Source organism: Typopeltis vanoorti, chromosome 11 (assembly GCF_054136105.1).
Source record: "Typopeltis vanoorti isolate ZY-2024b chromosome 11, IOZ_Tvanoo_1.0, whole genome shotgun sequence".
Classification (NCBI taxonomy): Eukaryota; Metazoa; Arthropoda; class Arachnida; order Uropygi; family Thelyphonidae; genus Typopeltis; species Typopeltis vanoorti.
The window spans coordinates 38710652-38782740 of record NC_143559.1 but is presented as its reverse complement, the minus strand read 5'-3'; the positions used below and the strand labels follow the sequence as shown (position 1 = coordinate 38782740).

Below are 72089 nucleotides of genomic sequence, written 5' to 3'. Positions count from 1 at the left end.
TATGGGCAAACAATCGTCGCCATTTTGTGATCCTAAACCCTAACAATCGTATTACTATCTGAAATAGTGCGAGTTCTGTGGTCGAATTTCCAGAGTTTCTGGATTCAAAACTCGAGTCTTCCTGGAAAGGGAAAATCATTTTTTAGTAAAAAGAACCAACTTGTACCGGTATTTCTTCTGGCAGTTTAGCATTTAGTACCAAAAACCTTACGACAAGCTGCACAGGCGCTGTTTATTTTGATTCTTGATATTTCTACTCCTGCTAATTTGCAGTCTACTTAGAAGTGTATCCATTCTATAACCAACAGGCTGCCGACCTGAATCTTGTCATATATGGGCATGAGTGATGGTCAGTGACCTTAAGTGGAAGATGAAGTTCATCGTTCTGTCATTGGAGGTTTGAAGTCACATGACAATGGTATTAGTTCCTAGAGATGGATTTTGCATCAAGTTAAAAAATAAATATAAGAAAAAAATCGTAACCTACCCATAGCATTACTATTTTTTTGTATATTTTAAAACCTGTTTATATAAAGAGGTTTAAAAGTTTTTATGGGTGGGAGTGACAATATTTCTTTTATTAAATATTGCTTTAATAATTTAGATCCTCTTAGTGTTGACAATGAAGATTCTAATACTGCTAAATTTTCCGTAGGAATTGCAGTAACTGTTTCAAATTCTTTACAGATTCAAAGATGGTAGAAATAAGATATTGTTGATTTGCCAAAAGTGACATAACTGATACCCAGCAAAGGGATGATTGGTGGGATAAGGAGAGTGCAGATTCGTGTACGGGAAATCAGATAAAGAAATGGGATTTAAATATATACGATCGATACAGAGCAAAAAAAAAAAAAAAAAAAAGAATTTGGTTTGTTGAAATATAAATTTTTATGAGAAATTTCCGAAAGGGATAAAAAAAAAATTCAAACGTGATACAGCGCAGATATTCGAACTCGAGGCTAATTTAAGACTTAAATTCCGCATAGAAACGCATATCTCTTTAAAGCCGTGCAAAAGACCAAGGTTGTGGCAACATTTCAGACGCGTTCACGAGCAATTAACTCATTCCCGGCCAGTCAGGAAACAAAACGACATTAAGGAGGTGAAAAGGAAACGTTAGAAGCTTTAATCTCCGTAATTTAATTAGCCGTCTGTGCGTCCTTAGGAGTGGAGTAATGGGCTTTTGGTTTGGGGGGAGAAAGCGTTCGGAGGATGGAAAAGACAGGAAGCTCGGGAGGAAATTATGGACCGGAGTGTTCCGATGGATGGCAGAGAAGGAGCAAGTTTTAGTGCGAATGAATTGCTGACTGAAATAGAGACGTCAAAGGAAGTTTAAATGATTTAGTTAATTGGGCAGATGATTAGCACCTCCTAGTGCTCAATGGCATCGTTGGAAATGCATCACAGTAAACACAACGGCTACAAACGCGACTTTCGATGATAATAGAACATCTTCAGGGAGACACTGCTGACAATCGCTAATTCCAAGCAAAGTAACTGGATTTAAATAATTTCAGACTGATATGTTTATCATTATACTCTTTATTTGCATGTCTGGATACATTTTAATTCTAGAAATTTCTTGAATAATTGTTGGAGGAGCCTAATGTTAGAGGATACTACTCAACTAGTTGTGTTAACAATGTGTCTTATTTGAAATTAGCTTCTAATTTACTTAACACCTACTTGAATATCTTTTAAAACTGAACATTGTATTAATAAATGTTGCATATCCATCCATCTATTTTTCATCAGGCCCCAGATTACGGGATTTTTGGCAATTAATGCCATTTTTTCCGAGTAAATATTTTATTTTATGTATGTAGAACTGTGTGTTCACTGGGCTGTTCCGTGAGGAAAAGCCCCTTTATCTCCGTAGGAGGCCAGCTAATAGTCACTATTGAATAAAATGACCATGAAGGTTCCTCCAAGTCGCAGATAGGATTCGAATCCGGGTCTTTCCTACCAAATGGCTCATCAATATCAAGCGAGCTACAGAGACTATGGTGCTTATATAACGGCATTAATATATCGGCTTGGTTGGCCGAGTGTTTAACATATCCGCTCTCCAACCAACAGCTTGTGGGTTCGAAGTCAGTTGTGGACACGGATGTCCGTGATTGTCATTAGGTTGGAGATGTATTCCATCTCCCAATTTGAGAGCACAGCCTCGCTTATTTGGAAGTCTGAAGTGGCTTGAAAAAGCTCCATGTTGAGTCTCTAGAGCCAAGTCTCCCGACCATGTAAAAGTTAATAAAAAAAAATAGAAACACAAAATCGTTAGCCCACCCATAATACTAAGATTACAACTTTTATTGGGCGAGAGTCGAGTAAAAAATGCATTACGCTCTAAATGAAAAGCTGTTACGCCTAAAGTGATTACTTAATGGGAGTATATTATACATGATTAGATCCAACAGGTTCCCTCAACCCACACTCTCAGAAGGCGAGAGCGCTAGTTATATCCATTTATTACAACAAATTCTCTTTTTATGACAAAACTGTCTTTATAAGACAAGAAATTGACAATTTTTTTTTGTCTCATGAACTATTTTGTTCGTTTGGACAAAATTCAAGAAATTATCCTAACCTTTTTATGTGCCCTAGTCTCTCTAATCTCGTCCCTATATTTTTCAAATCCCCTTTAATTTAAAGTCGGGCATGAGAAAAGCAAAAGAATTCTCTTAAACAATCATTCGCAGTCATTTAATATCTACTTAATCATTTTGCAATATCTTGAGTACTAAGATGGTAGTCTAAAGTAAATGTAGAACAACGAAAAACTAACTGGAAAATAACAGGCACCATGAAATAGTTTTTCTGTGTTAAATAACTCAGTGAGTATAAGAATAAAAAGTTCCTTAATGGATGCAGGCTCTTAATTTTTATTTAAGTAACTTTTTTGGCCGATAAATAAGAAATAGTTGAAACCCGCTATTTTTAACCTTTTTTTATAATTTTTTTTAAATGCGTGACAAATGCTTCTAAATCCAACTTTATACTAACGAAATTTAATTAAAATTCTGTTTCCTGTAAACAGAATGAGATTTATTTACAATTTGATAATTATTAATAAATACACAAACTCAGTCAATTGAGTTCAATGCATTATTTGTAAAATCTAATAGTATATTATATTAGGTACAGAAATAGGGTTACAATTTGTTCGAAGTAATAGCGTTGTTTATATAAAGAGCTGTAACGTTTTGGACTTTTAGGAATCTTGGCGATTTTCCCTTTTCCATGGCATATAAACTTTTCAATTTAAGTTCTACTTGCAGCCATCAATATAGTCTGCATTCCACGCTTTGAGTTCCGATTTTTTAGGATTTCAGAAAAAGTTAAGATTGGTCAATTTGTAGAGGAATGTATCCATGGAGTAATTCGTTAGTTAGCCTGCTACTTGCCTGTGTTTCAAAATAAAGAGTACTAATAAAACAAACTTCGATCATGCTTTTATTAGATAAGGACATTAATAAAAGAGTGCATTTTTAATGGTAGCTTTTATAATAATAACTATTATATTTACTTTATATTAAGCGAGTTTAAGTCAAAATTTAATCGAATATCTAAATGGTGTACTTAATTTCTTAACCACTATTATTTGTTTTAAGAAATATTTTTAAAATTATTTCCTTATTTCAAATAAATATTTCAGTGTCATAATTTTTGTTAATATAAAAGTTATTTTGTATTTTTTTTTTTTGCGAACTATTGGAGTATTTCTTACACGCCTTTATTACATGAAGTATTAACAACCCGTATCAAAACTGTGTGATTGGTCACATTAATGAAGGATACTTACGATCACTTCAAAGAAAACAGCGTATTTTGATAGCAACATTCTTCATTGTTTTTTATGACTAACTTCGCTATTATATGTGGTAGTTGAAGTACGTAAGATAGTGTTTCGTTGTATAACGCGCATGCGCAGATACCTACCAAAAGAAATAGAAGTTGTCATTGTGTATATATAGCTGCCATGAAAGAAGTATTTTGTAACGTATGTGCTATCAAAGGTGAAATTCCGCGCAGTAAAATTTAACACCTTATTGTATCTCTAAAGAAACTGTTTATTATCGAAGTATTTCTGCAGTCTTGAGTTCGATGTAGGGCTGATTTATGGAATAGTACTTGGGAAGGATTTATGTTATAGCCATAATAAAACTTATGAGGCAAATAACAACCTGCTGTCTCCATTTTTATAATGTAGAAGGCAAGGTCATTGTTATTCATTATGTACTAAGAGAAGGACTGTCTGTGTATTTCAGGCAAAAATGCGTTTTATTTTTGACGTTTCATAGGATTAAAAGTAAGCAGTACAATTTTATTTTAGTTTTTTTTTTTAATTCCTTGTATTTAATGTTTGTTTCGGAATGCTGACTAGACATTTCGAGAAATGAAAGTGGCTCCCTCTTTCGGTTTGTATAGTATTCTCGTGCATTTATTAAATTGAAATCGCCAGTAGGTTGCTGGTGCAATTTCTCTTGGTAGGCACCAAAAAAAACCTACTGGTGACCTCTGGAAAGCTGCACCCACTAGGTTTGCTGGTGCATCAAGGACTTTTCCGATACTTTGTGATGTGTTGATCCGATAAAGCAGATAGAAGGCGTCATTGTTCTAGATCACTCTGTGGCAAGCAACCATCTGTGATATTTAAAGCTATTCATCTGTCTTCTAAGGTTATTGTGAGTTGTAAATTATCATGGATGAAAACGGAAACATAGACGAAATAAAAAGTTTTGTTTCAAAGCTGGCGTGGCGCCAAACAGAGAATGAAGAACCGGATTGCGAATCTACATGACAGATGAGGGAGTTCCGGAAAGTAAGCAAAATTTGGAAATAAATAAATTTATGTCCATTGTTGTTTGGTTGCGATCTTTCTACGGCATGTCTGGTGTCATTGTGCTTAGCGTCTCAAAGAAGTATTCAATGTTCACTTACTCCAAAAAAAGTTTTCTTGCAAGGCTCGTGTATGTACAGCATGTGGTGTTTATCCTTACACAGAGAACTTGCAACAATATTCGGAAGGTTGCCAGACAGACCTGAATATCTCAACCTGAATATTTGAACAGCTGCCAAGCAAAACATATTCCATCTTTTAACCATTAACGAAGAAACATTCTGACCAATAGTAAACCGATTTGGTAGCATTAATGTTTGTACGGATGAAGCTGGAAAGAGCCATTCTTTCGGATGGCATCAATATTTCATATTCAACCCACATAACTAATTATCAAAATATTTACAGCACTTGGTTTAAAGTGTAAAACTGTAATTAATGCATTGCCTGAGTAGCGATACTTCAAGCCGGCAGAGGGCACTTATGCAGTTTGGCTAACATTAAACTGTAGTATCTGTTCATGTACATTCAACATCAACTACTCGGACTAACTCAAAGCTTCGAATGTATACACTTCATATAAGTGTGATAACGTGAGTTATTTTTAAAATCTAAATATTCACCCGGAAATAATTTAAATAAATTACAGTGCTTATGAATTTAAACGCAAATATTTCATTATTCTATTCAGTGACACCTCTGTTATAAGAAAGTTTATTGTTATATCATGTACACCTAAACCTCTTTTTTTTTATTCTTTCTATCTTTCTTGATAACGATTTGTTTTCCATCTCTTTATCATGGAAAACTATCCTTGTCATATAACAATATCGTTTCAAGTATTACCTCCTTGGTTATATTCTAAGCATGACTTTTCGAATTATTCAAAACTTTGACAAGTAATGTAAAGAATATGCATTTAAATTACTTTTTTTTTTTTTTCACGTGATATTATTCTTATTCATTTTCACCTTTCGTATGCGCTACCGAATAAATATATTCATAACCACTAATATATAAATTTAATAGTGTTGGCTGTTGTGATTTATACCTAGCATGTTTACATTATAAAAATGACCTATAAGGTTTACTTAATTGCAATAACATCATTAGAATTTATACCTTTTTTTTGGGGGGGGAATTCAATTGTTGCCTGGTAACCGAATTTTAAGAACTGGTTTCCACACGTCAGTGCTTGACGTAATCACTTATCTTTAGGAACAGTTCCTGTCCTAAACAATATTCAAACTTTTGGGGAGCTAAATAGTAAATTCACTATTTAATTTTGTTATTTTTCATCTTAAAAAATCAATGCTGGTTCATAAATCTTTCTACATATACAACCGTGCCATCGAATGCTGAAGGTATAATAAATATAAATAATACTTATGTCTTTATATCTAATACTTCATGGGTTTTTATGATTTATTCGACACATAACATTCTTTGAAGTTATATATTTCGATTACGCTGGTCTAGAAATATCCTGACATACATTTGTACAAATGTGGGGGGAAAATCTGAGAACTATATTTTAAGCTTACTGGGTACTAGTTTCAATGCTTACAGCAATGGTTGTCAGTATTTTTTTTGCGACTGTCACGAACCCAGAGAGAAGCTATAAAAAAAAAAATCATCACTGCAACGCCACCATTTGCAATGAATTTCACAACAAAGAACTGAACACGGGAGATCTTTGAGAGGAAACATAAACTATAGCAGTTGTAATTTATGTTGGGCCTTCGAGTATGGAGATAATTCCATAATGCTAACGCCCTTTCGTTTCTTTTTATTTCGTTCGTAGCTTAAGAACTTGAATGGTAAAGTTTTTCTTCAATTCGATTGCGTTCCAAGTCTTAATGATTGAGTTTTCTAAAATCCACGCCCCTACTCTGTCCCATGTCTGAATTCTTATGCGTGTAATCTACTGGAATGTGCGGACTTGCATTAGTATCAGGGTCCCCAACTCCCGTATTAACAGTTGGGAACAGATGAAAGTGCCAACAATCTCATTTTAAAGGAATGCATAATGATACAGTCGGAAAATTGAAGGTTTGGTTCAAAGAATTTTTTTTAAATTTATTTTTTTCCATCTTATAAGAACGTGATTGTCATGCACTAACTCAGGCAATTTTTGATTGGTTGACAACTTTGAGTTGCTATGCTTGACGTCATTAACGCGAAATCTCTTCAGGTTACGTGCGTGTTACGTCATAAACAATGGAAATTTGTTGTTCAGTTTTGTAAAACGATTCTAATCAGCAAATTTACATAATAAATAATTGAAAGTATTCTTTTCTTTGTAATAATAAAGTATTATTTACTTTATTTTTATTACGTAGTTGCAAAAATCTTTTACCAATTACTTAGTGATGAAAACAGAAGAAATATTTCATGACCGATTTATTTTGGCAGGCGGCGCCACCATCACTCGGCTTAGTTACTAAGGCAACAACTTATGAGATAAAGCAACACAGGAAACATTAACTAATTATACTTACTTTGTAACCGTGCTCATGCATTCTACTTTACTCGAAATACTTGACTCCTAAGACGTTGCAAACCCTCCGTTATCTAATTAATCGTGCCTCATTCATCGCTAGGTCGTCTACCGAGAGAAAAACGGCTGTTCAGAAAGGGGGAAAAGAAGGATTACGATCCTTTGTCGTCTCTGGCAGAGGAGGTAATAACGCACATGATAAGGATTTCCTATTGATCGATCCACTTCGGCAGGGAGAAATTTCCTGGGAATCTCCTTCATTATCTGTCATAGAACTCCTTGCCAGAACAAATTACAGCCGACGATGGCACCATCGAAGTTGTCCGTCATGCTGAAAAACAAGCTCGCCTTACCATCGAAGAAGTCCCAAGGTTCTTTGCAGTACGTCTTTCTGATTCATTCCCGTCTACAACTTTCTTTGCTTTGTTCTTGCCAGTTCTTTTGTTGTGCATTTCTTGTGCGTTCCGTTTCTTTTTCTTTGAATGGTTTCTTCTTTTATATTTCATCTGTGTCGTTGCATCTAGATTCCAATTCATCACTGGTTTATCTCTTGCTTCCTCCTTTTCTCCACTTAGCTTTTTTTTCCCTTCCTTCTTTCGTGTAAGGCTTAGTTATGGAATATTCGTTCTCTCTGTTACTATCGGTCTATTATTTTTCATCTTTATAGGGTTTCGGTGACTTCTTTCTCTTCCATATTTTTTCCATCCGTAATTCTTTTCTTTTACATTATTTCCTTCTCTCGATACTTTTATCGACGTCAAAAGCTTTGAATAAGCGATTTAAGGTGTCAATTTTTTTTCGCTGTCTTTGTTATCTTAATAGTTGGAAAACGTGCTATTATGACATTAATGAGGCACGCGTCTTTAGTTATCATATATTCACGGCTAAGTATAAAATGAGAACAAGAGAGAGAGAGAGAGAGAGTTATATTTTAAGATCGAAGTGTTTTGAATACGTTTAATACATTCAGTTTTTCATAAAAACGATTCCTTTGATTCAACGGACCATTTTAGATGCAATTCTGTATTTAATGTTTTGCCATCAAGGGAGTGTTGATTCATTCAATGTTATTTGACATCTTCCTTGGTCGTTCAGTTCATTAGTTTTCAACACCGCTCATTGACTTATTCGATATTATCCATGTTCTACTTTTGTACTCTTTTTCCTCCTTCTGTTGTTGATTCATTTGATAACAAATTACATAAAATAAATCTACCATCTTTAGATGGTTGATTTATTTGATTATTATTTCTGATCTGCTTTGGACGTTTTTCTATCCTTCAGTTGTTGATTTATTTGATCACAAATAACCCTTCTTCTTGGTTTCCCGTATTAGGCAATTGTTTTTATCTATCGTTTTCAAGGATTTAAAAAGTCTTCTGCTCATCTCCTCCTGGGTCTTCCTCTTGATCGATATCCCTTTGTTTTATATTTCCAAGCAATATTTGACCTCAACTAAAGAGCTATAAAATCATCAAAAAATGACTCAAAGAACCATCTACAATTAGAAGGCCCCTACACAAAAGAATGGATTAATCACTACAATAATAGTCAAATTGAAATGAAACAAATGAAGAACCAATACAGTTAAATGATCTATAGAATATATTGGAAAAACTAAAAAATAGAAAAGCTACAGTTGAAGATGGAATAAATTCAGAACTATACAAATACAGCTCGCTCTGAACCATTTCAATTCCACAAGAATGGAAGACAGCAATAGTCATAAACATATTCAAAAAAGAAAACAGAAAGGACTGCGGAAACTACAGAGGTATATCCTTATTAAATACTGCTATAAAATATATCTAGATATAATTAAAAGTAAATTAACACACCATGGGCCGAGGAAATTATTGGAGAAAAACAATGCGGCTGTAGGAAAGAAAGATCCTGCACAGATCCCACATTTACACTCAAACAAATAGCATTCGAAACTTTTTATGCTATTGTGTATCCATCCTCCAGTTGTTGATTTATATGAATTTATTTCTGACTTTATACTTTCGTTCTTGCTTTATTCGATGCTGTTTGTGATCTACGTTGTGAGATATTCCCATCTTTAAATTGATTTGACATATGGCGTTATATGATACTGAATTTCGACACTGATTTAGGCGACTTTCCATCCAGCAGTTGATTTATTCGTACTATTTGTGATCTTGCATATCTACAGACCTAAAATACTCTTAGAAGAATGTAGCAAATCGGCTGCATTAAATCCCTAAACAGGGGACTCAACCGGTCTTGGACCGACGAGGAATCGATGGATTTGTGATCCTATTCTTCCTCCTCCAGTCGTTGATTTATTTAACTTGAATTCAAGATTGGATTCAAGTATATTTTCTGGAATAGATTTTTTATTATATCGCAATTTTATTTCATTGCGATGTGCGAGTACAGATTCCTGCTGGTCTTTTTGTAAGTAAAAAACAAAAGCTAAAAAAAAGCATTTCTTTAAAAAAAATCATTTTCGCTCATCTCGGTGACGAAGCAATTATTCTGCCGTTAATATCCACATACGGACGGTCGTTAAAAGGAGAGACTTATTGGTCATGCAAATCACGGTGTCATCTCTTTCTTGCTGTCGGCTCTTCTTGCAAAAAAAAAAAAAAAAAAAAAATTCGACTTCGAAAACGGATTTTAATTAATCCCTTTTCGAAAGCAAACTTTGGTAATACCTTTTCAAACTGATAAGAATTTCAGATGACGTATATAGAAAAGAAATGACGTAACATCAATCCTAACTTTTCTGGACACAATGTTTTGTAAATAGATAATGCAAACGCGTGCAGAATGGCAGAAAGAACTAGCTCCCGTTCGTTTTCAGTTGGTGTTTATTGTAAATTATAATTGTCATTAAACAATGACAATTTATTGTAAGGTAAATGTATACTTTAAATTCTGCATAACAGATGGCGCTGGTTTTCTCCATCTGATCACGATTTGTGAAATAGGATTTGGTCAAGTGAGACGATGTTTCACAAAATAACAGCTGAATGAATCAGTGATGGAATGGAAGCAAATGGTTACACTGCATAGACTGGCGAACGATTTAATCAAAAAATCGTTCAGTACCTTTTACGTCACGTGACCTCCGTTAATGACAGATTCGCATCTATGCTATTATTTCTCTATAAATGTCGCTGAGTGGCTTTGAAAAGTCAGCCATTTTTATCCGAGCAATAAATTGTAAGTCAGGGTGTAGGACATTCATTGTCTTTCAACTGGTTTAGTGATTGACGACCCGCTGCATTTGGAAAGGTCATAAACAAATGTATGACGCGTCTAATGTCGACAGTCACGCATTAAGGAGACCTCCCACGAGACGCATTGTGAAATGGGATAGAAAAACGAGTCGATTAGATCTGTCTGCTTTTGAATGTCTCTAAGGGCGAACGGCTCATGCACGCGCAAAGCGACCTCATCCCGATGTCCGAATAGGTTCGACATGTATGCTGAAACTTTAGCTGTCTTTGCAAGGACGGTTACATCTCCCCCCACCACCACATTTCTACTTCAGAATGTGTGCTAGAGGTTTCCCCTTGTATATCACATGAAAGGTTTAAAACCGCCTACAGTGTTGCTTTGTCTTTAAGCTGAGTTACTAAGTCTCAGGCGGAGTGAACAAATTTTTATACTAATGAACGACTTGAACTGACGCGTCTTAATTTTCTTTTCAGTGCAGTCGGGGGGGGGGACGTACATGCCCTTCGGCAGGGGACTAACTTCCGATAAATATCCACAGACAATACACTCCGTTCATAGTTAACACGTCAGTGCGTTTATTTTAAATTACTTGGGCAAATCTCTTCTATTGTGACTCATCCACTCATATTATGGAAGCTATTGCGATTCTTACACGGATATATTTTAACACATCATTTGGTATATCCGAATGGATTTGATAAGAGTATGTTAAGTATTTATTTGGCTTTACAAGTATCTATTTATTTTTAAATTTAAACGCACATAAATTACTGTATATCGAATTAGCAAAGAAATCCAAGTAGAAACTAATGAATATACATGGAAGCGAAAAGTGGGGGGGAGGGGGGTTGAGTCAGGAAGGATGAAAATGAAGTTAGATAGTGGGGGGGGGGGTTAAGTTTAAATTGCGTTCTTAAAGTTCTAACCACTTAGTAAATCACTCTGTTTAATTTAGAGGATGGCTTAATGCAAGGCAACCGTCAGGACGAACAGGTTTAAATTACAATTCTTTTTAACGGCTAAGTTAGAGTGTGTGCAGACAACGATAATTAGACTGTCCAAGAAGAGGTCTTCGGAGTAATTCTCTTAGGACATCTGCAAGCACGGAACATGAACAATAACAACAACACGGACAACTTTAATCGAGAGGATTCTAAACGGGACTTAGCTGCTGAGCGTGAGCTTCTTCCAATTCTCTGCGGTCTTCAAATCTAGAACAGTTGCTTGTTCTAAGAGTTGCCAACATTCCTCGGCAAGTGATTTCTTTATTAGCGATGAACAACTGCACCTCAGAATGGCATTTTAAATGTACAATATACTTGATATAATGCGACAAAGGTTCAAGTATTGAATTTGAGTACTTGGTAGTAGTATTTGACTTGTAAGAAATGCACAGGGAACTGTAATTGAATGTTCCAAGATTTGTGTGAGTAATTTCCAAGTGTAAATGTCGTGTTTTTCATCGCAATTGTACTGTTAGCGTTGAAACGGATAAAGATGTATTCGTTTCAAGAATTAAATAATTCAATACCTTTTTTGTGGTTTTCCCAGAGGTCTAATTAAATATTAATATTTTAATTTGTTAAATATTTAATCAACGTTTAAAAACAAAGTATTATAAATAATAAATTTAAAATTCATTTTCAGGTGTTTTTAAATAAACAAATCCTCCTGGAAAGTCAATAATACAGCAATGAATATTGAGGCTAACTGTGAACAGGATGATGAACTGTTAATATTCCATTGTTAATGAAACAAGAACAAAATTGTAGATTGAGTTGCCCCAGTCCTGAAAATACTGCAGGTGCAAACTTTGTTTGCTTACATTTAGATAAAGGATTAAATCAAGTATATAATTTCTTGGCATCTTTAATTTATAGTATAACCAAGTGGAAAAATTTCTAAGAAATTTCTCTAATCCAAAGTATTTTAATAATAATATGTTACACCTTTCAACTATTTGTATATAAAAATATGACACATGCATTACTTCAACCGCCTATGTTAGATCTATTTTGCTAAGTATCTAACATATCGACCATTCTAATGATCCAGATTTCCAAAACTGGAAGTCTGGTGAAGTCCCGGCAGTAATCGAAATGAAGGCAGAAGTGCCAAAAATTTTGTTGTCATAGGATCGGCCAGGGTAATGGTCAATTACCCTGGTGAGAAGAAGCAATGCTTCCGATGTGGATCCTTCGACCATCTTGGGGCAAACTTCCCAAAACTTAGATGCAAAAACTGCCTCACAACAAGTCATGCATTGGACAAATATCAAATGGCTTGCCTAAAATGCGGATCCAAGGACCACAAAGTTAACACCTGCCCATCGAGAAATTATGCAGAAAAGATGGGAGGTACTGCCACGCAATCATCAGAAAACGAAAAATATACAAACCAGGAAGATTTTCCGACCCTGAAGGAAAATGCCAATACTGAAACCATTATGGTAACTCCAACAGAAGAAAGAAGCTACCAATACGAACCCAGATATAGCCAATCCAGAGAATATAGAAGAAAATGAAGTAGAGGAGATGGAGGCAAACTCCAACACTTCCAAACGGCCATTAAGCCCACAGGAAGAGGAGTTAACTAAAGCTTCGGAGCCCACCCACCAAGAATTCCCCCAAGCAAAAGCAGGGCAAACTAACGTTCCTAATAAAAGACCTCCCTGAGATCCCAGCCAAATTTAAACAAGCAATGGAGAGAATGGGGGAACCAGTACTCCTCCTCACAGGTAAACATGGTCCCAAGGTCGTTAGTGCCCAAGGGCGACCTCTTCATAGAGGAGATAAGAGAAATCAATCCAGAGGAGATACGGGGAACTCTGGATATAGAAGAAGAGGTGGAAATGGCCTTCATCACAGCTCGTCGTATGCTAGACCTGAACCGGGGAAGCAAGGTGGCTGATCAGATCTTAATAGCCCACAACAAACGGAAGTAAGGAGAATCTACTCTTGCTTTTGCTTTCAGTTCACAGAGAAGGGGGGGGGGGAAGCTGAGAACCCGAGCGGCGAAGGCTTACAGCGAGGCGGTGCAGTTCCTTGTGAGTTGCATCACTCGAGCCAGATCCTTCCCCCATCTCTCCATTTCTTTGCTTTCTCTGTACTTCATGTTTCTTTTTTAGGATTTTTCCTTTTCTTCTAAAGTGAAAAATCAACGACCGTTTTAGAATCGCCTCTGGGGGGCAAACAGCTAAAACTGAGGACTCTTTTGCCTACTCTACCACTATGCACTCTATCTTTATTTCCTTTCCTACTATCTGCTGACTCTCAGCCTATCTTACTCTACAGGCCAATGATGAAATTTGTTGAACTCACGAAATATATATTCCAAGTATCTAACATTTCCCCATTCCAGATTAACACAGGGTTTGGATGCACCCTCCTGGTAGTGGGTAAAGAAACGTGGCTCGCCGTCCCTTTCTATAGCGGTGACAAACCTTTCATCACCTTCTTGGTCTGTTTGAACAAGTTGGAGAATGCTAGCTTCCCATCTGTTTTTCAACGTAGCGTACCTCATGTTTAGTATCGCCATCGAGTCTGTTCATATCTATTCTGTATTAGGTGACATTAAACTGGAACTTTATATTGGCTTTATTAGTTGATCAGAGATTTTTTTAAAATTATATACAATTGCCTACAAGTTTGAGTAGGCTGGCTTCTTCAGGACATGGAACTCAACGTTTGCCAGCGAAAAAGAATGGAATAACACTGTGAAATAAATTAAATCGACGCTTAACATCATAAGCATGGAACGTGGTGTATCAGTCATTGTTTTTTGAGCGCGTTATATAGTTTTTAGCGAAATGTCTTGACTCCGTGAAAGAATTCAACACCTTGCTATCATGTTTGGGTCTGGCTCCCTTCCCTCAATGCACAGTATTATACATCTCTGCAAGGAGATGTGCTTTGCATTATGGGATTTTAACGAGAGTGATGTGAAGTCAGCTTTTTTATACGTTTGCCCCAGTCCTGAAAATACTTCAGACGCAAACTTTGTTTGCTTACACTTGGATAAAGGATTAAACTAAGTATATAATTTCTTGGTATCTTTAATTTGTCTATTACAGCTTGAATGTGAAGCATTTTTGATTCCAGATCAAATGTATGATAAAACTAACTCTACATCTTGAACAATTTCTTCTTGCCTTACACTCTCGCGTTGAATGAATTTCCATAACACCATTTTCAAAACTAACTACACACGCTATTATATTTATTTTTTTGTGCGTTTTCATTGTATAAAAGTGCTCTTTGCATGTAATTTGTAATCTCACCTATAACTCAATTAAAAGGCGTGCTGTCTTGGAGAGCAGTCACCGATCGATATACGGTAAAAAGACTTCCATTCTTCAGCGACAAGCATTATAACGTCTGGCAGTTACAATCCAACCACCCAATGAGCAAATATCGTGACTGGCACGATGATTTGTTATCTGTTTAGCGTTTGCATGTACTATGCACTTGAATACAAATACATTAGTAGCTCGGTTATGGTTTGAGAGTTACTTTTTTAGAAAACAAAAACGATCTAATGATGTTGATACTGTGAAACGTGTTGCAAAACTTAAGAGATATTACATCCCATATTGTTTCGTGCCGAATATAGAAACTATATAAAGTTCGGCGATTCAAAGCGTAAGCAAATACCTGGATAGTGCAGCACCTGATCCATTTGGTAGTGCAAACTGAGGCAACTCATAGTAAGGATGGAGCAAGATCCGATCACTATTCTTGGTATTTACCCATAATGTGAACTTAGCTCCTAGGAGCTGTATTACTGTTCTACATTATGAGAGAAGGTCACTACCCAGACCGGTTTCAACCTTTATTGAGGTCTCATCAGTGAGTAGGTAGACCTAGTTAATACCAAGTTTGTAGCGAACAGAACTTAAATCCCTTCCATAAGAAGAGATGTAGCGAACAGAACTTACATTCCTTCTCATAGAAAGGATGTAAGTTCTGTCCGCTACAAACTTGATATTAACTAGGTTTACCTACTCACTGATGAGACCTCAATAAAGGTCTAAACCGGTCTGGGTAGTGACCTTCTCTCATAATGTAGAACAGTAATACAGCTCCTAGGAGCTAAGTTCACATTATGGGTAAATACCAAGAATAGTGATCGGATCTTGCTCCATCCTTACTATGAGTTGCCTCAGTTTGCACTACCAAATGGATCAGGTGCTGCACTATCCAGGTATTTGCTTACGCTTGGAATCGCCGAACTTTATATAGTTTCTAGATTCGGCATGAAACTCTTTGAGTTTCTTATTCGGTTATGAAACAATATGGGATGTAATATCTCTTAACTTAAATAAGTTCATGTCGCCGAATTTAAGCCTTTGGCTCTTCATATAATTAGTAATATATTGCAAAACTATCGTTGAGGTTTGTTGCTGGATGTTCGCAAACACGGAAGCAAGAAAGTGAAAAAGAAAATGTATATCATTGACGAGTAGATATCGAAGAGGTCGGCGAAGTAGGACAGGATTTAGTTCAAGTCATTAGAGCCAACTTGCAACCCCCCCCTCCCCTTAATACATAGTCTAACACCAGATGATGTATAATAGGCTTATGCATTTTCTTTTCACTGGAAAAGAAGATGCATTCTTTTACTTTGAACTTTATCTTCCATTATTAACAATAAAATAGTTATGAACAGCGAAACACCAAAACCTAGATGTAGCGAACAACAACGTGTATAAATGGACCTTTAGTCATAATTGAAAAGCCTCGTATGTCGAGGTACTACTGTAATGAATATTAGTTCTAGGTTGTGATTGTCTGTTTTTCATGACCATGTTGTGATGATAATGATGGAATATCGAAAAGAATAAACAAAATAATTGATCTGATTATTACGAAGATAATGAAGCTAAATAAAGTCATTTTCCGCAATTTCATGATAATCAAAACTGATAATAAATCCTTCGGAATTTCAGTTTTATTATCATTTTAATGTAATCCTTCCTTGCTATCTCACGCTAATCTCATTATATACCATCTAGCACTTTATATACACACAGGGATTTTGCAGTAAATGTCAGATAGGCGTGATATTCTCATTAAGTTTCCAGGCTGCGTGTTTTAATCTATGGCTTGCAAGAGGTGACGTTATTATGGCTAATACAAATGCTGTTTATAATTTAATTAAAACACTTCATCACTGCTTTTGTAGTTTGTTGTGTGCAAGGATTTATGATAACCCAATAGGAAGGTTTCACATTTTCTTAGTCTTTTGTTGAATGACGATAGCCCACTTATTCTTCCCGAAATGCATTTTCTTACAGATTTATCTTCTCACATTTCCACAAATTTTTTTGAGTTTCTTTGTTCTCGGAACGACTGCGCTATTCATAGCCTAAAACTGCAAATCTTTGCCCCTTCTTTCAAACACATTCCCTTACTGAATTCTTAGTGTGAATTTGTATCGCTGCCACAATCATTTGTCATCGTTGAAGGACCATTTTACGCCCGTCACCAGGGCATTTATCTTTGACCTAACTGTCATAGACAAATCGGCGTTTTGTAGACGGCCTGACAAAATAAGTGTGCACTGAGGGTGGGATTCTCGTGGGAATATTATCCTAGAATGGATTTGAAAGTTGATGTATGTGAAAAAGTTTTTTTTTTTTTTAAGTCAGAGAGAAGTTTTGCAAGTAGGTGTTTCAATAATTAACAAGCATTGTTATTAATTATAGACGTAAGTTTAGTTGGTTAGTTCAACACCTGACACAGATGTCACTGAAAATAAATTATTCTGTCATTTAATTACGCAGAATACAGCATTTGTGTATACAAATAAGATTCACGTGATAATCAGCGATCTGTATTCGTACTCTAGCCAAATGACGCGAACTATTTAAGATTGTTTTGGTAAAACAAGTATTACAGGTTGAGGACTGCTGACATTGGATAACTGGCATTTATAAGATATTCTGTACTCGAATCACGTGAAGCAAAACACGGAGTAATTTATGTATAAATACGATCGTCAAGTAAAAGAAGCCGCGGAAATTTTGTAATAACCTTAACAGGAATAGATCACCGATAATCAATGGAAAGTTCTTAGAAGTTGTTTTAATCAGCAACGATAGCGTTCTAGAAGGGTGTTTTGATAAGCTTTGCATGTAACGAATCGGATGGCGATAGAGTAAACGAAAGAGCGTTGTCTAGCAATTAGAAACATCAGACGAGTTTGTTGCGAGTCTCAACTAAACATTTCATGAAAGAGAATTGTTTTTAATACGGCATATTCTGAAAGTAAATGGATTTAAAGACTAAGTATGGCAAATAAATCGGTGGAAACAAAAGCAATCGCGACAATTCACGTAACCCTATTTTCTTGACAATTGATTATTTAACTTTTCCGAGCAGTCCTCTTAACTTGATAACTTCAATATCTATTCCAGAAAGGAACAGATATTGCAGATTGCCTACACAAGTCAGCTCATGCATCAAATATTTTTGCCACAGATGCAATTAAATTGAGACGGAGAAAAAAAAATCGCGTCTTAGAAGTCAACATCTTATCTTTACTTTGTTTTTTCCTATAGTGGAAAAAAAATCTTGTATTCTTCAGAAATAACTTGTTTAATCTTAGGTTTTTCTTTACATTTGAAATAAAATTTTGTTTTCAATTACAACAAAAAATCAATTAGTTAAAATATTGCTAAAACATAATTAAGATATTTCGCTTTGTGCACGGCTTCTAGTGTTGAAAACAACTAGAGTTAGTGTTTCGAATTTTTTAAAAATATTTCTATTACATGCATAAATAAGTCCCACGTCGTTATTTTGTACAAAAACAATTGTAATTAGTTTTTTTTTTTTTTTTTAGGAAATAACATCTCTGTCTATACGTTTGGTGAATGTAATTGATGGCGTGTAAAGAAATGTTTGGTTTTATTAATAAATATTCACTCATAATTAAACGTAAATTTTAGTTTTTAATTGAAATAACTGCGTTCGTTTGCATTTTCTCTCATTAGAGACTAAAACTTTTAAATGACTATAAACGTTTTTTTTTTAACAATGGAGAACGCAGCAGCAGATTCTTTTTTTTGTACTCCGATTAATCTCGGCATTTCTACACACGTGATATTCACGTATAGCAAAGGAAATTATTGAGAGAATAGAATGTTCAAAAATCACTAAATTGACTTTTTATTGTTGAATATGAACTTACTCGTATTTATTTCTGTAATACGTTTGGGAAACACTGATTTTTTTTTTTTTTTTTTTTTTTTTTTTTTTTTTTTTTTTTTAAATCATCTTTTGCTTATTTAAAAGCAGTTGAATAGATTTATGGTCATTAGTAATCATTACATTAGAATGATGTATGAGAAAGTTAAGATTGTTTAAGAATAAAAAATTCGCATTTATTCTAAAAAACGTAACTATTTTATATAAAATATTAAAGAAAGTTTTATAAGAAATGAAGTTCTTTCAAAATATTGTACAGCAGTCTCTTAATTTGAACCAAACCAAACGGTATGTAAAGTATACCTTTTATTTATATTAATATAATTTTAAAATTATAACAAGAACATAATTATGGAAAGAATCGAGGAGGGTAATGGATGGCAATGTTGTAGCCAATGAAGTTCTAACTGAGGCTCAGCTATTGCTGTTACTCTCCTGTCATGATCAGAGCTTTAATAGCTCAATAACAGCCTATCCCTACACTGTCCTCTACAGATAACGGGGAAGATGAAAAGCATTCTTGCTTCGCCCCTTTAAGCCAGTCCTTATAAGGATAAGGACTAAGGAAAGATTCGAGAGGGGATTTTATGGGTGATCAATCGACCGTGAGATGCGGTGATTGAGATTTATTCAATCCAATACCCTTGGAGGGTAATGGCAATGCGGTAGCCAATGAAGTTCTGAGGCTCGGCTATTGCTGCTACCCTCCTGCCATGATCAGAGCTTTAATTGCTCAATAACACCTTATCCCTACACTGTCCTCTACAGATAACGGGGAAGATGAAAAGCATTCTTGCTTCGCCCCTTTAAGCCAGTCCTTATAAGGACTATTTACCTTTTATTTGGAATTCGATCCAGAGGGTAACAGATGGCAATGCTGTAGCCAGTGAAGTTTTAACTGAGGCTCGGCTATTGCCGTTACCCCGCCATGATGACCAGAGCTTATAGCTCAATAACGCCCTATCCATACATTTCTTCTACGATAACGGAGAATATGAAAAGCATTCTTGCTTCACCATCTAGCCGGGAAAAAAATTATTTAAAATAGTCAATTTCATCGGCTATAATTTTGTCGCTTCTATTTTGTTGTCTTCTTGACTTGTTATAGTATAAAACGGTTTTTCTGAGTTAATATTGATCTATTTTTCGAATAGCCTACCTCCAGGTACTTATATATTCTTAGAGGAATATTGAGTTTTGTTCGTGTGGATGACAGTGGTTTCTGATAGATGACTTTAGCTTCTGAGGGAACTTTGATCAGCTATCATCCTGTTACGAAATTTTGAATTACTTGAGGTCAAATGGTTCAGTAGGGTAGACGTTGCCACTAAATCACTTCTCGTCGGCATACTTTGGACCTAAAGATAGCCGAAGCATTCGACTACAGTTAGCATTTCAATCCACGTCCGGAACATTTCAAGATCAGGAAGTAGACCGTGACGAATTCTAAGAGGTCAACAGGAAAAAATAAGGGACTATCGTACCCCAGTACAAGCGAAAGCATAGCCCATAAGAATGCAGAGTTTGATGCTCTGTCATCTTACAGCCAGATATTAATGGCTACTGCTATTACATCCCCAAAGATTTGCTTTCTGAAAGCCAAAAACAGATGGTGTTCGCAACCAACTCGAAACGTTCACTGACTGTCATGAACTTCAAAAGAAGAGACTCCAAAAGAAGTCCTAATGGACTTAGAAATCTAGGTCAAGTGGCATTGGAGAAGAAACTGACCGTCTCCTACAAAAAAATTTAATCAGCATTTGGCAGCGGGAAAATTGTGGCGATCCCACATGCAAATTGCAAAGAAAGTGCTCAGTTCGCACTGAACCTGAAAACAAGACTTACCATCTGAGGATGTAATGACACGTACAGGACCGAAACCTCTCTAATTGCTCCGAGAAATTAGCTCGTGCCATATGTGGTGGTATTAGCAGCGACCAGATTCGAAACACTTGAGCCCAACAACGTCAATTTGGGAAGAAAAGCTTGTTGAATTCCGCAAGACCAATCCTCACAAAATTTGCTTGTAAGGCATAATCAAACCGGAAAAAGCTCCAATCATTACGATTGCTAACGGAAGTATGCTAATATCAATCCAGCTTATAAACTACCACCTAGAAATTACTTATTTATCGGTAATAATCGATCAGATGCTGGAGGAGACAGCACCACTATTAAACATCGCCACTGTCAACCTTAAGATTGTCAGATTTAAAATTCACGCATAACTTAGGCACTCTGAAATTCTACACTTTTCTTGAGGACTGGATCACGAAATAGGTTATCAACCCTGAAAAAAAAACGCTGCAGTTATTTTTACAAGATATGTAGCTGTGGAAGTATCAGTGGTTATGTTTGACATCGCCAATACTTGGCAACGTCCAGCTAAATGTTTAAGAGTACAGCTAGGATAGTCTTAGAGTTAAAGCTCATATCTATTTTGTGTGTTTTTTTTTAATTTATCCCCGAAACAACTTGGTCTATGAAGTCCAGTGTATGAATGCTGTATGTTGCGTGAAACCAACTAACTCACTTTATGAAGCGTTTAGTTTAAAAGCTTCATAAAGATTCTTGTTAAAGATTTGTCTAACGATATAGAGTAAATACTGGACTAATTTAGATTCATCAATACTGGACTAATTTAGATTCATCGTAAAGCACGTATGATCATATTATATATATATATATATATATATATATATTATATGATCATACTCTGAAATTCTACACTTTTCTTGAGGACTGGTTCACGAAATAGGTTATCAACCCTGAAAAAAAAACGCTGCAGTTATTTTTACAAGATATGTAGCTGTGGAAGTATCAGTGGTTATGTTTGACATCGTATATATATATATATATATATATATATATATATATATAAAACCTCTGTTAAAAATGTTATCACATACAGACATTCATCCAAATCAGCTAATAATAGGATACAGTAAAGTTAATAAATCTGCTGTTTTTTTTTTCAAATATGGCAATGGGTCTATTTAGCTATTAATGTTTTTTTAAACAAAGTGGATTAGATAGTTAGTTAGTTATTTTCAAATGAAAATCCGATAACCAATGAAATGTTATTTATTTTATGTAGATGACAATACACTTACAAAATTGAGATTAGGAATTTGTAGTCTTCCATGAACGCTGAATTAGTATTTATCAAATGAGGAATGGAACAGGAAGAATGTTGTTTTTTTTGGGGGGGGGGATAAGTATATTTAAACATCCATTCAAAGTGGGGAACAGATGTTTTAACGGAGTAGTCAAATCCGTATGAAAACCGCAGAAGTTGGTCTGTCAGCAAATAGAGGCAAGCTCCCTGATGTCACTAGTCTGTATGGATGTCTAACAACCAAAAAAAGATGGCTTAGGAGATAGCGTAGAGGACGGAAAATTTTCGTCAAGAGGACGTTGAGTCCTCCAGGTAGGTGGGGAATGAGAACAAAATAGCCTCTCGTATATTGCATTTTCATTAGTATTGGGAAGGTGGGTAATCATGACAGGTGAGACTGATAATTTTGATGTAGGAAGTTTAAATTCCTCCTTATTCAACAGTACCACGGTGCACTCCATGATCATCATGGGATTACTACAAAGTATAATGAATTTGTTGGCAAAGTGCACCTTTCTCTTTCTGCAATTTTAACGGATCAGGAAGTTTCTTCATCCCTCATGTATATACGCTCCGTGTTTAGTTTGGAGAATACTTAGTTCCTCCCTGTTTGTTGAGAATCAGTACTTAATTTCGTGGCTTTTCCTTCAGATGGCGTTGAGTATTGAAGAAGCGATTCTTTGGCATCGAGGGACGGGTTGTAGTCAGTGACAAAATAGTAAAATTAGAAGATAAACGAACGGAGGTCAACTCTTATAATGGACGATCATTCAATTCACACACACGCACATATGAGGGGGGATTATGCTTCTTAATTTCAAGGGACGGGCCGGAATTATAAAGGTCGTCAAAGAACATAGACGACATTGCAGACAACTCATCAATTGTGTCTCAGTAAGCTTGTTCTGCTTTTTGTTCCTTGGATCGCTTTGGCATCATCATTCTTCACAACCTTAGTACTCTTTCTTGGAAGCACCTGTTTTTGTTAACTCTGTACGAAGATCCTTCAGCTATTTACAATGCCTATGAATGCTTCTCCAGCATCTATGGTAAGATCGGTGAAAGTAACAGTCCTCGTGTTGACACCAGATGTTGCTACTATAACATTGACCTGGTACACTCCATTTAAGTTTGGCAGTTGAGTTGTCTCTTCGCCAAGATTGAGACACAATAAAAAGCGTTGTCGGCGATGATAAAACCTTTCCAAAACTATAATACTAGGGAACTGCTGGTGCACGTGATAATTTGGTCGTTTCCTCAATGATCTTCCAAGGTCATCATCGATTTCTCCATTCATGGCGATTGGAAGCGATCTATTTCTCAATGTCACCAATCGACTTATTAAAGAAATTAGATCAGTCATATTATCGACGTTGACACCAGGGTAGTTAGGATGAGGAGGAAGCCAAGGGAAAGAGTTGTCGGTGGTAAAATTTCCTTGGGAGGCTGCTGTCCATTGCATGGGACAAAGATGTCCACCTCGATACACCTGAAAAACAAAAATGCAATTTTTGTTAATTATTCAACGCATTTTATTAAAACATCATTTTTTTTTGAAAAAAAAAATTAAGGTAATGATTAAATCTCGTGATAAGAATATTTGTTAGTTTTGAAGATCATCTCATTAAAATCAAAACAGTATGTGACCTATAAAGGGTGTTTTTTGATTTTAGAGATAACAGGAATCTTGCTCTGGAGACCAAGAGTATGGATGTTTAAAAGTGGGTAGTGATATCATCAGGAGGTCGAAAGAGCCAACAGGTTAACCATTCTGCCAGCCAGCAGCTAGATGAATTTCATTGTCTTCAGTAAAACTACCACCTCCAATATACTCCTTTTGATCCTTGCACACTAGAAAATGAAGATCCTCTTTGTACGTTAAATTCTGAAGATTGTGATGCTATTTTTTTGGTAATGGTGCCCATATAGTTCCATTTATTTAGCATCTCTAAGCCTACTCGGATAAATTAAAAGGGACACTTCATTACCAACAATTGGCTTTGTTTTCTTTGTTCAAAACAATGTTTTGTTTTGTTTTCGATAGGTGGTGTCAGACTTCTAAAATTAATGTTAACTACATATTTATGTTAACTTAAACATATATATACGTGACCACAGTACTTAAATTATTTAACAAGTAAATATTTTGTCCAAGTATCTTAGGAGATCGTCAGTTCAGTAATTCAAACAATACTAGGAGTAACACTATGCGTGCAGTAAAGTGATATAGGATATATTATCTAGTCAGGAAAATTCCATTTTGTGCCTTTAAGGGCGGCTATCCAGTTTATAAGAATCTTAAAATTCACGGCAGATCAGATTCACATGCATACAAGAGTGCAGAAACCAATTAAAAATAGAAAATTTATTTAAAAGAAAAAAAACGTTGCCAAAAGAGAAGCACAGGAAGCAGAAAACGATGCTTAATCGATCATTTCCCCCACCCGCAGTAAAACTAAAAAAAAAAAAATCACGAGCTGCTTTTAGTCACATTACTTCCATTAGAAGATATTTTAAAAACATATCGAGAGGGTGTGAAACTAGTCACGTGTTCGATTTAAAAACTAATGAAAACAAAACGAGTGGGGACAGGAACCCGCCTTTAAAAAAAAAAAAAAAAAAAAAAGGTCAGTAATAATGACTATAAAAAAAAAAAGTGGGGACATCGAACTGTAAGCACATAATCTTAGACTATTTCTAAATGTGTGCCTTAAAAACATAACCATTTAATGTGTGCGCATGCGCATACACGCGTGATTATGCACCATACACGACCGAGAGATTTATGGTTGATTGCTAATGGAAGAGTTGGGTGTCTGAAGTCGCTTTTATTGTCTCCACGCTATGGATAAAGTAGCATTTATCATTATACGGATGGCAGGAAATGATTCAGAGGGTCCTTTATCTGCGCGTGAATGTCATGGGGGTGGGGGGAGGCTGATGATATACGCGGTGCAATCTCCTATACGAATCGCAAATTGCGACATTATTTTTTTTTTCTAATGTTGTCACTTTGAAGGAGCCTTTAAATAAATTATCGAAGTTCTCTGTCGCTATAGGGGAGTGATACGACGGCTTTTTAATGAACTAAGTGTGTGTGGGGGGGGGAGAGTAGCCGTTCTGGTGCACGCCACAATGGGGTGGGGACGTTCTCGCTATGGACTATTAAATGCCATCAGGTGCGTGAATATTATCGATGACGTAATGGGTTCATTTCACCCACGAGGGGATTCTTTGACGGCAGAATGCACGGGTCAAGTGTACAGACAGAGTTTAAGTCAACATTCGGCTTTTGAGAAGATTAGTGCGTCGGAGTTTCCGCGTTGAATGACTCATTGAGTTCGTTATTGACTATCTGGGGTCTCACGGAAGGTCTAAGCTACTCGTTATTGTTCAGAGAAAGGCTTTTACTGAACGGTATTTCAGCAACTGCACGCTTTCAGTATAACAAGAAAGAATACCATCTTAAGCCGATCAAGACACAATGCTTCTCCGTCTACGACGGAGTGAAAAATTGCTTCAGCATGCAAATACCAGCCACGTATACAGGCTGACCTCCATTTAGATCCCTGAAAACTATTTTTTATAGCTCTAAAACCCAATTTTACATCTATTATATAATGCAAGATACGTCCTACTACAATAAAACGAGAATAATGAAACAAAGCTTATGTTCAATGTGAAAGAATTAATAAACCAGTATTATTACGGCGTATTTTTTTAGGATATTTATTACGAGAAGTAGATCTTCAAAACAGAATAATTATCATCCGTCCTCTCATTCGTTTTAATTACTAGGCAAGGCCGTTAAACCTCAACTTTTAGAAATTGAAAGGCAGCCATCACAATAGCTGGCACAAGACTATTGATGATTGCTAACAGGTTCTGGGGAAGAGAGTAATTACGATGAAGAAATCGCAATTTAAAATGTTGGAATTTTATTTATTTTACTCTATTGATCATTATCACTAATACTCTAAAATTATTTATCTGAAACGGATATGATGTCATATCCGTTCTGGCTATTGCTGGAACAGAACATGGGTTTCTCTTGTAACATTAGTCTTTCGGGAATAGTAACTGCATCATTCTTATCCTATTACCATTTCTGTCTGTTTTGTTATTGATCCGTTCTGTTGTTTGAACTTGTGGAGAAAAGATGCCAGTAACGATATAATTGCGTCTTTTAATATTTACAACAAAATACGGTAAGTGCGTATTGTAACTGTGCTCTTGAGTTTATTTTCTTCTTTGATAGGAACATATCGCCTTTAACTGAAAAGGTGTCAGCGAAACTTATTCAACATCGGTATTATCACGCATATGCATTAAAGGTGTATGACAGGAAGTGGTTATTTGCATGTCAACTTCCGTTTAATTAACTGCTACATTGTAACGGGACACGCGAAGTTAATATCTGCAATACATCCAAAAGGTGGGAGTTTGACTTAAAGTTGTGATGGTTTAATGTGCGATCATTTATCTTTACAATCCCTTCACTGACTTACATCAAGCGATGAACAAGAACAGATGAAGCCAACAAGGTCATTGCGCATGCTTTCAATTGAATGCGTGACTTACATAAAACTGATTTTCAAGCGCTTTGAAGTTGGAGACAAAGGAGAAGGGATTTTTGTTCAGAACGAAACGGAACTAAGTAACCCATTCATTGAAAGAAACCTCAATTTATCAACAACTGTAAGCTCCTGGTTCCAAGGTCCAAGTTCGAAAGTTATCATTAGTGGATAACTTGTGATCATTCGCAGAAAGTAAGCATTTGCAACATAAAAAAACGCAACAACTAAGATGATGCTCTTTGGTTTCAATAAACGAGTAGAAATATTTTCAGAACACTTAGCATGATGCGTTTCATTTACTTAGACTATCTTATGCCACATCTTACGTATTCGATTCTAATGTAGTTCGATTCAACAGTGGAGAAGAGCTATGCGCTAGAGCTGAATGTTCTTCTGTATAAAATAAAATTGTTTACTTCACTGTTAGGACTATACAGTATGCTTCCGCGTTACTATGGCAACGGTACTTCTGCTCAAATCTACCACGTGCTAGTTTGCGTGGTCAAGAGCTAAATAGGCGATCTTAAAAATAAGTCTTAGTAATCTCTCACTTGTAATATAAAAATTTATGTTTTTGTTTTTTTTTCTGTATTTTTATTAACAAAACAGACAACATTTTTAGTGTGTCAGAGTTCAGGTTCGATCTAAAATTGACGAAGAATGGACACTACCATGAAAGACTACATAGTTGGAACTTGAATATTTCTAGTAAGGAAGCGTGAGTTTGGAAATAAAACAGGAAAAAATTTTGCTAAGCTTTGCTCCTTCGAGTTTTCGATTTTAATGGCGCATCAGCATCTATGGCTATAATGTCCTCAATGCTTCAAAGAATAAAATACTGTGTGAGAGATTTAAGAATGTGGTTTGTATCTAAACATTTAAGTGTGTATCAGTAAAATCATGTTCAATAGGATTGAGATCAGTGCTCTGTGGAGGCCAGTCAAGTGTGGTAATGTTCATGTCCACAGACCACGCAGTTACGGCAGCAGCTTTGTGACACGGTGCATTCATTGTCTTGTTTAAAGAGACACTGGGCAGTTCCGTAGAAACGTCACAAAGTAGGAAACATTGCATTGTCCAGAATGTTCAGATACCTCACGAAGTTCAATGTTAGTGGCACCATAGAAATCAGAGGCCAAACAGGACCATACCACACCGCCACCTCCGAATTCCATAGAGTTAAGTACTCTAACATTCACCGAGCACCCGTCCATCTGCTCGGTAGAGGATGTAGCGTGATTCGTCGCTCCATAACACCTTTCCAAGCTTCCGCTTTACACGCTGTTTTGACCAAAGAATGTGATGCTGCATGTTTGGTTCGAGGTATGTGGGCTTGCATATTGCAGTCCTCCTATGGAAACCCATGCTATGAGCCTTGATTCTGAATATTTTAGTGCAGATTCTTGTTCCAGTCGATGCGTAGAGCTCCGCATTCAACTTGTCCGTGGACGAATGGCGGTTTTCACATATTATCTTTTTCGTAGCACCCTGCTATCACGTTCGGTGAGTGTGGCGGGTCGTCCACTGCGGTAGAACTTGTAGTTGAATCCTTGCGTTTCCATCTCAGTATGGTATCACTGTTGACCTGGGATGGCCCAATTTGTCAAGTTGTCAAACAGATAGGCCTGCAACATGACATCCTATCAGAACGCCTCTTTCAAACCCCGTCAGTTCCTTTCTCGCAACCTTCCCCCCCCCTCCACACACACATAGTTGCGCTTACTTCAGAGCATCATATTCCCTCCAATTTATACCGGCTACAAATATGACTCCTTACACAGCACGATGCATCTTTCCCATGAGGGTGTCCGTTCACTTCTTTCCAAGCAGTGTATATATGTAGTTTGATAGATTTTAAAAAAATAATCTTAAAAACATAAGATAGAAATAATTCGCTAAGAAGACAGAAGATGAAACATTCGATTCCTCTTCGGTATTTTGTGACTGAACACATTGGTTACCCATGTAAAAAAAAAAAAAAAAAAAAAAAAAAAAAAAAAAAAACCTTCCGTATAAGTAGTCAGTTTTTCCGTTTCAACATTTGGAAACGATAAGCTAAACAAATTGTTAAATCGATGGCCTTGATGTTCGGTTAGGCATATGGAAGATATTGTGTCCTGTATTTAAGGGGACAGATTGTTGTCGAGCATACACCCCACGACATATATTGGGATGTGCACCACCTTACAGAACTGTCGTGGTTGTTTAAATCTTCCATTATAAGTATAGGGGTGACAATTGCATTATGAGATCGTCCCGAGATATATCTGTCTGACTGCTAAGTAGATTCAGCATAAAATTCTCCTACTGAGAAGCAGAAGGAAAATTCTATATTAGTGTCAAGAGAGACTGGTTGGAATGGGATAGGTTTGGATGTCAACTCTTCCACAGGCAGGTTTCTTCCCGTAACTTGTCCTTTCGGATGATAGTAGCATTTCATCATCTACGATCTTCACTTTTGAGTATATCTTTTGTAGACAAAGGCATACTGGCTTGTACTTCTACACAGGGACCCCGATGCTGTCCATATTCTGACGGAATCCGCGACAGTTTCGTTGCAGGAATGCTTTCGTTATTTCTAGTGGATCCACATGACTTAGGAATTTGTTCAGTTTTGGTTTTATCGGTCTCGAATGTTTCCTTTTTTGGGAGTTATGGGATGGCCTGGATTCGTCTCTTCCTCCTCAGAAAACAATAGCCATGATGTCAAATTCAACTCCATTCGGGACAATGGTTTTGTTTTCCACTGGGGGAGGTATTCATCGAGGCATCTCGAACTCTCTTCAGTAGCGATAGGGAGCTCAAGAGAACTCCTTAATTCTTCGAAGTCCATTCCATTATCTTTCGCAAGTAGCTTTTTAATGTAATGAATCATTTTCGATGCGTTTTAAGAGAAAGTCAGAAAATAATGAATATGGTGTGAGGCCGTATTCATTTTCCCCCTCTCATTCGCTGTATGGAGACGGTAAATCATACTGCTCAAGTATTATATAATTGTGAGGACACCTAAGAGGTATGTTTCCACCACATGTTGTGGTATACTTTATCTTGGCTTCCTTATGTAGCATGCTATGTTTTGTTCTTGATCTTTTGAATTTCATTTCGTCCTTTTAGCATGCTTGGGAGTAAGCTCGCAATTAGTGCATTTTGGTATTTATTTCCATGCTCGATATTGCCGCATCTGCAAAGATAAAACCATCACAGAGAGCGATCTAAGCACGACCATATTTCTGACACTTGAGGGGAAAAGTTCGAGATGTAGAGCCTGACGAGCAGTTGGGATACCCTGCATTCACCCCTCCACTGATATTGGGGAGGACTTTCGATATGTTAAAGTAAGGATTACATTCCTGGTTGGTACTAGGATCATATCCCCAACGTACGGAAATTCTTTAGAGCTTCAGTCCTTTTCGTTTAATTTAAACAAATTCGTCGTCCTAATTGGAATCAAGGTAGAAGCAACTAAGGCTATGAGGATAATGTTTGACTGCATGTGTTCTCCGGCCGATTGGTCTGTTTTGAGTGCGGGGAGAAGGAATGCCTACATCTGAATCGTTCAAGAAACGTAGTAAACGCTGACATTGAATCCATTATGAAGTTTCTGTTGTTACCGAGAAAGATAAAACAAACGAATAAATTGAAGGAAAATTACTTAAAATAATTATTTTAACGAGAAAAGCACTTTAGAAAGTCACTTTCCCTCAATTTATACGTAGATTTTCCTAAGTGTGTAAATAGTTCTTTAGGCAGCTGTACATATTTTCTTCATATAATTAAAATAGCAAAATATTAATTACAAAAGTTATCACAAATTAATTGTTATATATTTTTCTGGTGGCCTTCAGCTCAAACAAAGTCGCTTGACTCTCTCAGCTATGCATAAAGTATGGAAAAGTTAAAATAACTAATTCCGTTTATTTTATTAATAATACAATGATTTTTAAAAAATAAAAATGCAATCGAATTATTCTTCTCAATAACTGTCACACCAAAGTGCTGAAAGTGTACACATATTTGGTTGGTATACTTCTGTATACAAGCGAAATCTCAAATGAGTTGCAATATTAAAGATATACATACATACAGGAGAAATCTCCAATGAGTTGAAATAAACCACGCTACCTGCCAAGACGTCTATAGACGTTCAAGTTATCATGGATGCGAAGTGCTTATTAAAATTGTAATACCATTGATATCACAGGCATGCAACATCTACGAATAAACACCAAAGAACATTCCATTCTGGTTTTTGTTTTCTAAATAAATATAAATAGTGTATAATTTAATAATACTTTTAGATTATTATTATAAATAAAAAAAAGTAGTAAAATAAATTTTATTAGTAATCGAATCGATCTAAATGCATAGAATGACTCGAGGAAAATCCATAACTTTCAGTACCAAAATTTTAATTGAGTTTTGATTATTTACGTCGAAAAATGTGCTTGCATCGGCAGTCGGTTTAAATAAGATATGTTCATATAGCAAAAAATAAACAAGGATAATGAGAAGTACGATATAACGCACTGTTAGTTATCTTTAAAGGAATTATTGAAAAAATAAAATAATACTTCAATATTATTTTGAAAAATAAATTAGAATATTAAAAACTTTTATGAAATAATTTATTTTAAAAATTTAAAGAAATATATTTTTTCTGCGAGATAAATAAAAACAAAACGTACTCAAACTAAAAAACGGGAAAAAGTTTAATATATAACTTAAATCGGGTTATTATCAAATAGAAGAATTATTTTCTTGTGCTCATTTGTATTTCACGTAGTCTATTTTACTTCAACATGAGAAATATTTAAAAAAAAAGAATAAAAAATGATATATAAATCCGTTCTTTGCGGCTCCCCAAAAGTGCTATTTCACTTTAATGGTGCTATCTTGAAAAGAAGGTAAAGAAAAGTATTTGAAGACATCAGAAAGGGAAAAAAAAAACCCTTTCCCTATTGGAAGCACTCAATAACCATTTTTGTCCTCACGGTGAAAATCTCATACCATTAGTTCCGACAAGTATTGAGAGTTGAGACAACCTATCATAGAAGTGGAGAACAGGGATACAGCGACAGACTCTGGAGACGAACACATTTCAGCTGGATAAACGGATTACGATAAAGGAACAAGAAGGGAGTGCAGCAAGACATGGAAAGTAGTTTTTGTCTCCTGCAACGATCGATCTACCCAAGGCATGGCCTATGAAAAACTAGACCTTCCTAACTGTGCTGCTACCGTCCATTGACTTCATTATATATTTCTGTGTTCATTTCGGACAAGTGAATTTTAACTGCGAATATATTTCATCTGAAATATCATTCATATTAAGTGCATTTATATTAACTTAATAAAAACTGTTTTGCTTATATTTTTAATTTGCATGCATTATTTTTCTCATGATAGTTTATTATAACATCGGGTTGTAATTTGCATGATTTTCATTTCATTTTAATTTTATCCTGCATATTAATTGTCAGTTTGTTCAGAGTAATTTTTCTTAATATTTTAAATTATTTCTTTCATTTTGTTGATTTCAGGTATAAAATAAGATGCAATTCATTAACTTTACTTGGACACTGCAGAAAATTATTCCAATAATCGTTAAAAATGAGGAATCACTTGAAAAATGAGGAATCACTTGAATCACTTTTAGGCGGTGATGAAGGAATCAATCGACCGTGAGATGCGGTGATTGATTCATCAATCCAATACCCTTGGAGGGTAATGGATAGCAATGCTGTAGCTAATGAAGCTCTAACTGAGGCTCGGCTATTGCTGTTACCCTTCTGCCATGATCAGAGCTTTAATAATAGCTCAATAACCTTATCCCTACACTGTCCGCTACAGATAACGGGGAATATGAAAAGCATTCTTGCTTCGCCCCTTTAAGCCAGTCCTTATAAGGACTATAAGGAATCACTTTTAATTCGAAGGAATCAATCGACTGTGAGATGCAGTGGTTGATTTTATATCAGATGCCCATATAAGGTAACGGATGGCAATGCTGAACCAATGAAGTTTAACTGAGGTTCGGCTGTTGCTGTTATCCTGGGTTAATGAGTTCGCTCTCTTGGGTTTTGCCCTAAGGGAGCAATTGAGTCACCGGGGAAGTGTTCTCCGGCACGGCCCACTGAGGGGTACTTGCCGGTGAATTATTTTCTTCAGAATGAGCGGTTCTGCTCGGTGGTCGAATTTCACTGAGTAGAACCAACGCGGAGATTTGGACGGTCTTTCGCCCACGAATGAGTGGCCTAGAGATCGTCCGATATTTTTCAGATATCACCTTTACTTAAACATACGGTGGTTGATTAATGCCCTTGGAGGTAATGGATGGCAATGCTGTACCAGTGAAGTTTAACTGAGGTTTGGCTGTTGCTGTTACCCCCTTGGGTGATGAGTTTCGACAGTTTGTTCTCTTAAGGCCTTAAGGGAACAATTTGAGTCTCCGGAGAAAGTGTTCTCCGGCACGGCCCGGTGAGTGGCTTTGTCGGTGAATTATTTTCTTCGGAATTTGAGCGGTTCTGCTCGGTGGTCGGGGAGCCCGTCACTGAGTGGAACCAACGCTGAAACATGGACGGTCTTTCGCCCACCATGGAGTGGACTAGAGATCGTCCGATTTTTTGAGATGTCACCTTTACTTAAACAGTCGGTGGTTGATTCATTCAATCCAATACCCTTGGAGGGTAATGGATGGCAATGCTGTAGCCAATGAAGTTCTAACTGAGGCTCGGCTATTGCTGTTACCCTCCTGCCATGATCAGAACTTTAATAGCTCAATAACACCTTATCCCTACACTGTCCTCTACAGATAACGGGGAAGATGAAAAGCATTCTTGCTTCGCCCCTTTAAGCCAGTCCTTTTAAGTACTTTTATTTAGGAGATCCAGGGTAATGAATGGCAATGCTGTAGCCAATGAAGTTTTAACTGAATCTCGGCTATTGCTGTTACCCCCAGGGACGCCGAGTTTCGCTCTCTTAGGTTTGCTCCCGGTGAGGGGGGGGGGGTTCGCCTGAGAGAGCAGTTTGAGTCTCCGAGGAGGGTGTTCCCCGGTGAGAGATTGTGTCGGTGGATGCATTTTCCCTGGAATATGAGCGGTTCTGCTCTGTGGTGGGGAAGCCCGTCACTGAGTGGAGCCAACTCCGAGTTGCACGGGCTTTCGGCCACTATTGAGTGGTCTAGGGATTGTCCTTATTTTTAGAGATGGCTTTACTTATACAGTAGTCAATGAAGTTTTAACTGAGGCTTGGCTATTGCCGTTACCCAGCTATGATTAGAGCTTTTAGCTCAATAACAATCCATCCACACAGATTTTCTTCAATCAGATGAAGAGTCAGACTGAATCCATCCCCCCCCCCCCATTTAAATTTTATTTATTTAGGCTACAGTGAATATATATAGTTGCGTACGAGATGTGTATACAGATAATTCAGATTTTATTGTGACTATTTTAAAATTATAATTGCGATTGTTTGAAATATTAGTTTTGGGGGACGTTCAGATTCAGATGGATCTTTTTAAACTTAAAATAAAATTCCATGCTTATGCATCGTACATAAACCTTAAATCTACCTATATATGTTTTATATATACTGAATTTATATTTCATTCGCAATATTCAACAGAACTAGGCCAAATTAGATTGTTTGGTTTTCGACTTTGTAAACCACACACACACACAAAGACAGCCTTCTTATATGCAGACTTATTCCACAGTCTTTTGGAATACCGCCAACTTTTTCCTTCAGCATATTCTGTTTGTCTGCCTGTGTGAGAGGCCTTGTTTAAATGCTTTCAAGAGGTGAATGTTTTATTAAAATTAGCGTGTTAAAGCGACTTTGAAATGACTAAGGCGTGTTACGAAGGCAGTGTAAGTAGCTGTAAACAGTGATGTTTTTTTAATTATTTTTTTCTTCGATATAAAAGAGCCCTTTTAAGGTGGTTTTAAAAATTCTTCACACAGCTTTCTAAGCAGAGTTTTATGCTTGATATTTCTTAAACAGAACTTCCATCTAACCCAGAAAATAACTCTAAGGAAGGAAAAATTCGCTTGACAACCGAAATTAAACAGAACAATACGGTAAAAGAGTGCCTCACTCGGATAGTGTTGACTCTGGCGGACTTTCTTTATGATGAAAATTAAATTGCGAACACTTGGCAAGAAGCCTGATAATACTTCACTATTACTGGCATGGCAATTTCTTGAATAGAAACTCCCATTACCGTATTTATAATTACTCCCATTACTATGGTTTAAAATAAATCCGGAATAAACTTAATTTTTATATTTGTAATTCTTTTTATGGTGTATAAGATATTATCTGCATTCTAATATTTAAATTTTCAAAATGAGCTTCTTTTTGGAAATTGAGTCAAATGAATGTTTTATTTGCACAATATTTTTATTGATGAAAGGTATAGCTGCGGGTTCGACATTGAATAATAGAGAATATTATTAGACAACAGCGAATCACTCACTGTCCTGATCATATGATTTTGCAAGTGAAGGGCACAATGATTATATTACATTTCTCTAAGTTTTGACGGATAGTTTGATTATAATGATGTCTTGCAAGCATGCTACATGATTCAAACAAGAATTGCCACTGGGAGTGTAGCTGATGGAGGATAATTTTCCATGCTGGTTTTCTTCTCATATGTTTTCATACATTCTTTAACATAAATTACTTTAAAAATACAAACAAAAGTCACTATTTCTATAAGAAATAATGGCATATATTATACTCTATTATATAATTTTCTTTTCTCTGGTTGAATAATTAATTCTATTTTAAATTAGAAGCGTTTATTATACACCTCTAAATATATAATACAACAATATTATAATTATATGACTATATGTTTGCATTTTTATAAGAATCAATCGACCATGAGATGCGGTGATTGATTCATTCAATCCAATACCCTTGGAGGGTAACGGATGGCAATGCTGTAGCCAATGAACTGAGGCTCGGCTATTGCTGTTATCCTCCTGCCATGATCAGAGCTTTAATAGCTCAATAACACCTTATCACTACACTGTCCTCTACAGATAACGGGGAAGATGAAAAGCATTCTTGCTTAGCCCCTTTAAGCCAGTCCTTATAAGGATAAGGCATTTTTATAAACTTATTAATTGGAATATTGCTGTGGTTAATAAACCTGATATAGAGCTTTGGCACATTTCGTTCGTATCATTATTCAGTAACAAAACTTATTCAGAAACTTTTCAGATAGTTATTTAGATTGCCAGAGTCAGTTGTGTGTAGTTTGTAGGTGAACCATTTCAAGGCAAAATATAACAGTAATGTACAAGTGTCGATAATTATTCATTAATGTTTTTAAGCAGACCTCTCACATGGAGATGCCTGTATAGTAATTATAATATATCTGTATTTATCCTAACAAAGCACAGTAAATAGTCAGGTAACATTTTTATGGAGTATAATATAATTTTTTAGTTTTTATTTTATTTTATTCATTAGTATGTTTTGATTTTATAATGATCAATATTTAACACCAAGTTCTGAGGTGCAGATAGCCGAAATGCAACAATATTTAATCGATGATTTCGATTAACATCTCACAGAGGTTGCGATATGTCAGTGAACTCAGACTATTGATTTTTAAATTCCATTAGCTGATATTACAAACACAACCCCTCTCAAACACATTCTACTTTTCAGTATTGATAATGAAATCCAATATAACTACACGTGTCATTATCAGCTTTGAAGTATATCAAACGAGAAACGAAACCTCATTTCTGGTCGGATATATCTCGTATTCAGTCCTTTGGTCGGAAAAACCCGGGTTCGATGCTTGTCTAAGACGCGAGGAACCTTGATCTGGTCTCTTTCGACTAAAGGCGAGTTAGCGGATCTCATACGGACGTAGGGTTTTTTTTCCTCCCGGAAACTCGGGTTTTTTCCTTCCCCAGAACAAGCAAACCGAACCCGTGAACACACACGGACCACAGTCAGAAATACTGTCCTTAGGGGATGCAGCAAGGAGTGGCGATCCGGTTGCATTAATTAGATGTAAATCCCTTCGGTAGCCGGGGAACTCTCCCTCCCTCCTAGGATAGGATGGACTAGTAGATATAATGAAGATAGCTCGTATTCACCTACTTGCAAATTCCCAAACTCAAAATGCAGTGGGGTGTTGAATTAATGTTTATTGCTCGTTATATATTTTAAATATTTATAAACATTTCGACGATTTTGCATTACGAATGGAACTATTCAAAACTAAGGAGTTAACCCTTTAGGAAGGTCCCAATTACTTTGAGAAATAACATATGATTATAAATCACCTTGCCATCACTATGATAATTAGCTAAGTGCTGTGCAGGATCAAAACCTCTCAAATATAATTTTTAAGGGATTTAAAAAAACAGCACTGTTCCAAAGAATAGGAGGTAAATATTTCAGTTGGGAGTGGGGCATATATCCGAGAATAATAGTGTAAAGAAACGCTAATGTGGTTTAGAGAAATAGAATTCGGAAGTGAGAGGCGGGTACCTATCCTCAGTGGGATTCAACGCTCCTGAATAATGTGTGTGTGTGGGAGGGGGATCTACTGTTTGCCATTTTCCTGTCAAATTTCCCAGAATGATTAAATTAGTAGGTTGAATATTCGATAATTTTTGAAGGAACTACGGATGGTGAAAAAAAGTGCACAATTTGATAGCTATCATCCACATTTAACGTATTCTCCGTTTTCTTGTAAGAAAGCTTAGGAATAAAAAGAGGTTTTCGCATACTAGCGGTAGTGTGTGAGAGTGTGGCCTTTCCATCAGCCACATCGTAGAGATTTTTTGTTTTGGAGGAAACAAAAACGCATACTGGTTCATAATATATTCAAGACTGCATTAAACAGCTCAAAGCATTGGAGTTTTATTATGTGGATGTTAAAAACCCGCACTGCAGACATCACACAACTCCGTTCGTGATGTGCTTCAATGTTTCAAGTTTTTCTATAGTAACGATATAGTATTATATCGTAATATATTACAAAGAAGTGACATACTAGGTTAGAATCTCGTGTACTTTGCGAAGAATCTTAAGTTTTTTTTTTTTTTTTTTTTTTTTTTTAAAGGTGGGTTATCCTGTCTGATATACGGAAGTGGAATTATGTGCACACAATCACTATATGTAACAATACCTACAACAATGCAGCAATTAGGAATAAAGAATAAATCACCTACAATGTGTGAGCCAGCAATTAGGAATAAAGAACGAATCTGATGCATTTCTTGGACAACAGACTGCTCTACAAATATAACAATTGCATAAGTCTCATGACTTCAAATTTTAAAAGAAAGAAAACTATAAACAGGAGGATGATTTTTCCTATAAAGCGCCAAATACGAAGTGGATTATATTTGATAAGAAAAATGAATTTCGAACCCAATACTGTTTACAGGTCCCAATTCTTACAGCAGAACTCACAAGAAATGGTACAACAAAATGGTCTTGGTTGTTTCCAAATATCGCTTGCTTTCTCAAACTCGTTTCAACCTACGTTGATAAATGACGAGTCTCCCATTTGGAAGAAGGGAAATGGGAACAGAGATAAGAGGTGAGGGTTATAGCCTACGAATCTGCCGTCATGCTAGACCGAGAAAGGAATATTTCTTACCTTCATTCTTCGTTTATATATGACACGCACCCAGCCTGATAGATGGTGGATGGTCCGATGTGTGTCTTGCAACAGGAGCCCAGACGTGCGTGGAATGTTTCGAACAAAGAAATAAAAATGTGATCTAAAACAAAACAAATGCACCTCTTTTTTTTTCAGGTGGTAGTTTCTCATCTTCCCTCCACTGTCTTTAATTACTTCATATACAATCAACTAATTAAACTCGTCAAATGACTCCAAGGTCAATTTTTCCCAACTCTCTGCTGTTTACCAAACTGCATAATTAATTGTAGGTCTGCCTTTGTGCTGTTCGTTGACCTAGGTGCGTGTAAAACATTGCTTTAATTCTCAAGATACTTAGACAATAGAATCTAATTAGCATGCCGACCAATGTTTCCAGCTTTTGTTGTGTAGAATGAAAAGCCGTTTATACCAATTTAGTTAAAAGAGCTTACGTAATGAGAAATTTAAATTTACTTTCTCTACACGAGTATGAGTTAGTATCAGTAATGTTTATTTAGATTTACATAAAAAGGAAAGAACAAAAAGAGTTATATAACAATGGATTAACAATCATTACCATATATATAATAGTCGTTTAGGCTTAGAATTATACGGTAGCAGACGATATTCCTATAACAATGAAAACGCCATATTGGTTGTTTTAATCCTTGTTAAATTCAGACAAACGAAAGGCTGTACTTTTCATTGAATGGAGTAGTTTTCATTGTCTTTTTTTTACGCAGAATTCGATAGATTAACTGTGAATTAATTGAAAAAGTTTGCTTTTATTGACAATGAAGTATCAATACCATCTGTAGCCTGTTTTCGTTCCTCATATAAGAGCTAGTTACCTCACATAAACTGTCAAATGACTACTTCTTCACAGTACTACCGCAAGCCACTTCGTCACGAAGGCTTACTCCGTACTGACCAACTCCCTAGTGATCATCTAAACGCCGCTAGTTTTTCCGGTGCCATTCTGATTCGTATGTACGAGTGAAGTAGACGGGATTAATCGATCCCTTTTGGCGCAGCAGGCTCCCCCGTCTTTCCCTCCCAATGATGGAGATTGGTCGACGAACATAACGAAGTCAACATTGCTAGTTAGTTTCACTCCGTGGCTACCCACGACGAAAGTTTTTATTAGTATACACAACAAGGGTGTTGGGGAAAAAAGAATCAAAGGTCATTACGGCGAATGAAGGAGAGAGAGAAACTCGCACAACGGAAAAAACCAGAGTCGGGAGAAAGTAATCGCCTTTTCCCCTCCTCCTCCTGAGGGGAGGTAATATCGATACAAAACTCATTTCTGGCAAGGTTACACAGTGAATTATGTGTACTCATCCATTTTTGTGTGCTCGAACTCCTTCGCTATAATTAGTCTACATCAGATGATTTACCACGGGATGGTGCTATTCCGACTTCATTTCGTTCAACGTATTAATTCTGGTAAAGACCTGGATCGTTTTGCCTTGACGCGGGCTAATGTGATGCATTTATTACGTAATCTATTGGAAGAATCCAAATCAGAATGCAGGGTGGGTTGGTAGATGTAAGAGACAATTCATCTGTTTAATGGAAACGTGGCTTAGAGTAAAAGAGCGACATTACATTCACTAAACGATTTTTTTTATTCATTACGTAAAATGAATTTGTTACAAAAAAAAAAATGACAATACCCCCTTCAGTTAAAGCACGAAGTACTGGCATGTTTTACTGAAGTTGCTAATGATTTATGACACTGATATACTTTTACGCATGCGTACAACAAATTATGTACTTATGACGATATTCATTGAGCTATTTGTTACAGTTGAATGAATCGAATTACATTTAGGATTTCTTAAAGACAAACCTTACAAACTCAAGGACCTATACAGTCTTATCCAGAGTAAGATTTCATAAACATGCTAGCCTGACGCGGGATTCGAACTTTCACCCTTAACAGAGCATTTTCCCAAATGAAGCAGGCATATTATTTAAAACTTAAAATCATCCCATATTATCATTGCCAACACTTTTAAGGTGTGTTTTTGTCATGAACTGTCTTGTAGCGTTCGTTTTTTTTTTGTTGTTTGAGTGTTGAAAATATAAAATACTTTAGCAGTGCCCACATTATTATATGGCAGTGAAATTTGGGCAATAAACAAAGAATAAAAACAAGTGAAATGGGATTTATGAGAAGAACTACAAAATACACATTATTTGATCAAAAAAGGAACGAAGACACTAAAAACAAAATCAGTAAAAGAAAAACTAAACAATTATAAACAAAAATGAATCGAACATGTAAACCGAATGGCCAACACCCTAAACAAATACTAAAATATAAGCCAATTGGAAAGAGAAGGCAGGGTAGACCTCAAAAAAGGATATTGGATGGATATTAAGACCGGAACAGACCAATATGGTCTATACCCGTAATTAGTGTCATGATGATGAGTATTGATGGACCCCCCCCCCCAACGTCCATGTTTTGTCTCCCCCCGCATTGCGATTTGTTGTTCAGCGACCCGTTGGCGCCGACTTCTTAAGAGAAAGAATACCAAATCATTTCAAAAGATGTACTTTGACTGCTTACATTGGGAAAGGACTCAAGAACATGGCATCGCCTGCTGGAATACAAGATTTGAGATTTTGGCGTTTTTGTTTCAAGCGCTCTTCAATCCGTAATAGTGCGTGCTAATCTCAAATATTCTTTGAATTGTAATGGAAAATTCCACTGACTAAAATTCCAAGCCTTAATTCCACTCGAATTGAAATCGTGTTATATTACAACCGGGATCGATAAAAAAACCAGTTGCTTGCTACATGGTGTTACGGAGGTAGAAGAGATTTCCCCTCTGCGGGAAACCCGGTTTCTTATTTCTCCTCAAATACAAACCTGCCGGAGAACACACTCAAAATATAATACACGGGCTTAAAGTCTTACTTTTGCCTTAATACCAACCAAATTGTTTAAATACATGTGCTATCTAAGCACATGTATTTAAGTTTATTACAAAGATGCCATAAAGGTAGTGGTGGTAGGGCGATATATTTTGGATAACATGGACTGAATTAGTTTTTCTATGAAGTCCGTTATAAGCATGCTTCCATCCTGTGAGTCACTATCGTCTCTATACAAACTGAGAAACTACACGATGGGATGCGTTTTCCGCCAAGGACACTCCCCCCCCTCCTCCCCTTCTTATACATATTAATATTACAATAGTATGGCTGCATTCGGAATGCTAACTTAACTGTAAAAATTTAGGTCAACTGGTGATCAATGTTAAAACGGGCCACGTGTGCGCGGTAGCAAATAGTGTGGGTTTAACAGTTCGCATTATGTCAAATGATATTACATCAATTGACAACCTTTTCAAGTAGAATTACTAAGTATTGTTTAACAAAAAACTCTGTTAAGAGAGTTGCTACTGAGCCAAATTTAGTAAATAAATACGCATCTCTAAAATTAGCTGCTGGTCAAGAAAAACGACTTGGTTGGGACACATACGTAGAAGTCGGTGGACCGTGGGTTGTTTATCATTGATCTAGGTCGAAAGAATTTTCTGTTGGCTGAAGTATCTACACTAAGCACTTAACTCAGTTTTGTAGATCGAGATTTTAAATTGCGAATGGCTTTAGTCAGGAATATGTATTGCTGTTTATATTCTGCCTGTATAATAACTCAATACATCCGTTATAGAAACAATTTCGAGAAATTGAGCGTTATTAGCGAATGTGAGATAAAAAAAAAATTACTTTTGATAGCCACAAGTTCTTGTCTGAGTTCATTGACCTTCCTTGTTTGATTTTAGACAAGAACTCGTAGCTGTCAACAATCTGTCTATCCATCTTCGTCTCTATAGGCTCAGGTTTGTTAAATAACTATATTAAACTATATAATTTTAAATACCTTTCCGGAGAAGACATCATAAGAATCCCTTAGTCCGATTTCATCTCCGTAAAATAGCGACACAGTCCCGGGCAACATCATGAGCAGAAATATGGCACCAACGCTGTACTTTTCATCCAGTCTCGTGGCTATTCGCGCAGTCTCCACACTCCCCACGTGCCACGATATCCACGGCATGTGAGGCACTCGATTCCACGAGTCCGCTTCCAAAAGTTGACTTTCGATGTCTTCCGTTCGATTAATCCGCACGTTAAGTCTCACATCCAAAAGGTCAAAGTTCGCAAACACCGACCCCATCAACGGAGAATCACGCGACTTCAAGTATCCCAGAAACGAGTGAGAGGTCATCATCACTCGCCGATGCGATCCCACGCTGAAGTTGTTCAATACACTGCGCCACTGGCCAATGATGACGGCCATCTCTTCGTCGTCCGACAAGTGTAACTGTTCCACGTGCTTCATGTAGAACCCGTCCACTCCTTTGTCCAACCAGAACTTCAACACTTGTTTCATTTCTTCTTGGACCAAAGGGTTGGACCAGTTGAGGAACAATTGGCTGCCGAAAGTTCTGTGAGGAACAGTCCAGTCTTTGTTCTCGTAAGTGTCCGGGGATTCAAGTGGGGGTTCGTCCTGCAAAAGAAATAATAAAAATTGTATTGTCATCGAATTCATAGAATTTTAAAATATAAGTCTATGAAATGTGGCTGTAAAATGCACTACATTCTATCATAATTAACTTCTGAGCTTCCTCCTTAGTCCTGGGCACGTGGCTTTTGTCAGGAGCTCTTAATACAAACAATTGAATTAAACACCATCACACATTTCAAAATTTCCTAACAATTATTGCATGAGCACGTTTGCTTGTTCTATGCTTAACAATAGTTCATTGTTGCAACGAACTAAAGAAAATATTTGTATAAAAGACATCAGAAATTGAACAATGTATGATGAAAAATGGATCACTGAGTGTGTATAGCGATGGCGTCAGTGATCAAACGAATATCTTAATATTTTAAGGACTTAATCTGAATGTAGGAGAATGAAGTTATTCATTGATCTGATTTTCGTAAACTAGTTTGTAACGTGCAAGATTATAACATTGTCGTTATGATCTTGCACGTTATTCAAGGTGGAACGTTGGTTGCCATGGAAACATTACATGGCATTCATCTCTATCAACAGAGGAACGTTTTGTATATAAAGTACAGGCATATTGTGACTACCGAATATTGTTGTAATAGTTCGTATACTTCCCATCCCATCTCTTAGCCACCAAGAAGGGGAGGAGGCGTGCCTGATCAGCGACAAGGGATAGGTAATCAGCCATTGGTCATAATTTGACTGGCCTGTGAATTTCGGCGCGCTATCCACCTACCCCACACCAGAATTAAAGTTTTATAAAGATCCACTTTTTCCCTATAAGTTGAAGCAACGTCTGCATGTGTGCTATATAATTTGGATTCGAGAGCGGAAATAGTCGTACGTATGTTAATACCAAGTAAAAACTCCTTGGCAAACCAACATAATTTATGACACTCTATTCATCTCTTAATGATAGGGAAATATGGAAGCATAATAGTTCTCTGAAATAAACAAAATTGTCACGTGTAGAAAATTCAACTTTTGTTGTTTGCTCAGTACAGACCAGAGATTATGTGGTTCGACCAAGGAAGAATACAGTCTGCTTATTTAAAAATTAAGAAAAAAATCTTGTTGGGAAATCTGGGATTATTTGTTAAAAGCAAAAGTAGCATCTTTATGATACCCCCCCCCACACACAAAATTTGTTTTAATCTATTTTTAAAGCACTAAGGGCTACACTATCTGCCGAAAAAACTAGCTTTAGGGACTAAGATTTGAACTTTCCGAGCCATATCAGGCCTTATAATAAGTAGGATGGCAATATCAAACTGGCTGATGAAAATTTCCTTCAAAAAAAAAAAAAAAACGTGCTGGCAAGCATCAGTTACTCCATGTCAGCGAATGTATTATTTGGTTTGAGACGTGATAGAGAAATCTTTTGCGAAGTATCATACACGTCGTTCTAATATCACAGCCTGGAGGAGGGTGGGAACATCCCATTGAATCAAAATACAACTACTATGTTAACATAACTTGGACATACATTAAATATACTCGCCTATTCTGTATGTTTAGGAGATTCTACAGGAAAGAAGCTTTAAAAAAAAATAGTGCATGTCAGTTTGCCAAGCTCTCAATCAGAAGAACCTCCGTATATAAATCAATAACATGGCTGTCTATAGGAGGCCAATACAAGTTGGCCTCTTCTTAAAGTACACACAGAAAAAAAAATCGAAAATGCATCTTTACTGAGTAAACACTTCCAACTACTTTCTATTCATTGCTAGGGATTCCCAAAGTGTAATGCAATGGGCGCTTGACATGAGTATTTTCTTACTACAAATCCCTAGTGGGCAGGAGAGTGCACTCCAACCACCTGTCGACTTTCCAGCTCAGACTCGGGAATGATGACAGAAAACCCCCTCTCTGGGCAAAAGCTTCTTCGCCTTTGACATTTGACAATTTTTTTTTCTTCTTTTTAACTCCAAGGAAAAGATATTACTAATTTGTGCATGACGTTTTAAGTAGTTCAAAATTTATATTATAAATTTTTATCCTTGTTTTCCTTATAATTTTTTATATCAAAGATTGATTTGAGATTTAAAAAAATTGATCTTAATGTGATAACGTTAACACCCCTAACTAACTTTAAAAAAATACTAGTAGTAGCTGTCTCGTCTCACAGGCCAAGAGGCATTGCTCTACGTCATTCTATAGATAAGTTTTTAAAAGATAGCCGAGTGTGAGAGCACGCAATAAATAGTATAATGAGATTTAGTAATCGATGCCATCGATGTTGGTTTTATATTCATTTCACGCCGATTATTTATGAACTTAGTATTCATAATGAACATGACAAAGTTTTAAATTATACTGTTTAAAAGAATTTTTTATTTATATTATAATTAGCATGGTATTCACACACCAAATAATTAAATTCATCTACTGTATACTTTCGTTTACTAGAAATAAATAACTGTCACCGTGTGGTGGCCGGGATAAGAATAGCCCACTGTAACCCATGCATGTCGTAAGAGGCGACTAAAATGGACGCAGGTTTCGCTCTCTCAGACCTCTTCCGGAATTTTGCTCTTAGTGAAAGGGGGGGGTTGCCCCAGAGAGCATTTTGCGTCTCTAGGGAAGGGTGTTCTCCGGCGTGGCCCGTGAGGGGCCTTGTCGGTGGACGCTTTTTCCTGGAATATGAGCGATGCTGCTCAGTGGCGGGGGTGCCCATCACTGAGTGGAACCAACGCTGAGTTGGACGGTCTTTCGGCTACTCGTGGGGAGTGGTCCGGGGGATAGTCTTAATTTTTAGAGGTGGCTTTACTTAAAAATCCCACTAGAGCCCATGCATGCCATAGGAGGCAACTAAAATGGGTACCCTGGGAGGGTAATGGAGCAATGCTGTAGTCAATGAAGTTTTAACTGAGGCTCGGCTATTGCTGTTATCCTTCTGCCATGATCTGAGCTTATAGCTCATTACACCCCATCCATACATTTTCTTCTACGGATAACGGGGAATATGAAAAGCATTCTTGCTTCACCCATCTATCCCCCCCCCCAAAAAAAATTAATAACTGGATGTTGTGGAGTAGATATTTCTTTGGATCACAACTACATGGCCTAGGTAATGGAACGAATCAGTTTATATAGCTTTATTGAAGAAAGGCGATGCAAGAGAGTGCAAAACGTACAGAATTATAGCACTGATTTCTCATACAAGTAAAGTCTTACTTAAGATCATTCAAAAAAGACTGGAACCATTAATAATGAGAGAAATGCCAGATGAACAGGCAGGATTTCGAAAAGGCAGAGGAACCAGAGATCAAATCGCCAATGTGAGATGGATAATAGAAAGAGCACAGCAATATCATAAGAATGTCTACCTTTGTTTCCTTGACTATAGCAAGGCTTTTGACTCTGTAGATCACTTGAAACTGTGGAATGTGTTAAGAACAATGGGAGTCCCAGAACATTTCATTATCCTTCTGAGGAATCTTTATTATGAACAAGAAGTTACTGTCCGACCAGATCTTGGATAAACTAAGTATTTCACAAAAGGTAAAGGAGTGTGACAAGGATGTATTTTATCTCCGTACCTGTTTAACTTGTACAGCAAATACATTTTAAGAATGGCAGGGCTGGAGGAGTCTTCAGTTGGAATTAAAATTGGTGGAAGAAATATTAATACTTTGAGGTGTGCAGATGATACCACCTTGCTAGCAGAATGCAAAGAAGATTTGGAGGAACTTATTATGAAAGTTAAAGAAGAAAGTGCTATAAATATGGTTTTGTTAATTTTTGTTAATTTTGTCTTTTTGAGGTTTTGTTAACCTCAAAAAGACAAAAGTTATGGCAACATGTGAACTTAATGAGAAGCATTTAACAATTTTGTGCTCCTAGGATACCGAATTGATAAAAATGGTTACTGTCCTGAAGAAATTAGAGGATTATTACTCGGAAAGAAAGCAATGATAAATTTAACCAAGATCTTTAAATATATTAGCCTCGCAACAAAAATTAGAATCGTGAAAGCAATGGCATTCCCTATGGTACTGTATGGATGCAAAAGTTGGACCTTGAGAAAGAGTGAAAGAAGAAAGATGGCTGCATTTGAATTATGGGTTTGGAGATGCTTAATAAAACTATCATGGACTGCAAAGCAAACCAATAAATCAGTGATAGACAGAATAAAGCCATATTGTTTCCTCGAAGTTATGATCATCAAGCAAAAATTGTCATACTTCGGGTATATTATGCGAGCAAATGACAGTCTGGAGAAGATGATGATGCTTGCTAAAGTTGATGGAAGCAGAAGAAGAGGAAGACCAAGAATTAGATGAGTGGATGGAGTTAAAGAAGCAACTGGAGTGCGCCTGGAAATTCTGAAAATATGACAGATTAGAATGGAGAGTGTATGTTCATAGAATCACCAGGAGTTGAAAACGACTCCATGGAACATAAAACACAGACATTTCTTTAGTGTCAACAATTCACTAGACAGGAAATAAGCAAATATTTTTGTATCTCGAAGTTTTAATAACTTAATATTTTAGAAACACATTCAACATTCCACATTTTTTTTTTCAATGCAATTCTGCTACCAATGGCTATATTTTAACCACATTAATCCCAACACTGTGTATATGAAAATCTAAGTTAAGACCACTGTAATTTACTCAGAATAGGAAAACAAGCTCAAATACATTAGACACCCATTTTCATCTAATATAAAATTTCTATTATAATGAAGTGCAACCGACAATAAAATATTTTGGGCCGTGAGATACGGTGATTAATACCCTTGGAGAGTAATGGATGGCAATGCTGTAGCCAATGAAGTTCTAACTGAGGCTCGGCTATTGCTGTTACCCTCTTGCCATGATCAGAGCTTATTAAATAGCTCAATAACACCTTATCCCTACCGCTACAGATAACGGGGAAGATGAAAAGCATTCTTGCTTCGCCCCTTTAAACCAGTCCTTATAAGGACTATAATAAAATATTTTAATTAGTGTAAATGATAACTAAATGAACATTGTTTTTAAATCCAAGAATTAAGTTGCGCATTACAAAATCTTGTATTCATATTTCCGTTAAAATGTCCCTGGGACTCAGCATTCACAGAGACAGAGAATTAGTCTGGAGCTTACGCCGAATTCAGCGAACTGTTATAATTGCCTCGCCTTTCATTTATTTTCAATTTAATTAAAACTTATTTACAGTGCAGCTCATGTTTTCCAGCAGCAAATTAAGTCGTAAATACGTGTTAATATATTACGTGTTAATCTACTGTGTTAATATATTAGTTAAAGATGCAAACCACGAATGAATATAATTATACTAATTATAATATTCGAAATGAGTATTCATCTTTATTCTTAATACTTAGTTCTAAATAAATTTTTATTAATAATTTTATAAAATTCTTATTACGATAACTATTAACGTTACTTGATGCGAAGATAAGGGATGAAATTAAAATGGAAACGTAGCTACTACATGTACGTCGGAAACTTTTGTAAATACATCCAACCGCACGGATTAAATTACTTTGATATAACGTCAAGGCATTGAATCACAAAAAAGAGGAATTTAGTTAAGTTCAAAATCAACCAGGCGCAGTGAACTTGGCTGTCTGCTCCACTGGTAATCCTTTTGCGTCAAGTGCCTGTGGCGTGATAATAAACACTTCGTAAACTGTTTCAATTATCCTTCAATATTGCTCTTGAAGGCCGTAAGAGAAAGCTTAGTCAGGTCTGTTAGGATAGGATTTTATTCATCAGAAAAATAAATGCGATTACCGAGAATAACTCGATTTAGTAAGCAAACAAATTGCGATATTGACTGGATTATTTCGTGTGTTGCGGGTGGGGAGAAGAAGCGGACAGTTGTATTTATCGCAACAAATTTTGAAAATTAGCTTAAGTATTGAACTTAAGTTAGTGAATGCGGTACTATCATGACTAAGGAAGGCTTAATCCTATTTAGATATTTGGTTATCCTCGCTGTAAACTGTGGCATCATCTGGCAAACATGCCACAAGAACACGCAGTCAATAGATAATACACTAGGCTTACATCACTGGCTTCTTTGGTCCTAATTTAAAACAACCAGCGTTATGTTTCCATAGGAACAATAAGTTTTGCTTGTTTATATCAAGAGACCAAGAATATTATGTATTTTGTTCAAAAATAACCCGTCTATAATGCAAAGTCGTTTGCACTATAAACAGTAAAAGGCGTGCATATCACTGGTCGAATATTTATAATCCGAAATACATACTTAGGATTTAAGAATTGTTTCTTAGAGTAGAAACCGGAAGTGAATTAATAACAGTAAAGGAAGTAACTAATGATGTATCAAATTCGAAGCAATTATTCGTTTTTCTTTTTGCGTGGTCTTATTTTGACGCAACTTGAGTCGAGTAGCAAGGCAGATTATTAAGTTGATTCCAATAACCTTGCAATAAATGTGAATCCTTACAAAACATTTTCTTTGACGATTTGTTTAATTTAGAAAGAGCTGCTAATAAAATACAGAAATATAATTCTCTTCCACAACATCTGAGGCCTTTAGAATTAGATGGTAATCAGGCAAATTTTAGTGGATAAAATGAGCGTGTAACAGTATCTGGTACATTTTTGTACTTAACAGAATTTGTGATTATTTCACGGTTATTATCTGTCTTATTTACTGATAAAGTTAATGGATTAAGCAAGTGCACGCAAGTGAGTATTATGCACATAATTTGCTATTATTAACTGCGTATCACAGCCAGCTTCTTCACCACCTGCGTCCCATCACTTAATCCGCGACGACTAGCATTGATTCCGTCGATTTCTGGCCTCTTTAACGTTCTTTACTTGACATGCTGGATGTTTCCACACTTCGGATTCAGGCTTCAAGATCTTCTACAACCAATGTAAGCACTGATATTTATTACAGTGAAGAATGGTAAGAACTATCTCACTTCAACTTCTTACACCTGTCAAAATCCAACTTCTTGGGAACTTGCATCTCCAGCTTTACCTGGCACAAACATATGCTATTCATAGCCTCCTACTCCTCCAAATTTTTGTTCCTTTTCCATTCAGTATACTACACTACTTCTCATCCTGTACGCATAATATACTGCAGGAATCTTTTAAATTCGTCCAACTTTACCGTTTTGACGCTTGGGACGTGTACCAAAATTCATGACGAAATAGAGAAAAGGATACCATGGACCAATAACAGCCCCTTCTCTCAGAGAACTTCAAACAACTTTCACATTGGTATGGAAGCCGCTCCACAAATATATAGATGTAAGAAAATTATCAAAGATCCTTCTTTCTTTTAACTTCTCCGCATGTCACACTAGTGTACTGTAATATTCTCAACCACTTGTGTTCGATATAAATTAATAGTAATTCTGAACATTGTTTAGGTTATATTTTGTCATTCAAACATATAATTAAATTATAATATACTGACCTTGAATTGAAAGTAGCACTATCGTGTAAATTAAACATTAAATTACTCCATTTTCTCTGTACTAGCCACTTTGAGTTTTTTTTCTCTTACCTTTTATAAGCCCTGAAGAAGCCGAACAGTCCCCTCGGCGAAACTTGTTGGTGTTAGATGTTTATCAATCATGGTCAATTAAAGATCAATATATTACAAGTTCAGAATTTATGATGATGATGTAATAATTAAAATAAACAAAATTAAATCTAATTCAGACCTTGAATATTTCATAGTACGGTTATGGGTAAGCGTCCAATAGATGTACGAGTTCATTCGACTTTATCGTTATTCCTCCGTAAAATAAAATTAACTTAAACTGAATTTATCTTTAATAAAAATGATGACTTTCATCCTTTTTTTTTTGTTATAGTTTACACACCATTTATTGTCAATTACTTTTATTTTTGTAGATGATTTACGAGAGATTCTGTTTTGTATGTCAGAGTTCGGTTAGAATGATTACCTCTGAGCATTTGTTCGTCCATTTCGTGCAGAACAGGACAAAGGAGGTGGACAGTTGAGATGTTAATCCCGTTGTATCGATTGATCTGTGAATGGCACTCTACACTTGCTGAAACACACGCGTCTTTAACATTTCATTCTCTTTTCATCACAGCGCAGCCTCCTTAGCTCATCAAGTTTCGATGTGGATTAAGTAGTCTTTGGTAATTACATTCCACTATCTCTCCTTGGTTGGTTAGAATTAACAAGAAAATGTTGATGCTTTACTTGGAGCGAAGAGAAGAATCTTGTTCCAACTTTGTTCCTTCAACGTCCGTTTTCCTTATTTCAATTTATTTATTTGAAATCTCAAAGAGGTGTGAATACTGTATTCGATAAATTATATTTAATATTAAACGTCATTAGTTATTCATTAAAATATCACTGTCTTTATATATACAAAACTATTTTTATTTTAAAAGTTTATTTACAATAAAAATTGTATATTAGTAATTTTCCCCATAAAACGTTGGCTTTTAGACATTAAGGCTTCTACAAACGTTAAGAATGCAATATCTGCGTTATTAGTTTGTTGATAAATTAGCAATAAACGGTTAAGTTATATAATTCAATGCAAAAAATTTACAAATCACGTGATTAGGAATCAATTGGTGCAAGATATCAAGATTTAAAATATATTAAAGTTCCATTTAGGTTTAATAGTAATGTTAATATTTCATATTTTTTAATTATGAATTTTCGAGTACATAAAAATACTCATAACTACAGAAAAACAAAGTAAAAAAATTAATGTACCAATTTTATTAACTATATTAACTTAACGAAAGTATAAAAAGAAATAGTATTTTTGCCCAATAATCTAAAAACTGAACATAATAAAGAAGAAATCCTATGATGAATTAATACACTTTAATTAGAATTAAATAATGCTGCTTTATGTAAAAACGTATTCCATAATTTTTCACCGGTTTGTAATGTAACATGCAACGCATTTTGGGAATTCTGATCATCGAAGCAGAAGGCAACAGAAGGCAATACTTGTCTACGTTGGTTGGTCGAGTCTAATCAGTAAATTAAGTCTATAAAACTGTGGCCCACTTCATGGATGAATTACATTTTATAACTTAAATGAAGACGATCCTAAACAAACTTACTTATATTTATTATAAATTTTCACGATAGAATCAACGGAGCAAAGTAACGTTGCAATATATCAGATCCTATATTATGGCAGTCTGTTCATAATTCCTGACATAAATACCCGATCGTAAAATGTAGCCAAGGATTATATTACCACTAAATCCAGTGTATGGTGTGCTTTACTTCCTATCTTAACGATGCCATTAAGTTTTATTTCTCGCTACGGCCCTCTTCTTCTATATATCTTAAGCTGTACACTGCGAATCGCCACTGGTCCGAAAGAATCGATTGCAATACACGAATTTTAAGTTAGTGTTCGCTACCGACAGTAACAGAAAGATTCTCTAATATAACCCTCCAATGCGAATATGTCATTGCTCATCTTTATATCTCTAAGGCACCATTAAATATCTGTGGTGTAAATCCTGTGGCTTTTAATTAGAATTCTAATAAGTTTGAAGGCGTACAAACTCGGAGGCTGTTAATGACTTCGATATTTCCATTTATAGTTTATGCTTTTAAACATTCATTGAATAACGGGAATATTTGCTTTTAAGATAGGAAGGCTTTTAATAAATTTTCTTGGACGTATAATAGCGAACGTCTTCCAAGCAGTAGAAACAGCACAAAATATATTTGTGCAGGTCATTTCGAAAGTTCTTGTGCGAAATATATTTACGAATCTTCAATATAAACTTCATTTTGCCTCATCATTCTGATAAGTCTTGACTTCCTGTTCAGCAAAACCTTTTTGTTGTTGCTGACGTCTTTGGTAAGTCGGGTCTCTTTATGAGAAACCTCGTCAATGATATTGTCTCCCACGAAATGGTCCTTCTATTATCAGAATATTTAGATGATATTTCATGTGCTTTGGTACAAATTCCATTGGGAATTTTCTGTGAAGCAAAAAGATATGAAGTTTGGAATACTTCCGTAAGGTGTCTATTTAAAGAAATCTTTAAATATACAGACTCGAAGGTTATTTAGGGATGCGTAGGTTTCTTATAGGTCAACGCATATTTTTTTTAACACTTTTGAGTATTAAAATTATGGCGTCGAGCTAAACGGTAGACGTTTCACCCGAAGGTGGTGATAGGGACTATAGAATATCCCGAAAATGCAATTGAGGAAGGAGATTAATTTTAGCAGCAGTCATGATCAGAGCAAGAAGACACCGAAAAGTGATAGTATACAGATGTTTTAGGTTTATGAATTCAAATTTTTCTCAAGCTTAACTAGCTTTTGCATCCTTTTTTAAATTTTTTTTAGGCTGCTTTAACTTGGTGTTTTTAAGGATTACTTGCGTAGTATCCTTTGTCTGAGACGTGTTTCTCCTTCAACGATTCATGATTTTATATCCGTTATTGGACTTGATTTAAAAGTTCTGTTTGACATTTGACGCTGTTTTAAAATAGATTGTTGTCTAGCATTTTGTTAAAGTGAATAGATGTTTTTCTTAAAAGGGTGAACGACCAGGAAATTGGACATCTACAGAACCAACACACGTCTTCATTAGTAAGTAGGGATAATCTATTTTTCTGCAACGACAGAGAAATCTGAACCATTAATGGAGAGGTCAGCCTTTTTCTCTTTCACTCGTACATCATAGTTTTATTTCTAATAGCATTTAGGTGAGTGACTGAACTTGTGTTGTTTGGTAAGAATGGGGTTTTTATTTATTTATTTTTCATTTGAGGATAGTCATCACAACTGTACATCATAAATTTTAAACAGGTTTTCTTAAAGCAGGATTTTTATTCAGAACATACGTTACCATTAGTATATTAATTAGATATTCGTATGACTGAATAATAAGGAAAGTGATTTAGATTCCTTTGATCTTGATATTTTTCTACGTAGTTTAAGCTAAAAAAATTGTTTCTTTTGCGAGCTATTGTAAGGCTGATTATCTTGTGTTCCATATACACCATGCTGCAAAAGTATGGGACAACTGCGTGTTTCACAAACTTTAGTTCATCTTGCAGGATTACAACGTCACTCTCCTGGGTAGACTTTCTACTGAATGCTTACGTATTTCGATCCATTCCTCCCTTAAAAGGGCAATTCGTTCTTAATTATGAATTGGCTTTCAAAAGATCAGGAGCCAACCTTTGCACCGAGTGGCAAACCAAGTTTGGCGCTTGGTTTTCCACTGGCAAACTAAGTGCAGAACTAAGATTCATTTGAAAGAGAAATTAGTTTCAAACCAGCGACTTTATTTTTTTTATTGTCTACCACCCACCGGGGATTGTGCATCTAAAGTATATTGGTACTGTGGACTGGCTAAGAAATTTTATTTATTTTAACTTGATATATATACGGTAATTATTGTAGGTGAGGATGCTATGAACTGCTTGTAAAGTCTTATGTTACATAGAAAGAATGCATAAATAATTCTAACTTTAACATTGTTGTAGTCCATGACGCATATAAGTGGCATACTCGCCAGAGAGCATTTTTAATCTACAACATGTCGTATTTATATCAAGCGATGATTAATTATCAGGGGCATATTTCTATCTGAGTCCTTAGAGCAGTGTTTCTCAAACTTCAGATATCCGCGTACTCCTTCTTAAATTTTCATTATTACCAAGTACCCCCTTATCAAATAATAAATAAAGTATATTTCATTGTAAATGTGTATTTTATTTGAATTTATGTTCATGTAAACAAAAAGTATGATTTATTTTAATAGAACAAAATTTGGAATAGGTTCCTCTTCATTTCCCGTCCATGAAAATCCACATTTCAAGTAATTTATATCATACTTACGAAGATTTTCCATCTTCTTCCTAGTTGGTTCTCTAGAGATGTCAGACGACACACCGGTATCAATTTAATTTGATCCAGATGCAATATCAACGTTTTCTTGTTGCTTACAGCTACTTGTATTTGCTATATTGCTCTCTTTTGGGGGTTTTATAAATCCAACCTTTAACCAATGATCCATGCTTAAAAAATTAAAGCATTTACTCGAATATAACTCTCACTTTTTTCCAAAATTAAAGCTAAAAATTGTGGTGCGAGATATATGCGGGGATTTTCGGAAACTAAAGTTTAATGAAAAAAATGGTGTGAAAATGGTGGGACTTACCAAGAAGCTCGTACTCCCTGTCGCTACTTTTGGCATCGAGAACAGTTTTCCTTGCGTACATCGTCAAAGTCATTTACCCAAATAGCTTCATCTTCTTTCCCATTATTTCAAGCAAAAATTACCAGTAATTTATAAAACTTGAGATACGTAAAGAAGCTATGAAGAAGTGCATATGATTGGCGCGGTATTAACAAAAGATCGCGCGGACCAAAGACAAATTAGCATTTCAACAGTTGAGTTGAAATGTTAATTCTGTTAAACCAAATTCTATAATATCTGAAACACATTGACTATATATTTCTTAGTTTTAACACGTTCACGAAGGGGTGCTGTCAAGCAAAACCATATATTGCACCGGCAACATATAGTTTTGCTTGAGTCTATACAGCAGTTTCTATTGAGGGGGAGATGTGATTCATTAGTAAGTGCCGTTTTTATCCCAGGTGTCTCTAATTGCACTATTTGTTGAGAAATATAATGATTCCATGCGTTAATGATGCATAGTCGAAAATTGTGGTACGCGTACCACACTTTGAGAAACACTTCCTTAGAGAAACAATTCACCAATGAATTAATAATTTCATTGGTGAACTCTATAACTACTTTCTGCACGTAATGTAAGCTATTAGTTAGTATTTCATATAACAAAAATTTGGGCACAAATCCGTCTAATCACTCGACTATCGCAGTTTATCCTTGAACTGCAGTATTTACAGTTTTAGTTTATTTAAGAGACACACAGTTGTCATTTTCATTTCTGTACAATGATGGGTCAGTCGTAGGATTTCCTCACTTTAGCCTTTGAGTTCACCGAACTATGTGGACAATTAATAGTTTAAAAACTTCTATTACTTAAATAACATTAATTGCCGTGCAATATAATAAAAAGATGTCTGTTCATTAAGACAAATGTGAAATTAATATTCTCCTCCTATGGCAACAGTAAGTTTTGCTTGTCTACTAAGGAGCACGTAAGAGTTTACTCGTCAAAAATGAAATAGGCGATTCTCCGTATTTCAGATGCTCGCCATTTAAAAAATAATGATAAAGAAAGAAATGTAATAGTGCGGTGTTTGATTAAATCAGCCTGCCTGGGGTGGCCAAGTGAGGGGGGGAAGGAAGACTCCCTATGCAAAGAACCTATAATAAGGGTTTTAACACAATGAAATCATTGAGAAGAATGCTTCTGGGGGATTTACATATTAAAAGATGTAAATAGCCGTGATGCTAATTATAAAATGACTTAGGAATTTTTTTTTTGTCTTTACTAACACAGGAACTGTTGAAACAATAGGCCGGTTGCACACACACTCATTTTAGAACATACCTAACCAATTTTATTTATCGTTTAAAGTTTTATGGAAGATAAAAAAAAATCTATTTTTATTTATTTGTAATTCTAAAGGCCAACATCGAGGAGATAAACGAGGAAAAAAAAAGTGTAGCACTTCCTATGAAATCCTGATACGTGTTTGGAATTTGTGCACGTAAATCGAAATCGAATCACCTTTCTGAAATAATGTCAGTCATTCCGAAATAACATTTCGGCCGTCAAATTCTTCGAACACAAAGGGTACTAATGAAATGCGAAAACTCTGCACGGCAACAAAAATTTTCAAATAATTCAGAAGTTTACGAACACAAATGTTTGTTTACAAACCAAACACAAGTTGGAGAGAAAATAGAAATATAACTGAAGAAGGTGTTGCCAACACTTATGAATAATGGATTTAAACTTTTTTTTTTTTTTACAATGGTAGCGTCACCTACTAACACATTCAAAATCGAAGATGTCTTAACAAATATGTTCACTTTTGTCATTCAAATTCTAATTTAGAAAAGACTGATTATGCTCATCTTCTTATCAAATGTTTACAGGAAAATAGGCATCATTCGGTGCTTTAATATTGCTTGGAAGACTTCCAGGAACGAAGCAGCGCGAGATTTTTTTATTTATTTTTTTAATAACTGGGCGATTTAGTGTGGTTAGAGAAACAATTCAACGAAGTCAGTATTCTACTCAGTTTAATATCGTTTGTAATACCAAACAGTTCTTATTACTTCGACAAGTGATATTTACTAGAGAATTGGGTTGTGCGTTGTTTAGATTTCACTGCGCAACTCAAGTTATGCAGCCAGTATGTCTATAAATTGAGGTGTTTCACAGAGGGTTTGCATGTTATATGAATCGTACCTGTTTTACGCTTACGAATACTCTTATGTTTCGCCCAGTTTTCGCTCCGAAAATACGAGGATTTGAGACAGTTCTTTCCAACAGAAAGACATTGAAATCTATTGAGCTACTATTTTGCATCTTATGTGGGAAACAGAAATTGTATTGTATAAAACGTACAGTTTTCCTGAAGAACTGTGTGGTTGATGGGGAAAAAGTGTTTACATGACACTCCGTTTTTTTTTTTTTTTTTTTTTTTTCTGGGAGATGGACTGAGTCCTTGACTCTTTATCCCTTCGTCTGAATGAAGAAAATCTGTGTGGATGGGATACTATTGAGCTAAAAGCTCTAGTTATGGCGGTAACGGCAATAGCCGAGCCTCAGTTAAAACCTCCTTGGCTACAGGAGGGCTGTCCAAAGCACAGCCGGCGGGCCACTTGCGGGTTTTGATTTTCGCGAGCGAAAAAAAAATAAAATAAAACAATTTGAATCGAATGCGTATTAGATATTTTAATTCTCACACTAATCGATAATCTCGATGTTGGTAATTTTATTTGGTGTTTTTACATCACTATATACCCACGTGTTTTTCAAATATTAGATGTGTCAAAGAAGCGTTCTTACACTGTTTTGTTCCAACACGCATGCTCCAGGCACTCACGATGAACGTGAGCGCGCAATTAGCGTTGTTCGTTTGTTCAGCTTTCGAGGTTATGTCGCTGCTGCTCACCAAATTACTAGATACGTATTGAGATGCGGACCTCGGATTACCTAAGGTTGGACAGACCTGGGCTACAGCATTGCCATCCGTTTCCCTGGGTCTCCTTAATCATATTTTTCTTCAACTTTTCATGACGCTACGTATTTTTTTTTTGGGGGGGGGGGTGGAAGATGGACCGAGTCCATGACTCTTTATCCCTTCATCTGATTGAAGGAAATATGTGGATGGGGTGTTATTTAGCTATAAGCTCTGGTCATGGCTGAGTAACAGCAATAGCCGAGCCTCAGTTAAAACTTCATTGGCTGATATTAAAGTAAAGGCAACTCTAAAAATTAGGGCGATCCCTAGACCACTCCATAGTGGCCGAAAGACCATCCAACTCGGTGTTGGCTCCACTCAGTGACGGGCTTCCCCACCACCGAACTTAACCGCTCATATTCCAATCCAGGGAAAAAGCATCCACCGACTTCACCGGAGAACACCCTCCCCGGAAACTCAAAATGCCCTCTCAGGGAAATCCCCCCCCGAAATCTAAGTCTCCCCCCCTTATCGGGAGCAAAATTTCGTAAGAAACCCAAGAGAGCGAAACTCAACGTCCCAGGGTAACGGCAATGCCGAGCCTCAGTTAAAACTGCTTTGGCTTATAGCATTGCCATCAGTTACCATGGATCATCGCGGCTTCAATTCTCAGTATTCGGATTTATGAAACTTACAGATTATTATAATATGAGAAATTTAAAAGGTTTATACTCTTTTTTGTAGGACTAACAAAAGAATATTAATACTTAGGAATTTTTAGTAAAATATACGTTGCACTATTATTTCTTAGAGAAATTAAATAAATTTTAGTAATAAGACGCGTAAAATCAGTGCGCGCGTGCGCATGAAGTTACATCCATGATATGTGATATAAAAGAAAACTGTCATACAGAATTATTATTTTCACTATTCCTGATGTGCTTTGAAATGCAAATAATATTGTACCGAAAAAAATAGTTGAACTGAGTACATATTTGAATTCAGTTCCTCCTCCCCCCACTCCCAATCTCCTTTCCAGACCATAAATATCAGGCAGATATTTGCGTACTTCTCGAGAAGGCAGGAAGATATCTTCTTACCTAATGGGAAGTCCAAATGTAGTTTCCAGGGGAGAATCTTTTAAAAGTGAAAAGGAGAAGAGTCAGAGAGTGTCTGCCTTTAAATTCCTTTCCGTTAATATTATGCTGCGACGAATCCTAATCGAGTCAAGTTCAAGTCCGCACGGTGACATTCGTAATGGGTACCACGGGAATTCGGCTCGAGGCGAAAGGAACGCTAATGATGCCGCGCGTTTACGCATATGGTTGGTATTACCCGTGCTTGAAGTGTGCGATGTCGTACGGTAGCCGATTGTTCAACCAGTTGATTGACGAGCGGTTGTCGGACAAGTATATTGAAGAGATAACAAACAAAAATTAAATAATTTAATTTAAAAATTGTCGTGATAAAATTCAAGACAAATTAAAATGCGATGAAATAAAATAATTTTAAAAAATTTCGATCTCACGTGTAACCATGGTAACGTATTAGTCATCACAACAATCGAAAATTATCGTCATAAATGATTATACGATAATATACGCAGCCTACCTTTTTGTTCATAACAGTAATCATAAATGATCTTAGACTTTTAAAATTCTCTTTTTGAATAAAAAAATACTTCCACTGACCCACTTTAATCGCATGCTGTCATCAAAATACCTTTCAAGTAATCGTTTACGGGTTTAACAAGAATAGCGATAAGTTTAATACACTTCCATTATCGTCTCGTGCGGTGCATCATATCAATCTTCCATCCTTCATTGAAGGGGGGGAAAAGAAGCCGCGTGATGAAGGATGTGATGGAGTAGATCGCTTAGAGGAATATTGATTACCCGTAATCTAAAAAAAAAAAAAAAAAATGGAAATTATTCTCTATTGGATAAAAATGCCGAAAATAACAACCGGCATTTATAATTATAATCTACGTGTTTCAGTTTGAGAATTAAAAATAGTAAAAACCTATTTGATATTTTTTTTTCTTTGTTGTTGCAGGAATTACTGGGATTTTTTTCCAAATTTTCTTTTCTATGTTGTTACGAAGCTATTGTTTTTATCGTGGTACACACACAGAAATCTCAGATTTGTTTCGAGTGTGTTCTTCGGCCTGTTTGTCTATATTAAGGGTCCATTTTCTGACCAAAAAAACTGCCACTTTCGTGCGAAACGGGTTAACTCATCTTCGCCATAACTCTTATAAAGGGCTTTCTTGTTTTAACAAGATATTTGTCTTTCAGCTGGTTCTAATCTCGAACCAGCTGAAAGACAAATATCGCGTCGCGCTGTGGAGAGGTTATTGCACTAGAGAAGAATGGAAATGCATGATCGTAAATAGGATAAAAGAAGTATCTATTAACACAATTTACTTACCCAAAAGTTATCGGTGACATTAACATAAAAATTTTCGTATTGGCCCGGTCTGTGCAGAAGCCAATGTGCTGCCCAAGAATGCTGATCACTGGTCACCGTAGGATTCATGTCAATCACCACAAACATATTCCTCGAGTGTAGTTCTTTGAGTAAATACTCGAAGTGATCCATTCTTCCCAGATGAGGATCGACGTTGGTGAAATCAATGACATGTTCGTACTCCAGAGGATAATCTAGAGCACTAAATATGGAGTTGAGTCGTATCACATTGATGTTAAGATCGCGGATGTAATCGAGGCGTTGAACAACGCCATTCAAGTCTCCGAAACCGTCCCCATCGGTGTCTTGAAAAGAGGCTGGAAATATTTCGTACATAACCGTACCTTGCCACCATTCTCGCGGAGGGTCACAAGTCAAAGGTCCGGCGAGTAACATACCGACTACAACGCAGGTCATGCCGATGAGAGACGAAAACACAGTCACTAAACACCCGAGACGGATCGCCGGCCAGTTCCAACGTAAGAATGACACGTGGGTAGGATAATGATCGGGAGCGCGCTGATTTTCTGCCGGATGGTGAATGAGGGGTTTGGTCGGGGACGAATGGAAGCACTGAGCAGGCTTGGTGGGTTTCGCTGGACTTTGTTGTTCCTTTTGGAGCAGGTGCGTTGAACACTCCGGCTCCACCTCGACGTCACTGTCGGTGAATGAACTGACGACGCTGTTCACCGAGGATTCTGGAATGTCCAATAAACGTACGGATGAAGATTTTGACTTGTGAATGCCCGCAGTTGCTTTCAAAAACCTGCCGACTCCAGTCATGTCGCTGAAGTAGCTGTTGCGAAGTTTTCTATCGTCCGGTCCGTCTGAGTGTTCATTCAGTAGCAGAGTACCGTTTGGAGTCGGTGACAATCGGTCCTCGGCAACGGGGAGTTCGATCAGCACTTCTGGTTGTGTTTCTTCAACTGTTACGACGGACGTCCACTCCAAGTTGTCCAGGTTGACTTCTACCTCAGGCGACGGTACCCTTTCTTCGGTAGGAAAATCGGAAGTAACTTGGCCAAGGTCCCCAGCACACGGTTCCATCTGTAGAAGAAAGAAAATCTTTTGAATTTGTTAAGAACTTGAATATACATATTCTATATTCAAGTAGAAATTAAATTAAAAAGGCATTACTTAAATTAAGGGGATATTAAATCCCACATGGTTTTAAAACCGAATAAGAAACTCAAAGATTGGAATCAGAGAGTTTCTTGCCGAATATAGTAAACTATAAAGTATCGGCGACACTAGCGTTAGCAAATGCAAGTGATCCTAGTACGTAGTACAATACCGGACGACTCGTTGCAAAGGTGGGGGAAGTTCAGATCGCTATTCTGAACTTCCCCCACCTTTGCAACGAGTCGTCCGGTATTGTACTACGTACTAGGATCACTTGCATTTGCTAACGCTAGTGTCGCCGATACTTTATAGTTTACTATATTCGGCAAGAAACTCTCTGATTCCAATCTTTGAGTTTCTTATTCGGTTTTAAAACCATGTGGGATTTAATATCCCCTTAATTTAAGTAATGTTTTCATTGCCGAAATGAAGCTTATTAGCTCTTTATACTTAAGTTAAAAAGGCATAAAATATTCGAAAAAAAATTCAAAAAATTTTAGCGATAACGGGAATCATCTTTCGGTATATAAAATTCAAAAGGGTTTTTGTAATCATTTTAATAGAATTTATTTTTGAATGAAGATAAAGAGATAATTAATAATATTTTAACTGCAATTTAATATTATATAAATTGTTATAAATCAGCTTCTCAATATTTCTCTATTTATAGATAATAACGCTATAAAAACAACAAGCATAACTGAACAAAGACAGATTAATATATTGAAATACAGCACATGCGTCATTAATATAATATAACATGAAATTATCTTTTGTGGTGTTGAAATTATTTATCACTTGTATTTATTTCTCCTGATTGTCTGAGATCTGAAATATTGCAGAAACTGATTACGGATTCCACATGTGTGCAGAATTAAACATTTAGGGTTCGGTAAGCGTGGATAATTTCAATGAAATTCTCTGAAACCATTAGAGCCAAGAAGTTGTTTAAATAAGTTGCAGATAAAGTCCACAGAATGGTTGGTAGATGTGACATGCGCAGTTCGACTGGATTTTCTTCTCTTTGACAGAAATTATGACTGTGATATTTCTCTCTCATACATATTAACTTCGGCCGAACTTGCTATTCAATATGACTGGATTCACTTCTTAATAAAATCTAAAACACGGATAACTCTGAACTAAAAACAACATTTTGTCCTGTCAATGTAAACGCAAAACGTTAGAGGTTGCTTTCCATGAACTAGTTATGGATATCAAAAATTTGGTTTTCTAGGCGTTAGTTTCAATTACTTCAAACAGTGCGCATGCGTGGAGATTTGCTTAATGAGCGTCATCATTGTTCATCGACGTCGCTCACATTCAAATTTTACACATGTTTGATTAGATGCAATCATGAGTATCTTATTTCAGAGGTCCATACAGAAGAGGAGGCGTTACGTAGTGTCACGTGACTGTCGGTCAGTCACATGTCACAAATGGGCTCCCTTTTAAGTTAAAAAAAAATCATTGGTCAGCGACGTCGCTCACATTCAAATTTTACACATGTTTGATTAGATGCAATCATGAGTATCTTATTTCAGAGGTCCATACAGAGGAGGAGGTGCGTTACGTAGTGTCACGTGACTGTCGGTCAGTCACATGTCACAAATAGGCTCCCTTTTAAGTTAAAAAAAAAAATGTAAAAATGATTCAACTTTCAATGTTGATTTCTTTAATAATCCGAACTCTCAAGAACATAAATATACATTTAAATATTTCATACAGTATAGCTTTTGTTTTTCTGTTAACCTTATTTATTATTATACTGGGTATTGATGTTTATGCAGTTCTGTTTTATATAATCTAAAGGGTTACCCATGTGGAACCTCAAATGGAGAAATTATTCATGTCAGGAAACGAAGGTAATTTGTATAATTTGCCGTTGGACGAGCTACATGCGTATTTACAAACCGTACGAGATCAACATAGGATTTTAAATTTGCTCCCCAGGGCTTTGCCTTTAATTATACTACGTGTTCTGCAAAGATATAAGATTATTTTTGGAAGTGTGCGCTCTCTCCAGTTTTATTACGGTATTCTTTTAACAAATGATTAATTTGCGATGCATTATTTTAATTTCAAGGCCTTTATCATTAGAATACAACGGGGCTGAGGAGCAAGACCTAATTTGCTCCTCAATCAATTATCCATACTACACACGTAATAAGAAATTTAAAGAACGTCAATGAAAGAATGATTTTCTTTCCACATTACTGAAAATGCCATTTTTATTTTATTTTTTGTTTTTCAACACCATATACAATTATTACCTTAAAAGGGTTACCCATGTGGAACCTCAAATGGAGAAATTATTCATGTCAGGAAACGAAGGTAATTTGTATAATTTGCCGTTGGACGAGCTACATGCGTATTTACAAACCGTACGAGATCAACATAGGATTTTAAATTTGCTCCCCAGGGCTTTGCCTTTAATTATACTACGTGTTCTGCAAAGATATAAGATTATTTTTGGAAGTGTGCGCTCTCTCCAGTTTTATTACGGTATTCTTTTAACAAATGATTAATTTGCGATGCATTATTTTAATTTCAAGGCCTTTATCATTAGAATACAACGGGGCTGAGGAGCAAGACCTAATTTGCTCCTCAATCAATTATCCATACTACACACGTAATAAGAAATTTAAAGAACGTCAATGAAAGAATGATTTTCTTTCCACATTACTGAAAATGCCATTTTTATTTTATTTTTTGTTTTTCAACACCATATACAATTATTACCTTAGTGTAAGATTGTCACCCAAATCGTGGTAGAGTAATTATTCCACTGTTAGTTAAGCATAGTACATAATTATAGACTGTAAAAGTTCCTACATTTTAGTTTTTTTTTTTTTTTTCAAACAACAAGAGTCGAAAACAACACATTGCTTGAGAACAAAATGCACGTAGGGCTTTCCATATTACATGAACTGTTCTTATTCAGGTCGCGTCCTATTCTAGCATTTTATCAAAAAAGGAATGCTAAAGAGACGATGCTCATTCTTACGTGTAAACGTAACAGTATTACAGTATAAACATGGTGTGTTTATACTGTAATTAGCAAGTTATATTATGGATTTTCGCATATAATTTAAACTAAATTGGTCTACTGAAAATGTACAAGTAGACACTAATGTATAGAATCGACAAGCTTTAATTTGGTACAACTAAGATATTTATAATGGAGGATATTATGGATCCAACCATACTTTATAGCAAAATAAAGAAATTAAAATGTTGAATTTACCAAAAATATTACTAGAATATAATATTCGCATAAGATGTCTTAGTGAATTTCAAAACTTATTGTGTATTTGGCTATAAAATATGGATGGATCTATAATATCCTCCTCTGTCATAACTTTGGACCACGTGATAATTATGACACATTTTTAGCCCTCATTCAGTACTTACAGAAAAAAATGCACTGACCACGAACGAAATTTGTTTCTTGACTGTTTTGGCGACGGTCCTTTCTCCCTTTCGATCCATTCGTAGTTGCGAGATTTGAATTAAAAAAAAAAAAAAATGCAATGTAGTTACATTCTGGGGAAATTTTTTTTTTGGGGGGGGAGATGGGCAGAGTCCTTGACTCTTTATCTCTTCATGTGATTGAAGAAAATCTGTGTGGATGTTATTGAGCTAAAAGCTCTAGTCATGGCTGGATAACGGCTAATAGCCGAACCTCAGTTCAAGCTTCGTTGGCTACAGCATTGCCATCTGTTACCCTGGATCTCCTCCAGTCTCCTATCCATACCATCATTCTAGAGGGAAAGCCCTTATAGTCCTTTTAAGGACTGGCTTAAAGGGGTGAAGCAAGAATGCTTTTCATCTTCCCCGTTATCTGTAGAGGACAGTGTAGGGATAAGGTGTTATTGAGCAATTAAAGCTCTGATCATGGCAGGAGGGTAATAGCAATAGCCGTGCCTCAGTTAGGACTTCATTGGCTACAGCATTGCCATCCATTACCTTCTAAGGGTATTGGATTGAATAAATCAATCGCCGCATTTCACGGTCGATTGATCCCACCCAGTTCAAAGAGGGAAAGCCTACAGCGCTAAAATCACATATTTCACATATACACAACTAAACAAACGGCGTATTATTATATTATTAAACACTTTGGAATAAATGAAAGCGGTACATATATTTTTGCTACATTTAATGTATATTATAAAAAATAAGAATTTGTTTTATTGATTTAATCATTTTATCTTTGCATTAGAGTAAAAAATTATATTATTTTGATTTCTTGTGCTTTTATTCATTATAAACCATCGGTAAAACTCTACTCTTATATCACTTTGTTTCACTAGCTCGATGTGGAAGGGAGTAAAAACTTACTTAGTCATTTATATAGTAATAAATTGGGTTAGATAGACTTTAATAAAAAATACGGATTAAGGATGTTCACTGGAATAAGTCAAACTTATCTGAATTCTGGTCTGATTGGTATTGACAAACTGATTCTAAAATGATTGACAATGGCAGACGGAATTTAATAAAATTTGGAATTCGCGCTAAAATATTATTCATTCATCTCAATTTTGATTTCAGTCGGTTCATTTTAGTGTGTGGGAAAAATATTGTTTACAGTACTTCAGGGGAAAAAAAAAAAGATAGTTATATTTTGTGCTATGGTGACGTCACTACACGACCCGAAAAGCAATTTGGTTTTATCGTCTGCAATGGCTTATTTTAATATAATGATACCAGCTTGGCATAAAAGAAATATTTATTTCTAAATATAGCTTCATATTTGTAAAATTAAAATGTTTACGAGCTACATTAGCTTGATAAGCACAGACACACACATTAGAAATACGTAACAAATTAACACTAAAGACTATAATTAGCGTTTATATAAAAGTTGAACATTGGACGAAGAGCCAATATATCGTTATATCTAGTAATGCTGTAACCATGGCTACTTAGAGTGAACGCAGACAGACGGCGACGAATTTATACATTGGAATAAGTAGGATAGAGAAAACAAAAATAATTTCCACTCTTTTCTAGAAGGCCATTTATTTTGCGTTCTCCACAAAGTGTGTGTGTGTGTGTGTGTGTGTGTGTGTGTATATATATATATATAATTTTTTTTTTTTTTTTTTTTTTGCTTCCTCTTCTAGTGTGGGAGAGAAACCCGTAAATAAGGCGTCATCATTTCGCCATCAAGGGGTTTTAAATTTCGAAGTGCCTCTAGCGAGTGCACTTTCTTTTCGGCTAACAGAAAGAAACTTTGAAGACGTGACTACTAGCTGCACGTGATTCATCAAACAGAATCATTTCTCACCTGTCATTGAAAAAGGAAAAAACTTTTCCATTTCCACATTGCACGGTTAGTAGCGGAGTTAGTGGATGTGGACAGCCGATCTCCTTTCGCAGACACTTCGCACATTGGTAGGAAGGTGAATTGAGGGGAGGGAGGGGACTGAAATAAAAGGGTTTTTAACAAAAGTACGTGGAATGACTGAGTACTAGCTATACCATCTTGACGAACTTCTAAAATCAGTTACAGTTACTTAAATAAAAGAGCCGAAAGGCTTCACTTCGGCGATATAAACATTATTTAAATTAAGGGGATATTAAATCCCCCATTATTTCAAAGCCGAATAAGAAAATCAAAGATCGGAATCAAAGAGTCTCATGCCGAATATAGTAAACTATAAAAGTTTCGGCGGATTGTAGCGTAAACTAAAGCACGTAATGCAACACCAGGGCAACTCGTTGCAAAGGTGGATAAAGTTCTGATCACTATTCTTCAAACATCGTACAAATATTCAACATCATACATCTCCTAGGAGATGTGTTTTACATTATGGGTAATACCTGAGAATAGTGATCAGAACTTTACCCACCTTTGCACCGAGTTGCCGTAGTATTGAACTATGTGCTTTAGCTTACGCTACAATCCGCCGAAACTTTTATAGTTTACTATATTCGGCATGAAACTCTTTGATTCCGATCTTTGAGTTTCTTATTCGGCTTTGAAATAATGTGGAATCTAATATCCCCTTAATTTAAATCAGTAACAATGTTTCACATCTGTCCAAACTAGAATAGTTCTTATATCAGTCATTTAAATTAACTAAATAAGGTTGTATTTGTAATTTTTAACGCTATTTATACGTCCAGGATTTACTAGCTTAGTTTAAAAAATATTAATCTGTTCACGGTATTAATTTGTTCTTTCGAACACTGTTGGATACATCGTCAGTGCAAACAGTGTATATTTAGTTCAGTTTTTTTTTTTAATTGGGTGGCCTACAAATATAGCTAGGACTAATGTTAGGTAAAAGATAATTTTTTTGAAACAACTCTTCATCTCATCTTCCTTTCTCTTGGGGTGTCGAGGGTTTATTAATCATCGAACCTCAAACAGTTCACAGGATAAGGTGGCCAGCCCTACGCCCCGGTGTATCCTTTGTCTTGAGGTCTCAAGGCTGGTTTGCCTGCTTTGCGGGATGAAAAACCCCAGGATAAACTGGGGAAAAAACCCTACTCTCCATGCCCAAGACCGGCAAATTTGGCTATGGCTGAGGAAGATCCTTCAGCTTCTCACGTCACCAACGGGAATCGAACCTAGGACATTCCTTTCTCAGGCATATAGTTGCGAAGCGCACAGCCATTCGGCAAACCGCGCGGACAATTCTTGTCTTCAGAAAAGTTAAACAATATAATCGATATTATGAAGATTAAAATACCATAAGAAAAATAATTTAAAATACTTTGAATAAGAAAGAAAGTCAAGTTAAATTCCTATTAATAATCTTAGGTAGGTGTAAGTCGATATATACCTTCGAAAAACACGTCTGCATACTATTTTTCCCCCTTCAAACTAATACTTTTTATGATTCGTGTTATACAGGGGGTGTTCTATAGCTGTAGTAGAAACTATCCGTCTTGTAAACTCCACAGTGGTCTTAAACCATGAATCCTTTTTTGACCTCTAAAATCCAATGTTCTTTGACTTTGAGACTCTAGTCAACAAAGCGAAACAATATTAGCTAATACATGACAAGATCTTAACGGGATTTCAGATCATGGCAGACCAAACATGATGTACTCAGACAACAAATTTCACCGAAACGCGACACCACTCGCTCACCGTGGAAATTCTAAATCTTAAAGCAAAAGACTAATCGCGTTGCAGGCCACACGACATCGTACTACACCACAGTTGTCAGCCGTCAGAGGCTCCGGCAACAACCAGTCTTCAACGACCGTTTCTTCGAGATCAATATTTAAAAGTCATTACCTCGGCCACAGCCTGGTGTAAAAATGGGAAGTGAAATTGTAGCAAACAAATAAAATAACAAAAATCGCTTCAGATGACAAATGGCTTTGCTAAACATGTCACACTGTCGGTACTTATCAGATTTCGTTTCCCTCGCCTTGCTGATTGTGCCGTCGCCTGCACAAGTTAGTGAGGAGGCTACATCGGCAGTGTGTTTGTTCGCCCATACCCCCCCCCCCCCTCCGACAAGCGAACGTGCGTCTCAGTAATGGCACGTGCTTTTTATAAAAAAAATAATAATCTCGAGCACTTTGTTCCTCTTGCTGCTTCTGTGTGTGTTCAATGTATCTAACGTTCATTATTGTAAGGGAATAAGGTATATAGGGAGGGTTCTTTGTCCCCCTCCCACTTTTTTTTTTTCATTTCTTTGTTAAACAAGAACGATGTTTGCACTGTCATTTGGTTGTAAGGTCGTACTAAGGTAGCAATATGAGAGATTGGAGTTAGTAGGAGAGAGAGAGAGAGAGAGAGAGAGAGAGAGAGAGTACAAATGATGAGCGCTAGATAAAATATTCTCTAAGAAAAATTTCAAGCACCATTACTAAAAGAACTTCCTCCTTTTCTTTTCCGTCGCTTCTGTGGTATTAGTGATGCACGATCATTCAGAGAACACCTGGATTTCTTAGAAGTAGACATGCGCTCTGTTAGATGCGTATAATAAGCGTGGCTTCCGGTTTAAATTACTTTTCAGGGTACATGGAAAGGAAGAATGGATAAGAAAATATTTCTTCATAAATTAGCTAAAGAAATGGGAGTGCATTCGATCATGCTCGTATCCGTAATGCATTCCTCTTCTTTAGAATAAATTCTGAACATATTTGCAGGAGAGATGATGGAATTGCTGATATTCTAAATATCGGACGAACAATACTTTGGATAAAAAGAGCAGTTTTTTAAAATTTTATAAATTCGCACAGGATATAATACAGAATAGCACTTTGTAAAATCAATTGCAGCATTGTAGGTTACTGTACCCTTCTATCATTTTTGTTTAGATTTGTATAAACAAATCTTTTAGAAGTAGTTGGTGTGTTTTACTTTCCACAGGAAACTTGAAGAAAATGGGCTTAATATTCTATTATATACGAAAGATTAAACTTATCTAATTATTATTTAAGGCATGACTGGTTAAATGTGACGAAATCACTTTTACTAGTACTACTACTAGCCACATTATTTAAATTCTGTTTGCGTACTTAATCCTATTTCCATTCAGCTTAGAACATTTTTCTACTAACAGCTTCTTTAATTTCAAATCATTTCCTTTTTTGACACGCCTTCCTAATGGTAAGACGTGGCATTAGTAATGTATCGGGAACCTCCACAGAACTAAAATCATATATTTCATATATACAAAAAAACAAATGGTGTATTGTTATATTATTAAATACTTTGGAATAAATGAAAGTGGTACATATCTTTTTACTCAGTTATAATATATATTATGAAAAATAAGAATTTTTTATTGATTGAATCAGTTAGTGGTTTAATCATTGCTTCCATTGATCTCAAAGAGTGAAGTTGATTCCTGTAAGTTAGGGAGGTGCCTTTTATAGATACTCCGAACTTCAATTTAAGTCAGATCATATATATTTGAAGGTCTATCTTCATAATATCTGTTAGCTTTTGATGTGCAGATTTCCACATCTTCTATACTACAGAAGACTTTCCGATGGATGCATGGCTGAAATTGGGTTTATCGAGATGTGAAATTTTAATACACCAAACTGTTTCCGTTATTTTTTTTAAATGTATCTAAACATGAGAGTAGGATAATAGTTAAGTATATCTATAAAAAAAAAGTGTTATGGGAAGAAGTAGATTTTCACAGAAGTATGGATATGTTTTTTTTTATCAAAATATTATTAGCTGATTTAATTAATCTTAAATTCAACATGGATAACAGATAGAATGGGAGTTCATATCTTTCATCATCGACCTCTTTAGAGAAATTTAAAGTTGTGCTGAGTGTCAGCTTGATAGTAGGAGAGGAGCAAGAAAGGTAGAGGTGACAGTAGTAGGGAGATAAAGGGGCCTCAGTCGATCTACTTGGCCATACTCAATAGTACGAAACCAAGCAGATCCCTGACAATTCCTCCCTCCATCCGTTCTTTTTCAGCTCGCCCCGGTCAGTAACCTCTTCAGGTGTCTGTCCGCGGAAAGTGGGGAAAAAACAAATGGGAGAAGACTCTTACACACACATATACTTATACAACACATATACACACACACATACTTTATACTTATACACATATGTTTACGCTTTCATACTAACAAAATTTGGAATTTTGAACAGGGGGGGCGAGCCCGGCCCGAGTGATGCAACCCACAAGGAGCTGCACCGCCTCGCAGTAAGCCTTCGCCGCTCAGGTTCACAGGTTCGCCGGCCTTTACTACTAAATATTTTTTTTTTTTTTTTTTTAATATAATACTGTTGTAGCGCGTCTACTCCAGCGGTGGAAACTTCTCTTTCTTTGAAAACTTCCTGGCATAATCCATTAGAGTTTGTGGGTGTTGAGTCTTCATCTCTTCGTGTGATAATGATTTTATCAGTTCGCAGAACGCGGTAGCCTGCGTCTGGTTTAGTCTTAGATGGCATTGTACTGGAGCTGGTTCAGCCTTGGTGATGTCAGCAAAATATAGATAGATCTCCCCATTTAAATCCCGTACTGTTCTTAAAGAATATGAATATGAACGATGGTTTCCCCCTCTGTACTCGTCTTTTTAAACAGTTTGTCCCTTACATATTGGGGTTGCTTGGAATGTTTCAAGATTACAGAACCGTTCATGACCGACTCTTCGGTAGGTTCTGTTTTCTGAACGTTGTTTACCTCTTCTTCTACTGCGGATTCCTCTTGTGATGAGGATTCCTCTTCAGATGTGGTTACTTCTATAATCACGTTAGGGGTCTCTGTTGTTGTCTGAGATTGTGGCGCCTCTAAGTTAGCGGCGGCAACTTCTTTTTCTGCTGTTGAGGTTTGCTGGATGGGTTTTGCGATTTTGATTGTCTTGTTTATCGTTTCTTCCTGTGGGCTCAGGGGCCTTTTGGTGGAATCGGAGTTCGCCTCCATCTCCTCTACTTCGTCATCACTGGTTACAGGGCTAGGTTCGGTTACCGTTGTCAACGTGGTAATCTTTTCCTGTGAAGTTGGGAGCGGTTCTTTTCTGCATAGGTTGTCAAAGGGCAGGCGTTGATCTTGTGCCCTTTCGTGCCGCATTTTGAACATGAAGCTTGGCACTGTTCCAGGGTATGGTCTGTTGCTAAGCAATTCCTGCATTTCGATCTGGGGCAGTTTGCTCCGAGGTGATCGAAAGCGCCGCATCTAAGGCATTGCTTTTTCACCCCGGGATAATTGATCATGATGCGGGCGGATCCAATGAATATAAAGTTGGGGACCTCGGTTTTCATCTCGAGAGAGATGGTCACCTCTCCCGACTTCCATCCTGGGTTGTCGGCGTCATCATGAACTTTAATCTCTCTAACTGTTCC

At 36.2% G+C, this 72089-nt stretch overlaps 1 protein-coding gene across 1 annotated transcript; it reads right to left on the bottom strand.

Annotated features, from left to right (window-relative positions):
• Window positions 1-22890: 22890 nt before the first annotated feature.
• Window positions 22891-60609, bottom strand: LOC150101451 (amino acid transporter heavy chain SLC3A1-like). Its single transcript, XM_090400798.1, has 4 exons — window positions 60139-60609; window positions 53176-53190; window positions 42010-42639; window positions 22891-23373 (listed from the first exon to the last, which is right to left on the bottom strand). The coding sequence occupies exons 1-4, from the start codon at window positions 60592-60594 to the stop codon at window positions 22891-22893; spliced, it is 1584 nt and encodes a 527-aa protein (XP_090256924.1). The 5' UTR covers window positions 60595-60609.
• Between the last annotated feature and the right edge of the window lie 11480 nt (window positions 60610-72089).

Bases quoted from the DNA above. Each gene is read 5' to 3' on its own strand.
- LOC150101451 (XM_090400798.1), bottom strand. From the start codon at position 60,594: ATGACCTGCGTTGTAGTCGGTATGTTACTCGCCGGACCTTTGACTTGT. The intron at 23,374-42,009 runs GTATTTAAAATT...TTTGTTTTTCAG, and splicing joins ATGATGTCTTCTCCGGAAAG to GTGTATCGAGGTGGACATCT.